Genomic DNA, 72,089 nt, shown 5'->3' on the forward strand with positions numbered 1-72,089 from the left:
GACACACTGTGTTTATAAGGAGAGGGACATGGTCAGCAACACTATTCACGCTGGTACCGATACACCGGTGATGCTAAGAAGCCAAACGTGTGTAAAGACAATATCCCCCACATCATGACAGAATGTGTTTTGCACGGTTTTAACTGTTAAGATCCATAGATAGACTTCTCTCTCAAAGCATGTTTGTCTGTTCGCATAGTGAAGACAATGTCCACATGCTGTCACACCCAGCTCTGTGTTACACATTGTGTTTCACACTCACTTTACAGCTGACAGATGATTTGTCAGCAGCTAAAGGATAGCATTAGCTCCATCACGGTCATCCTTGGCCTTTGGCTAGTCTCTCCTCACTCATTTGGTCTCATTTTTTTTTCTGTTGGTTTAAAATATGTGACCATGTCGGAGTAATGTTGGAAGTAAAGATGAGCTGTTTGGCCTAGAGGGAGGGTAGCAGGGGCAATAATTAGTGTATTGAAAAGTAATAACAGTATAGATTAATGTGAGAGAAGTGGAGTGGAGCGCATCATCGAGTGAGACAAATCCAATGCTGAGAATTGGCAGACAAAGCGGATGCAGTCAATAGGGATTATGTGGGGGGGCTAAGCCGCCCCACTTTTGCTCAGGAAGGCTGGACCACAGAGGTGTGGGCTGCTTTGATGACCATGGTGGCTGCTTCTGGATTGGCACTGATTAAGGCCTCTTGGAGATAGGCCTGCTGATGCCACTAACTCAGAACATGATCCTTATGGACCCTGGCATAGGGTTAGGGGTTGCACAGACTTTCTGATAATGGTGGAAGACTCAAAGGCCATAACATCACTATATTTAGCTTCCTTGAACCCAAATGATTATGATGCCTCTTTAGGGAGATGGTGCATTGGCTGCCATAGTTGAATTATTTCCAAAATAGATGCTAATTGTGAATTGCAAAATAATTTCCTTGCAAAATGTAAAGGAGTCCAGACATAACATAGATCCCAAACCAGCAAGTAGAGCCAACTCAGACACTGATTCTATGAATATAAATGGCATTAAGAGTAATTCTTTCCATGCTGTGATTATTAAATTATTTAGGATCAATTGTCTGCATTTTAAGATCACTAAATATATGGTATAGTATGAAAGCCAGCTTTTTATAATTTTAAGAGAGACAAATATGTAATCCTAGGTCATAAACAATATTTTTCTTGTTTTTTTTTCAGATTTTTTCTTTCAAGGAATTGTCTTGTTGCTGTCTAATCGCTTCAAACTAAAGCTTTTGAAGGAAGAGGCTTTGTGTTTGCTAAGTCACGTAAAAACCACCAATGAATCATCCAAAGATAACCCATGGACAAGGTCTTCTTTCTACACCGGGCAAAAAACTTCAGCGAACAAAATCAAATCATAACTACGCACTTTATTATCATTACCTATCAGTTCCTTTCTCTGTAATTATTGAGTTTGTCAAATTAAAAAATGATGCCCAAAAACGCCAAAAGGTGTAAAGTCACTCATCTGTTACATTTTGCATCAGAGCTGACTATTTTCTCCTCTTTTGTAAATAAAAAACTATCTGTTGAGTCTGTCTGAGAGCTCTTGGATGTTTGCTGTCAGGACAGTTAGCTATGGTGACTAATGTTCAGGATTTAGCTTCCAAGAAAACGTACCGGTTTCACACCACCAGATCTACATCACCATCACTGGTACACTGTCTCTTCTTCTTTTTCTCTGTTCCTTTAGAAGTTAGCTAAAAAGCAGCTACTGGTGCACACCTGAGTCCAAAAATCAAGTCATTAACAGGATTCTGAATAACTTGACAACACGGAAGAGGTAATTCAGCCATTTGATTCTAGTGTGTTGGACCAGGGACACATTTAAAAGTTGCAGAACACCAGACCTTGAGGTCTGGAGTTGCAGACCCCTGCTGTATTTTATTATTGTTCAGTGTTTAAAAGTCAGTATCAACCTAAAGTCGTGTTTTTGTGCTATAGCATCACAGCATACAACAGCAAACTATTTCTTTCTGTCCCCTGAATTTGTGGAAGCCTAGCAGTCTTGCCTGTAGCAACTTCCTTTTCTAGTCCTTACTAAAGCTTTGTGAAGACTAATTTTTCTTAAAATTCTCAAGCTGATGGACAGCTTTCATCCACAATAGAAAGACATTATTTTAATGAGTCCTGTTTTTGAAACCAAAAGGCAATATCCATAAAAATAACAAAATCTACAGTGAAACAAAACTTAATTATGTTGGAGTATGTTTTAATGTGGCAGACACAGATAATATCATAAGTTGACACATTCTACATGCTGGATTTAATTGAAAAAGAAGCACTTAGGAAAACTTAAAACTTCGAATCGGCTGCTCATCACATACACTGGGTCGTATTTGAAAGCATTCAGATTTCTTTACTCAGTTTTCACTTTGCTTTCTGCTGTTGATTACATTTTTATAATCGTGTGGAATAAGAGCAACTAAACCAATCCCTAGCAATATAAATATCTATTTGTGTTTCACAATGTAAAAATAGATATTTTCCTTCCATTTATGTCTAGTGAGTTACTAGTTAAGAAAGAAGGGTGCTCATTCAGAGCATCACGTTTGTTCAGCAATAGAAAGTAAAAAAGAGTACATGGCTTTCACTGTGGAGAAGGATGTATTCATTTATTTATTCATTCATTTATTCACTGCCTATTTTCTTTGAGTATAATTCTTAAATTTTTATGTTAATGGCCACATGGGGCAATGCAATATTTTGATGACTTATCTTCAGTGGAGATCCTTGGACGGCTTAACCGACCCATCCAAAAATAGCCGTGAAATCTGGCCAAATAATAGAGGGGTGGTAGTCTGTGAAGCGGGGGGCACGAACGGTGGATTTGTGGCAGCTGAGGCTTTGCATTCGAATGGCTTGGTCTGTCTGGAATGAAGAGACACCCCTCCCAACCCTGCACCTCCTCCACAACACCCTAAAGAGAGAGAGGCACAGAGGAGGTGTTATCGGATCCTTGCAGCTATAGCCCCGACTTGTTCCTGAATACAGAATGTGGCAGAGGACCAGAAAAGTGAGTTGTCTTTGTTTTGTCAAGTGTGCCATAACAAAATGCTGGGGAGCCCCTACTCAGTGACCCTTCCTAGGTATGCAAGCCAACACACACACACGCATGCACACGCACACACACACACACACACACACACACACACACACACACACGATTTTATGCCACCTTGTTTGACCTCATCACTTCAGCATAAATACAAAAACACACATGGGTAATGGTGGTGTAGGGATAGTACCTGACACACCACTGTTGTCATGGGAATGACTGTCTACAAGACGGTTCTAAGTGATATATACATATAAAAAGTATAAAGATACAATGCTGCAATTGTAGAGAAAAGTGTTCTCTGAAAGTATTTAGTAATTTTTTGACGACATGTTTTAAACTTTCTCTTTCTCAGAGAAAAGTTTTGTCAATATCATTAAGAATTGTGCTAAATATTCATTACCTCTCGATGTGATGTTGGTTTGGGGTGATACATTCCAGGTGGGGACTGTGTCACTGGCATTCGGCCTGTTAGGAACAGAGGTCCAGCACAGGTAATCACTCTGCTGGACCAATGTGGGACTCTGAATGGGTCATTCCATACAACATTTATTCCACACCAAATATCTAAATTTGCCAGATGCATGAATAATGATGAATAATGTTGGGCTTAATTATAGGTGGTAGACAATCACAAAGTAGTTCATAATGATGAAGTGGACATGAAATGATGCACTGTTTTCCACTTTTTTTTTTTTTTTTACAAATAAAATTATGAAAAGTGCTTGTGACCAGCCTCTTTTACTCTGACATCCCTAAATTCAATCCAGTGTAACCAGTTCTTTATAAAGTCACCCAATCAGTAAATCAATTCATACGTTTAGCTGCTGGCTCTAGTTTTGTCTGTTACTGAGTTCAACCATTTCATCATATTCATCAAGTCTCAGCCAATGTTTGTGTTTGAGAAACAGAATAAATATTTAATGAATCATCCAAAATATTTATGGCATTAAGCTGTTTTGTCTAATACAATTATACTCAGTCTGACAATGATCATAGTTAATATAGGAATATATTTTTTGTTATAAATTTTTCTACAGTCAGCTGTAGACACTGTTGACCTCAGCAGAACATTTTCATTTATTTTTATTTTTTTGCAGTGACAGTGGTTTAGAAAAAACTGCCTCACAACTTACCATTTTCTAGTAAAAAACTAGAAGAATGTGAGTTGATATGCGGTGTTCCCTGTAGGTGTGGGCACAGCCACGTTGCTGTCTGCCAGGTTACCCACTGAACCATCTGACACACATTCACACCTCCATCACTGTGGCCAAACACATGTAGACTTCTCTAGCAACCTGCTGTGTCAGAGCATACAGTTATGGAGGTGAAGCATAACAATGAATTGCTTTGAGATAAATTAAAATATTTTATTTAAATGATTATTTTTTAACAGATTTGATTGCATGAACATGCCTGCTAAACTGTGCCTATATAGGGATATGTAGGTTTAATGTTATATATTCCCCATTAAACCTTTTCTTCGTTTTACTCATTCGAGTCATATTTAATTTTTTTTTCAGTTTATTTTATTGGGATTTTTTTCTAATGGACTTTCTAAAGAGAAAGGAGTGCATAAACAAACTAGAAAATTCCTGAAGAAATTTAACTAAAGGCGTGCCAAAGTGTGCCCGTCGGTTTGGATCCAGTGTTCTGATGCTAAAAATTAGCCTCAATGCTAAAGAAAGCTGCAATGTACTCAACAGCATGTGGAGAGTCTCAAGTGTGTTGAGTAGCATGGACTTAGTGTATACGCTAAAATTAGCCAAAATGCTAATGTTAGCCTAAATGCTGGCAGTAGCATGTGGAGCATCACTAGCATGTTTTTTTTTTTTATTTGTCTTGCTCCATTCAATATAATAAACATGTCTAATTAATAATCAAACTAGCTAATAGCTAAATTTAGGAAAAAGGCTAATGCGCAAGGTAGTGCACTAGTGGGGGGCAGTGAAATGCTAATGTTTGTACTAATGTTAATGAACTGCCTTGCAGTTCACTATCCTGAGAATAAAAGATAATAAAGGCTAACCTGAGAGGATTATTGAGGCTTTTATTTTGAAATTTTCAGTAAACTTCATTTGAAATGGCAACACTAATCCCATGTGTAACAGTGGTTTGTTTAAACCAGTTATCTAATACCCAATAGAGCAATTACATGATGTAAAAATTGTCAAGGCTTTTATTTTTTCTCACTTTATTTACTGCCTCTGGATTCTATACTTAGGAAACATGGGATCTCATTTCATTGCTATGTTGATGACTGTCAGATTTATTTGCCCATGAAGCAAAAGGATGTACATTCCATTAAACATCTCCTGGCACGTCTATGTGATATTAAAGCTTGGTTGACCTTGAACTTTTTAAATTTTAATGAAAACAAAACAGAGGTGGTGGTGTTTGGACCCAGTGGCTCCTGTGAGTCCTCCTCTGTTGACCTGGGACCCTTGGAGGTATATTTTAAACCTGTTATTACAGATCTTGGTTTTAAGGTGGACAGTGATTTTAAATTTGACAGCCAAATTAGAGCCGGGGTTAAGTCCAGCTTTTATTATTTAAAGCGATTGGCGTCAGTGAAATCTTTTCTTTCCAGGCAGCATTTTGAAACAGTGATCCAGGCTTTTATTTCCACTCGATTGGATTACTGTAACGCACTTCATCTAGGAGTCAGTCAGTCGCTGCTCTCACGTCTGCAGCTAGTACAGAATGCTGCTGCATGACTTTTGACTGGAACTCGAAAGAGGGAACATATGACCCCTGTCCTGGCCTCACTTCACTGGCTGCCTGTATATTTTAGGATTAATTTTAAAATTATTATGTTTGTTTTTAAATCACTGCATAATCTTGCCCCGGCTTACCTCTCTGAGCTTCTTCACCCCTACGTACCCTATCGGTCTCTCAGGTCCAGCTGCTCTTGGAGGTACCGAGATCCAGGAGGAAGCTCAGAGGGGACAGGGCTTTCTCTGTCATTGACCCTAAATTATGGAATGACTTAAAATTTTGTTTTTTAGCTCCATGCATCTTTCCATCCAATCTGACGAGCTTTACTGACATACTTTCTGAGGATTCTGGTGTAGCTAGACTCAAGAACACACAGGATTCAGACAACTGTATGATTTTAGTGACTTATTTTGAAGAGAATAAAAAAGGAAGGAAGACCTCAAACGAGGAACTCAAAAAAGGGAAACTGTTTATGAACATAGGACAACCAAAAGAGCTGACAAGATATAACTGAATGCTGGAACAACATAGATAGGTGATTAGTGGCACTGATACTAGATGAGTCCATCTAACTAATATACAAAAATACACAGGGTGTTGAAATAACTGAGCTCCGACACATTCAAGTCCATGACTAGGACTTCAGAACACTTAAAATTAATAATACAAAGAAGCATGTCAAACTAACAGAACGTGACCTTCATCTTAGCAATCAGGTTTTTCTAAATTGTTTTCTTTGATAAACTTTTCATTAATCTTTTTCTTTCCATGGCTAATTATAAGAAGTTGTAATCACGGAAAACTTGTAATGTTGGAAAGCTTAACCTAAGCTGTATGGGCTACTGTATATATTTGAGCACTTAGAATTGTAAGCAGTTAATGGACAGATTATTTCTAATAACTGTGAGGAACTGAATCATTACAAATATCAAAAATTGATCAAATATATTAATACATGGATGTACATACATCCATGTACAATGTATGTGATTTAAATGATGACCTGATTGCAAATGGATAAAATGTATTACTCGGAAATCTAAAGGACAACAGATGACTCAGATGTGGCTTGTTGTTTTGAACAGAGAGAATAGAAGGTTGCGCTGCAGGTGGACTCTTCCCCACTTGGAGAAGAGGGCTGATTTCAACAGTTCATGCAAAGAGTCACATAGACATTGAGCCCCAAAAGTATAAAGCAGAAACACTTGGAAAAATTCATGGTTGTGCATCAGAGACAATGTTCAAGCTCACATCAGGAGAAGACATCTTGAAACCATCAGTTTTGAGAGAAGACTTGAGGCTCAACCAGACTGGAGATTTGCAGTCACGCCAAGGCCAACGCACAAGCCAAAGGTTTGGGTTTTCAAAATTTGGATTTACTCTCAAGATTTCTCAACACTGGGATTTTTCTTTTTGTTGCATCCAAGAACTTTCACATGTTCTGCCAAGAATAAATTCAAGAATTTTTAAATGGATTTTTGGGGCTACATTTACCCATTGGGGAAAATGTAATAATACCATGTTTTGTAAACAAACATGCTCTTTGATTCCTGGATCTACCCAAGTGTAGAACGATCTTCCCATGTGGCATGAGTCTCTCTCTCTCTCTCTCTCTCTCTCTCTCTCTCTCTCTCTCTCTCTCTCTCTCTCTCTCTCTCTCACCCACAGTTTTAGAGAATGAAATTGTCACCTTTAAGGATTCTTCCAGGTTGTAAAAAGTGTGGTTGCATGAGTTCAGCCAAATTATTTGAGGTTTTTAATGGTTTGCTTTGATCAAGACTGTTGAAAACAAAACCCATAAAGTCCATACTTCAAAAACTGACTCAGGCCAAATCCAAGTGCAAGTAGTATGAGAGGAGCAAGCATGTTGAATAGTTGGCCTGTTAACAGATAGTGCCACCTGAGTTGTGTATCTGTGTAGCTTCTCCACAGCTCCCATGGACCTCTTGGCTGCTCCTCTGATTACTTTTCCTATCACCTGCTCTGTCAGTGTAGTCTTCATAGGTTTGCAGTTGTTCTTTCTGTTCTGTTCTTTAAAGTTGTGCTTACAGATCTTCTGGAGATGGTCAAGGTTTGGAATATTGTTTTATAACCCGACTTTGCTTTAAGCTTTTCTACAACTTTTTTCTGACCACTGGGATGCATTGCTGTGTCTTTATGATGCTGTTTGTTCGCTAATGTTCTCTAACAAAATTCTTTAAATAACAAATTCTTCTTTAATAAGGACAACTGAAAACTTACATAAACAGCAGCAAAACAGAAGGGAGAATGGGGAAAGGAGCAAAGACTGGGAAACACTCAACTGAGGGATCACAGATAATCACAGAAAGAGCCAGTGGAAAACATCCATCCATTCATACATCCATCTTTTTCTGCTTATCCAGGGTCAGGTTGTGGGCGAAGCAGCCTAAATAGGGATGACGTAAGTAGGGCATTCCTACTTTCCCCCGCAACCTCATCCTGGATAAGCAGAAGAAGATGAATGGCTGGATGGATGTTTTCCACTGAATATACATAAGTATGGAGCTCCTAAGCTCCCTACTCAGGAGCAAGTGGCCTAAGTAGGGAGCCTTAGGCCACTTGCTGCTCTGGACCAGAAGCTTTGATTCTGGTCTACATCTCATCTACTTTGCTTGGTCTCAAATTCATAATAGATTTTGCGGCAACACTTTATTTCACAACTCCTGTAATGAACATAAAGGAGACTTCATGAATGGTTATGACTGTTGTCATAAAGTATCACTCAGTAAATAATGACACTTTTAATGCAAAGTTGTACTAAAACATGTATTAAGTGTTAACTTTATTTTAAAAATGTAATTATTTAACAAATAATGCAAAGTTGGTAATTTTAATAGACTTTTAATGCAACCTTTATTACAACTTTGTAGTAAAAGTGTCATTATCTACCAAATGACGCGTCATGACAACAGTCATAAACATTCATAAAGACTCCTTCATGTTCAAAACAGGTGTTATATCATGTTTATGACAGTGTCATGTCAGTCTTATGCACTTCCTGCTACCGGTGCATACTTTTTTCTTACACTCAACTTTCTCCCAAGAAAGTTTCTCCCAAGAAAGTGCACACAAACATGGTATAATGTTTGTGTCCCTAGCATCCCTAGTAGTCGTGGGGATGCTACAAGATGCATCCCTACAACTGCCATGTAGGGCAGTTGTAGTTCATTGCATCCCTACTCGATGCTGTGAACCGTCTTTTCTAACAATGATCTTTTATCTTTGTGGAAGGTGTCAATGTGTGTCTTCACTTTATTCTAAGATTGAGTTGTATAGATTTCCAGTTAATCTTCAACGATCTAGCCAGATTTCTTTTTTGGCTTCTTTCTCTTGCAATACAACCTATTTAGTTCATTATTACATTTCAACCACTAAGACATTCAGATACCAGCTTTAGAACAGTTTGTTACATTCAGACTAGCCACACAACAGCTGTGTGTCAAAAATATTTCCCATGAGCAAAACCAGATATGAGTGATGTAAGAGTTGCATCTCCAGAGGTCCAAATTCAAATCCCATAGATTTTAGACCACAAGACGGGCTCACTTATCAGTTTTACTAGACCAGATTTAACCTCACTTAGAGGTAACTTCTACTTGGGGCGTCCATGGCTCTGTGGGTAGAGTTGTCATCTTGCAATCGCAAGATGACAAATATGGCAATTATAGACTATAGATTATATTTCAATAACTACATACTATTTGATACATAAACACAAACAAATAGCTGTACCAATAGCTATATTCAGTGTTCTACTTCTACGACCTTACCAAACACATCCTAAAGTAGTGAACACTTGAGTCTGACACTGATTTCAATGTGACTTACTCTCACTATCACTTTCTCCCTCCTTTTGTCTCCCTCCATCATTCACTTTCCACCCTCCTTCTTCCTGCTTCTCTCTCCCAGCAGTGAGCCCTCTAATCTCTGCTGTTGAACTGCCAGGCAGACACATGCCCTCTGTCTGCAGAGCCAGTGGGTCTGCTTCCTGTGCAGGTGTACCACAGAGAATGCACAGTAGGTGGAAGCTAGGGAGGAATAGCGCTCTGCTACAGTACAGGCTGGCCCTGGAATGACAAGCATGCCGGGTCATTCCAGGGCCAATTATTTTATTGTATGGTGTGCAGACATGGCAGTTTTGGTGAATACGGCAGAAATTAGTAACACTGCGCACAGCAAAGATGTCAAATGCAAGAGGTCGTTGCTTATGATTACCGGAGCCAAGTGTAGCGGAAACTGCAGTAGGTATGGCAGGTACTGAGGGCACTGGGGGACTGGCAGATGGTGTGCACAGAGAATAGTACATGGCACAAGCTTTGGGTTGGATGAGCATGGCTGGAGTGGTTACTGTGGTTGTGGTCGTAGGGTGAGTGCATGCAGTGTGGAGGGACCTGAGCCCAAGGTATGTGGTCAAATAAAGACTCAGGCCAACACTCCCTGACCTTCAACATGATGCTTACACTCTGCCTTCTTGCTGAGTCATTATTAATTTTTGATAGAAGGTATCGTTTCTCCCCTTGTTGCTGGCATCTCTTAATCAATGTTAATTGGCTTGAAATTAGCATATGTTAATTAATGATATTTACTTCAAATTAAAGATATGAATGGTCCCACAGGGTTTCCTGTTCATCTAATTAGAACCAATTAGCTGCAATTAACACATGTAAATGAGACAGCAATGAGTCCAAAACAAACGGTGTGTATATGGAGGCTGCTGCCCAGATTCCCTTGTGTTGCTAAATGTGCACAAGCCCCATGTTTTCCTTATGTGGGCTAGTACTTGTGTGTGTAAAAATGCTGCCAATTAACATTAACAATAGTAGCATGTGTTGTAACAGACCAGATGCCACATATATATATTCCATCTTAAACAAAATACCCCTTAAAGACCTCTTCACTTCCACTTCCTGTCCTCAACATGTCTTCTATTTTTAGAGCAAGCTGCTAAACCAATTTGTTTTACAGACCATTCTGTCAAGTGAAGAAAATCCTGGAGGTGTATTAATTGAAATTCAGTTGATGGTACATCTTGTTTTGGTCTAAACCACCAACCGTGTGGAGTGTGTAGCGTAATCTCACACAGGGAAAATTGCCAGGAAATGAAAAGATGTAAAGAAGAAAGAAGGTAGGAAGTAAACAGAAGTCATCCAAGCATCCACAGCATCTCACCATGCAATTCAGAGTGTTACTAGCTCCCCTTATCAATGTGACACGCAATGTTATATTTAGCAAATCTTGTGAATTTTTTAATCCAATTTAAAAAAAAAAAGATATCTAAACCTGATATGAATTCATATTTTTCTAACTTAAAATATGTATATATATTTTTTCTGGGATTTTTAAAGAGGGGCATGTATTTTCACATAGTGCCATTTCATAGCACAATCAAATAACTATTTATTTGTCATATAAATGATGTATATATTAAGCATGACATAAAAGAAATTTGACTTAGTAATTTGATGTCTTGAAATTGGGCCTCTGTCTCTTTAAAATATCCTGCTCTTTCCAACATTCCGCCGTCAGCATGTCATTACAATAATGCTCCTCCATTAAGCCTTTGACAACATCCATAATTAGTGAAACATGTTGGCCTAAATATGTTGTAATTTTCCTATTAACTAAAAAAACAAAATACATTTTGTTTGTGATATGATAAAACTCATAACTACTTTAACAAATGTGTATCAGGGATGCTCAAGTCCAGTCGTTCAGAGCTGCCATCCTGCAACTTTCAGATCATCCCTGCTCCAACACACTGGAATCAAATGAATGGCTCGTTACCAGGCCTGTTCAGAGCTGATCCTGGTCTGTTGAGTAAGGATGAATCTAAAAGTTGCAGGTCGTAGCTCTCAAGGACTGGACAGGAGCACCCTGATGTATATCAAGCAACAACTGCAAAACACCAGCTTCTGTGGCCAACTCTGTCCTCTTCCTCCATTTGGTCCTCCTCATCTCCATCACCTCTTGTGATTTCTACATTCCAATCAATTACAAAGTGCTCTGGCTCAGCAAATGACCTCCTGCTGTGTAAGACGTGTCCATTTAGCTGATCCAACCTGTAGGAAGTGCTTCAGGAAGTATGGGGTAAAGTTTCCTCGGATTGTCTCAACGAACTGACTGCTAGAATGCCAAAGTTTGGAATTCAAATGGATTCCAATTGATATGAGCAAAGTTTGAAGGAGAAAATTATAATTCAAGTACAAATAATTAATTCTAACCTTATCAATGTTTTGAGAATATTTTCTATTAATTTAGAATTTTAATTGATGATTAAACTGCAGGGGTTTTGGAAAAACATAATATTTGGGTGAGGCCAGACTTGAGAACAGTAGTGTATATATGTATGAACATGACAAAATATGGTGAGGTGTCAGAAATAGAAATATTGTGCTGTCAAGCCAAAGGATGTGCAGCTGAGTGGAATGACTATTTAAAAAAAATGTATAATGTGTCTGTATATTGAGCTTTAACAAAACTGTTTATGAAACAGTATACAAACTGCAATGAACAAGTAAACATTGCAGGGCTTATGTTTCACCTGCACTTTAATTTGAAATAGTGCGTTTCAGGTAAATATTCCTTTCTATCCTTTGTAGACTGCAGACGACAAACCTCCAACGACTACTTGAGTGTAGTGATGTAAATTTTACTTTTAATACATCTACTTTGTACTTTTATATTGTGGTTTTTTTTTGTATGCACCTAAGTGAAATTTTACCAGACTGTCCTTTCAAAAATTCAGATGTTGAAAAGCATGTTTTAATTCATAGGTCTAGACTTAACATCCTACACGAGTAAGCAAGACATTTTGTGTTTCTCCCAGCTCCTTTGTGTCTGGACTGTAGGACTACCAGGGAGAGGTGAAATCCACAAAGAACATTGTGTGCTGTCAGTGCTTAGCTGGTGAAGAGACCTGAAGCACTGTCTGGAGTGTTTTGGCACACATACATACACCCTTTCATTCCACCTGGGTATTATAACTTCCCAGTATGTGTGTCTTTTTGAAAAACCCCAGACTTCAATTATCCATCCAGCACTGGCGAGGTTTCACAGAGAAACCCAACAGTTACATCTGCAACTTTCCATGCTTCCTTTAATCATGAATAGATGCAGATTATGTTCCTTTTATGTCATTCTTTGCCACTTTCACCATTGCCCAAACCCCCACTAACAGCCATAAAGGTAGAAAACCTCCCAGCACAGGGCGGAACATAATCTTGAGTTAGTTGATGCTGCATTGACAGGCGTCTGTCTCTGTCTGTGTGTATGTGGTATTTAGCAGATACCCGTCTTAGTCTCCAAGGTTTAGCTGCGGGAGACGGTGAGCAGCTTCAGCATACTTACCACTGTAAGAATCAGGGGCTGGAAGGAAGGTGGCATTCCAGGGGGTTTTGCAGCTGAAAACATCATCTGCAGCCTTTGTTGTGTAATGAAGAAAAGATGGGGTGTGAGGGCTGAAGGGATACATGCACATAAGGAGTGATCTAGGAAGCTTAACAAATCAAAGAAAAGCATTATGGCATAACCGGCTGTGATATTTGCAGTTTTCTTATTTGTTTTTTGGTTTCACAATGCCTGATGTGGAAAGAGGAATGTTGAGGAGTATAGATGCTGCAAATGAAGAGAGGGGATGCAAAAAACTATACTAAAAAATATTTAATTTACTTCTCACATAGACCAACTGATCTATGTCTATGTTTCATTTTGGTCTGAATCTACAAGCCACATATTATCCTAGTTAGGAAATACTTAGGCAATATAAAGTACCATGCACTAGCATTGAAATATTTCAAAATGTTTTAAAGCTGACATATTAGTTATGAAAATATGCCAACTCGGTGTAACTTCTTGCCTTTGGTTGCAAAAGGAATGTGTGTATTTGGGCACTCCAATATACTCCAATATTCAAATAAAATTGAATATTGGTTTATATTTCTCTCCTTTTTAATATTACTCATTTCTCTTTTTTTCACATATCGTGTCCCAACAGCTCAGATACACATGATGGTGGGTTTGGTTGACTTTACTGTCGGTGCAGATTTGCTCTACAAGAGGGGGTTAGTGGAATATGCCTACAGTTGAATGGCTGACAATATATTATTAAAGAAATGATAACCCACATGTTAACACATCCAAGTGGCCATGTTGGAACCATTATAAAGAGAAAAGTGTAAAAAGGGAGGTTTTAAAGAGAAAAAGAGGGAGCTGATCCTCAAAAATCAGAAGTATCAACATTACAAAAATCCAAGTATATACACATATCTATATATACATACACCCATACAGTGTATCTGCGAAACTATTTACAGAGCTTCACTTATCCCATATTTTGCTCTTACAGTCTTAGCTGAAGCTGGAGTACCAGGAGAGAACTCAGGCATCCACAAGGAGATCATACCAACTCCATGCAGAAAGATCTCAGGCTGGGATTTGAACCCAGGCCCTTCATGCTGAAAGGCAACAGTGCTAGATTTTAAAATGTATAAAACATAGAAGTCTTGGTTGTGTTGTCTTGCATGTGTTGTCTATATTTACAAATGCATTTTTTAAAATGCTTCTTCATCTATCCTCACTGCTAGATCTAGAATTTCTTTCTCTGCTTTCTTCACAGCTGTGTGGTCACTTCAACTAACAAATCTAAGCAGGTAAGTCCAGCTGGATACGTAGTCGGTATTGAGCAGGCTGAGTGGGGTAAGGAGAACTCTCCCTGCTGTCAGCTGCTTGGTGGAGATAAAGATTCAGTTTTTACCTGTGTTTGCCTTTACCTCTGTGTCTGGAAAGTTGGTCGATAACACCACTGGAATCAGACTCACCACAGTGAGTAGCATGTTCTCCTTTCAGAGCTGTCAGAGGAAAGACAATGCAGCACACCTGTAAGCTCCTATGAGAGCTTCTTTGGTTGCATTGTCAGCTGGGTGTGGAGGGACTGAGGCTGCTGAGGGGAACGAGGTCACAGGAAATGCTGGCCGATGTGTTTCAATACAGTGTTTCTAAACATCCTAGTTTTTATTTTGGATGTTTACATCAATTTACTTTGCACATAGAAATAAATAACATTCTTTCATACAACCCAAAAAAACTACCATTATGAACCCCTTTAAGACCTTAAGAACTGACCTTTTTAATTAGCCACAAGTCACTGTAATGAAATCATGTTTTCTCTGTATGTAATCAATCAATTCAAGGTAAAACTAATGAAGTCATCTGTGTTTTCAAGTGTCAAGAAGTGGGATGAGTTTCTCTTTACACTGCAACAGGGTCCAGTAACTAAACAGTTAATCAGCTGATCCAGAATGCTGCTGCAGGCGTTCTCACTAAAACCAGGAAAATGGAGCACATTGTTATTTTAAAGTATCATACTAAATTTGGCTTTATACAAACGCAGGCAACTTTTCAGATTTTATTTGTAAAACAGATGCAAAACACCATTGAAAAATTGTAATTGTTCACTTTTTGCTGGTCTGTCACATAAAGAAACATTTAAATTCAAAGTGAAACAGAATGGGAAATGTTCAGTGCAGTTTAAAACTTCCCCAGGAGTGACCATACTGCAACTTTTAATTTTCCATATTTTTGTGCATCAATATCTTCAAATAAAAATCTAAAAAGTATTTATTCTATTATTGTTCAAAGCTATAAGTGATCCTACCAAAAAAACAAACCTCTTTATTTCACTCTTAAGGCAGCTTTCCTTTCTGTACGTGATTCAAGCCATTCATTTCATCACTCTGTCTTTTTATTCAACTTTGAAATGGATTTCATCTTCTCTTTCCACCGTCATAATCATCCCCAAAAAGCTTGCAACTTGTGAACTTGGGGAATGCTAAATCCCCTCCCTCTGTTTCCCCCAACACACATACACGTCTACACACATTACATAGACGCACGCACGCACACACACACACCCACACGCATACAAACAGTCGCAGGGATCTTAGGCATTCATGGGCTGATGATTCCGATAATCCAAGTTCAAATACAATTCCCGGATCACAGGATTTAAATGACATTATATAGAAATTAGATTTCACATCTAGAGCAACTGCACCTCCCTCAATCCCATCTCTTTCTAATTATACCACTTTCCCTTCAAATCTGCACCCGACTCGTTCTACTGCTCCCTTCTTTGTTCATTCTGCTTGAATACAGATTGGGTTATTCTTTAGCTGCACAATGCATCTATTACAATACAAAGTAAGCCGGGAGCTGCTATATTTTCCCAGTGATGGTTCCCCTGTGAATTGGCAGTGTGTTTGATTCATGGTGGGCTGTGGTGTCACAGGGAGCATGAGGAAACCTATCCAGTCCTGTTCCTGTAACTAACGGGGAATATTTACAAATGGAGATTCAGTTCAGCTGAGCTTTGAACGTGTGTGTGAACCTAGAATCATAAAGGTGGTATATCAGTGATATGATTCCACACACTGATGCAGGTACAGATGCCCGCTGAGGTCAATTTTCACTTTTGATGATGACTTTCAAGATACATTATACTCTCTGATAGACGGAAACACATCTTTAAAGTATACCAGTATGTGTATGTCTGCAATTTATCTATATGTGTTCCTGAAACACTTGAAAACTAAATGGGTAGAATGGCCCTTTGCACTAATCTTATGGGTGAATGACCTAAACAACAGAACAATAAATAATGGTAATTATTGTTTTTAAATACATAAATTACATGTCGATTTAATCAATACTTTAGCAGGAAAAATGGTTTTAGAATTGAAAATGTTGCTTATTTTGTCAATGTATGGTTTTCTCTTAAAATATGACTAATTATTGATTAATTAAACACCCTGCAATTAACTTAATTAAAAATGTTTTTTCTACATTATGACCAATTAAGTTTTTTAACACAGGATCATTTAAATGTTAACATAGTAATATACACAGGATAAAAATCTAAGTTCCATTGTTAAAATAATAACATTTATAGTGGATGTCTGATAAGGACGACAACCAGCCATGAATAGCAAAAATCAGTGAAAACTCAAGATCCCTTTTAAAAATGCCTCTAGCTGCCTATTTTAGTAGTTCAAACATGTAATATATCTTAATATAATAATACAGGACCTGTGATTATGCTAAGATAGCTTGTACAACATAATAAGCCCTCCAGTCACCTTGTTACCTTTGACCTTTTGCCCGTGCCACATGACGCAGTTGCCTCTCACGCAGTGAGATAAGGCGGCTAACTGGAGCTCAACGTAGCAAACGTTCCAGATTACGGAACAGTTTTTGGTGAATTAAAAAAAACGTTTTTGGTGAATAAAGTGGAGTAGACTTACTACTTGTCAGTTGACAGAAAACGTTGAACGCATCGTTTCTGCTTCAGCTCGGAGTCGTGGTTTAAGCAGAGAGGTAATGAAATACAACAGACACTGACAGGCCTCTGCTTCTGCCTTTCTCTGAAGAACTACTGAGCGGGAGGAGACAGCCAGGAGAGGAGAAACTGTTCTCATCTATTGATCCAGTATTTCTATCATACAGATTTTAGGTTGTTGTTGTTGTGCTATTAGCTAGCTGATAGCTAACAACTTTGCTAGCAAAGCAAGATAACTAAAAGCTTCTTCCCTGTATCCGAGGCACATTCCTTGTCCAAAACCGATCATCTCCATAATGGATGACATATGTCATCCATTATATAATGGATGACATCATATAATGGATGACATATGTCATCCATTATATGACATTATACATTATACATATGTCTTCTAATTTCCTTTGCTGCATAATGTACATTGCATTTATTCTGGTGTTAGGTTAATGTATCTTGAAGGAGAATAACACTTAAAAGTCCAACAAGGATATTCATTTAGAATTAAAAATAACTCGCCCTGAATTACCATGATAGATATAATGAATGTAATAAAAGTGACATTAATGAAGGGGAAAAAACTCAACCCAGACTTTAAGAAAGTTTAGGGTCTGGTTAAATTCATTTCAAATTATTCAATGAAAAAAAAACTGACCTCAGTTAATAAAATAAAATTGTAATCAAAACTTTTGGAATTGTAATTATTCCTTTTAAAAAAATGTTTTGTTTAAAAGACTTTTTAAAATTAAATAACTCATTTTTTACCAAACAAACATTTATTCCATCCATCCATCCATCCATTTTCTTCCACTTATCTGGGGTCGGGTCACGGGGGCAGCAGCTTCAGAAGGGAGGCCCAGACTTCCCTCTCCCCAGCCACTTCTTCCAGCTCCTCTGGAAGAATCCCAAGGTGTTCCCAGGCCAGCCGAGAGACATAGTCCCTCCAGCGTGTCCTGGGTCTTCCCTGAGGCCTCCTCCAGGTGGGACGTGCCCAGAACACCTCACCAGGGAGGCGTCCAGGAGGCAACCTGACCAGATGCCCGAGCTACCTCAACTGGCTCCTCTCGACGTGGAGGAGCAGCGGCTCTACTCTGAGTCCCTCCCGGATGACCGAGCTGCTCACCCTATCTCTAAGGGAGAGCCCAGCCACCCTGCAGAGGAAACCCATTTCGGCCGCTTGTATCCGTGATCTCGTTCTTTCGGTCATGACCCAAAGCTCATGACCATAGATGAGGGTGGGAACGTAGATCGACCGGCAAATCGAGAGCTTCGCTTTTTGGCTCAGCTCTGTCTTCACCACAACGGACCGGTACAGCGCCTGCTTCACGGCAGACGCTGCCCCAATCCGCCTGTTGATCTCCCGTTCCCTTCTTCCCTCATTCGTGAACAAGATCCCCAGATACTTAAACTCCTCCACTTGAGGCAGGACGACCCCCCTGACCCGGAGAAGGCACTCTACCCTTTCCCGGCTCAAGACCATGGCCTCGGATTTGGAGGCACTGAGCCTCATCCCGGCCGCTTCAAACTCGGCTGCGAACCGCTCCAGTGAGAGCTGCAGATCACGTTCCGATGAAGCCAACAGGACCACATCATCCACAAAAAGCAGAGATGTGATCCTAAGGCCACCAAAACGGATCCCCTCAACACCTCGGCTGCGCCTAGAAATTCTGTCCATAAAAGTAATGAACAGAATTGGTGACAAAGGGCAGCGTTGGCGGAGTCCAACTCTCACCGGAAACGAGCCCGACTTACTGCCGGCAATGCGGACCAGACTCTGACACCGGTCATACAGGGACTTGACAGCCCGTATCAAAGGACCCGGTATCCCATACTCCCGGAGTACCCCCCACAGGGCTCCCGAGGGACACGGTCGAACGCCTTCTCCAAGTCCACAAAACACATGTAGACTGGTTGGGTGAACTCCCATGCACCCTCCAGGACCCTGCTGAGGGTGTAGAGCTGGTCCAGTGTTCCACGACCAGGACGAAAACCACACTGCTCTTCCTGAATCCGAGGTTCGACTATCCGACGGACCCTCCTCTCAGGACCCCTGAATAGACCATTCCCAGGGAAGCTTAAGAGTGTGACCTCCCTGCAATTGGAGCACACCCTCTGGTCCCCCTTTTTAAACAGGGGGACCACCACCCCAGTCTGCTAATCCAGGGGAACTGCCCCCGATGTCCATGCGATATTCTAGAGTCGCGTGAGCCAACACAACCCTGCAACATCCAGAGCCTTAAGGAACTCCGGGCGGATCTCATCCACCCCCGGGGCCCTGCCACCGAGGAGCTTTTTGACCACCTCGGCGACCTCGTCCCCAGAGACTGGAGAGCCCAACCCAGAGTCTCCAGGCTCAGCTTCCTCAACAGAAGGCATGTTGGTGGGATTGAGGAGGTCTTTGAAGTATTCCGCCCACCGGCCCACAACGTCCCGAGTTGAGGTCAGCAGCGCACCATCCCCACTATAAACAGTGTTGGTGCTGCACTGCTTCCCCCTCCTGAGACGCCGGATGGTGGACCAGAATCGCCTCGAAGCCGTACGGAAGTCTGTCTCCATGGCCTCTCCAAACTCCTCCCACACCCGAGTTTTTGCCTCAGTGACAACCCGAGCCGCATGCCGTTTCGCCCGCTGGGTCCCACAGGCCAAAAAGGCCCGATAGGACTCCTTCTTCATCTTGACAGCATCCCTCACTGAAGGTGTCCACCAACGGGTTCGAGGGTTGCCGCCGCGACAGGCACCAACAACCTTGCGGCTGCAGCTCCGATAGGCCGCCTTGGCAATGGAGGTACGGAACATGGTCCACTCAGACTCAATGTCCCCCACTTCCCCCGGGACGTGCTCGAAGTTCTGCCGGAGATGAGAGTTGAAGCCCAGATGGGGGGCAACAAGTATGCCCACTCCACCCCGGCGCCTCTCACCGTGAGCAACTCCAGAGTGGAAGTACGTCCAGCCCCTCTCAAGGAGACTGGTTCCAGAACCAGAGCCATGTTCTGGTTCTGCCCGAACCAGATGTGTGTGCATTTTATATACGATTTTAGGCCCAGCTCAAGACGTCATATGAGAATCACAAGCAAAACTTTGAGTCACAAACAAAAACTTAGAATAGCAAGAAAAGATTTCTGATAAGTGCAAATAAGTGTGTTTTGCAAAAAAAAGTTAACTTTATGAGTCAAAAATGTATGATTTAAATTTTTTTTTAAGTTTTTTTTAGAGCAAAACTCAGTAGGCTTTTATCATTGTCACATACATTAACAATTCAATATTTGCTTTTGTTTTTTTCTGCAGTTCCACCTTAAAGTTTGATGCAGCTCTGCTTTCCTGAATGGACCATCTTCATCTCCACTGCAGCAAACAGGAAGCTCTTTGTTTTATAGAATACTGTACACTAAAAGGTTGCGTTGTGCCCTTGTTTTGTCGTTACAGAATTACACTATTAAAAATATAAACATGTCTGCGGGTTTGAATATTGCAATACTTTCCTATAACAAAATAAACCTGCAGAAAGAAATGACTAATAAAATATCTTACATAGGCATAGTGTTATGCTCTATATGGAGATGTTTGTTAGCTTTGATTGTATATCTCACAATTTTGTAATTTATCATTGTTTATTAAACTCTGAAAGCTGAGAGGCTTTGTTAATATTCTGTCCTAGAATGCGGTTAGATGTGCCCTTTTTTTGTTGTTGAGCACCTGCCCCTTTAGTGGTCTCTGCACGGCCCTGCTAATCTCTATACCCACTTTATTGAGTTCATAACTGAACAATAAATTTGTGGACTCAACACTAAGGTTATGAATCAGAGCAAACACTCTTGTTAGGAAAGAATAGTTGGAAGAAAGAAGACAGACTTCATTTACATCAAGATGTAAATGTAAAAATGCTAATATATTCCTTAGTGAGTGAATATTTCAGGCCCTAACAATGGCATCAGCACAGAACTGTTCTAACAATCAGAAATTGACAGAATTATAGATCAGAATGGCTCTTAAAATATTTCTGAGCTATTTACTTTGCAGACTAGATATCCAGGTTGACTGTGTTTGCAGCAATGGTGGAAGCCTTGCAGCCCTGCAGTCCTGCAGCCCTGCAGCCTGTCCCCTGTCCCCTGTCCCCTGTCCCCTGCCAGCTCTCATTCATCACTGACTATCAGAGGCTTCAGTATTTGTCATATGTGGAGCGCGGGACTGTGTACTGTGTGTGACCAAGCAGAGATGGGCCCAGATAAAAGGATCTTGCCAAGTCCTGATTAGATCTGCTCTCATGTTTGTCTTCCAGTATCAGGGATTACATGATTTATTAGAGTGCTGGGCTGAGAGCTGAATGCTGCTAACTCTCCCACCTATGCCCATAGAGGAGTCTGTTCCAGCAAACTCCATGCAAATGTAGCCACTGCTCCCTCCCCTGCAGCTTGTTTAACACTCTCCTCCCCAGCTGAAGCACCTTGGGGTTGCTTAGATAATTTTCTCCATTAATGAACTCCATGATTGCAAATAAGCAACACTGAAACAGCAGATCAATGAACTGCCAAGTGTGAGATTAATTTGTGTAATACAAGTCAATTTATAACATGTGGTGAGTTATTGTTGAAGGTAAAGCTGTGTGCTTGCTATCACGCACTATTTTCCTCTATGCAGGAAAAGGTTTTTGCTGTGTTCTGTGTTTAATAAACATCAGTGGAACCCCCCAGTTGCATATGTGCATTCACCGAACCCTTCTTATTCCAACACCCCTTTTAAATTTTTTAGGTTTGCATCGTAACACCTCGTGATGTGTTTCTGAGTCATGATCGTTGTGCCGATTACCTTTTCATTGGATCCAAACACCTGGACCAGCTGACAGCGTCCATCAGTCCACGGTCTGCCGGATCATCACAACGTGGACTAACTTTTTATTTACAGTACTTGGTTAAACTATGATCTTGAAACCGGAACACCAGATATGCAAAAATCTACCTGCAGACTTTGTTGGCTACCCTGACACTGCAGTCATCCTGGACGGGGCTGAGCCGGACTTCCTCTCCTCCAGAGTGACGAGTTTTCATCACCAGTAAAGGCAAAACAAGTCTGATGTCTGATTAGCTGCTAGGAAGTATATTATATATATTCACTGTTCATTTTGCTATCCTGTTTGTACCTACAATAAAATTGAATCTCATTTGTAATTCTCTACATTTCACAAACCTTTTTTTCCCCATTTCTCTGTGTTTACGTTTTATCAAGTATTTGCATGTAGATCAGGAATTCAAGTTAGATGTTAAAATGCAACACATTTAGGTAATACCAGCAAAGAAATGTGAATATTAAGTAATATGTAGTTAGTCATATAATTTAATATGCTGATTAAGGCTGGATAATACAAGATTTTTTTTTTTCATGCCAGATTTGATTTTAATCGATTTCTCTCATTCTCAATTTCTATAATAAAATCACAGAAAATACTTTAAAAAATGCCTTTATTTCAACCATCTGTTCTGTGAGTTGTATAAGGGAGCATTACGGTCAGGATACAAGAAATTTTAATTGCAAGAATGCAGTCATCATTACAGCAGAATAAAGATGCAATTTTATAACAATGTCTTAAAAATTACAATAAGTCGTTTTAATGAGAAATAAAGATTCAGATCTGATGTAACCAGCTCAGTCCATGTGGTTCTGACATTTGTCAATAATCAAGAGGATGTACATTTCCGCCTCAACTGACCAGGTAAGCATTAAGGTAAAAAATAAAAAAATAGAGCAAATACTGTATACAAAACAGAAAAAGAGCAACTGATAGAAATACATTCTATATAAAGAAAAGAAAAAACGTTAATAGCAGGAGAAAAGTTGTTGGCAACATTAGCTCAGCCAATCTCTCCCTCCAGGAAGCCATCAAACTGAACTCCTGTCCAACTCCAGCTATAATAAAGATTAAAAAAAGAAAAAACGGAAAGTTAAAATAATCACAAATTAATAATTCAGATCTAATGTGTTCTGGAATCTTGACATTTTACAAATTTCACAAATCAATTAGAAGGTTTCACAAATGTTTTATTTATTCTGCTGTTAGTACAGAATAATCTGCTTAGGTTTGAAATGTCTAGGTGTTGTTTTTAAAGTACAACACATTAAAAAAGCTCAAGGTAGTGAAAAATTAGATGTAATCGCCCTTTAGCTATTTTATGAATTAGATGCTACGTTCGGAAGCTAACTTCAGCTTCGACTCATAGCTTGGGCACAATATAGACAGATGTATATATGTTTATATAGATATATATCTATCTATACATCATAGACATGTAGATTGTACAATGCAAAGATAATCAAAACACTTAACATTTACACAGCACCTTTGTAAGCTTGTCCCTGTTAGCTACGTCCGACATATGAGGCATTATGGTGAATACAAACAATTTATTTACTTACGTTCGAAGTTATTGTGAAGTTTTGACACATCCAGCTTAAATCTTTTGTTGTTGTTGGAGCGTTTCAGGACGTCTGAATAATTCTATAAGCATAATTAATAGTCCTGCAGGACTGAGGAGCCACTGTTAACATACTGTTGCCTGTGAACTGGAACCATTCTACGTGGCATAAAAATGCGGAAGTGCTAAAACGGAAGTCCGCGGCATATACCCCATTAAAGACAAAAGTTAAAATCCATGCTGAGAGTGAAACTCCTTCAATCAGGGCTCCTCCGCAACACTGATTGGCTAAGCAATGTAACGTGATCCTCTGAAGCAAATGATGGCAAAGCGGGGCGTCATAACAACTTTACACAAGTGTGTCTTTACCTCCGCGGCAGAGGCTCCACCGAACCCCTGAGACCGACTCATCGAACCCCTGGGGTTCAACCCAGGTTAAGAACCACTGATATATATCAAATAGTCAAATACAATGTGCTGTGTAAAATGTATTTTCAGAAAGAAAAATCAATTTAGTAGAAATGAAAAAAGATCCACAGCAGCTTGGTTTATGAGACACAAAACTATGTAAAGAAATACGAAGTTAGCTCTTTACGTAACCAAAGCAGGAAATAAAACTTTCCTTAATTTGTCAGTGGCAGCTTTTCTTTTTTTCCCTTAGTGATTTGTGTGTTCTGTATTTACTCTAGTTTTCTTAATTTCCTACAGACGTTCTAATTTCGGCTTCATCTGTAAATGAATAATGACATGTTGAGTCTGCTGTGTGTAGTTTTCTGTACTGCTTTTTATTATTTCACCTTTATTTATGCATGTGATCTAATAGACTCCCTTTTAGAAAACTTGTTTTTGACGTTGGCTCTGAATCATTTTCAAAGCAGATGAAGACTCGTTTTTGTATGAAAACTCCAGAACAGAGAGGTGTGTATCATGACTGTACTTATCAGAAAGAAGAACAGCATGTGGAGCATGTACAGCCAACGTTTATGTGCAAATATTAAGTACAGAATGCTTCATACACTATAGCAGGAATGCCCTTTATTGAGTAAAATGCATGTATAGTATGTTTAATGAATGTGTTAGAAATATAAAAACTGAATACATTTACTAAACCTGCCCTCCTTCAGTGTTTTCCATTTCTTTAGATTTTTATAACTATCAGAATCAACTCAAAAATGTGGCTACGCTGATAAAAAAAAACAAAAAAAAAAAACACAGATAAGATTTTCATCGAATCCAATTTCATTTATTTGGTGTAGAATTTAATCTGAATTTTGAACTCCAAATTAAGTAAATATTTAAAATAATTAAATTCTAACCATTTCTAAAAATTCTATTTAAATTAATTTATTACTTAATAAATATTGATATTTAGCCAAGCTGGTTTATTCACCGTTTAGTAAAAAAACCGACAAAAAAAAAATTGAATCATGTAACAGTTTGTTTTGTGAATGTTTCTCCTGGATTTCCAGCATGTAACGGCAAGAGGCTCAGGTTGAAGGAGCTCCGCTCACCAGCAGGTTTGATTTTAGTTCTTGTGTCTGACAGACATAGAAACTCTCAGTCACAGATCTAATGAATTTACTGAATCTATGTACATGATATTTAATACATTTGAGTGTTACTGAAAAGCTTGTTTCAGTAACCCAGTTCAGACCATATAGATTAATTCCACACAAACTGAAGTTTTCAAGCCTAATAGTTAAACATGATGAGGTTCTGCTTACAAATGAGAAGACAGCCTTAAATATTAGAAGATATCACTTAAATTAAAATGTGAATTTTAATCTGACAATGAGCCTCATCTAAACATATTAACTTGTAATACACTTCATGAACATAAGTTTAATTGTTCTCCGATGATTGTTGTGCATCACTAATGAGGATACAGTTGACTGATGTACAAAACATGAAATAGCAAAAAAAAAAAAAAAATCAGTATTAAAATGATGCATCATACAAACCAATAATTTAAAATGTGAAATCAAAATGTCAGTGAAAAAAAAAAAAATACTTGGTTTTCTAAATATTTAAAAGATTAAAAGTGGTTGATAAATCTGTTTCTTCTCACTCACTAAAGTGGAAATTGTCTGAACAAAAACGTGATCTAGGCACATGAGAAATCCATCTATAATTTTTGTGAAGTTCCTGGATAATATTTGCATTGAGAAGATCTTTGTCTAAAATATATGCAGTCTGAGCATTTTGTGGCTTTAGGGTTTGGTGTGAAAGAAAACAGATAAAAATCAGAGTGCTCCTCTACCTTCATCTTGATTCTTTGCTGGAAAAGGAAGACGAAGGAGGATGACGCTCTCTGAAACTACTGCTGACAAATTTTATTTGTATAGCACATTTCAGCAGCAAGGCATTTCAAAGTGCTTTACATAATTAAAATAAAAACAGGAACAAACAGTGAGAAAGAAAAAGATTAAAACAAATAAAAGATAACATTAAAACCTCAGAGTTTTAGTTAGAACTTCATCTAACAAGGGTACTCACACCTTAAAACGTAAACCGTATAAATATTGAAAAGAAGGGGTCCTAGGTTTGAACCTTGGGGTACCCCACATGTGACCTTTGACCTCTCTGGTGAGAAGTTTGATTGAAACAAAGAAATCTGTTCTTTATGCAAGATTCAAACCAGTTGAGCGCTGGACCGGAGAGTCCGACCCAACTCTCCAGTTGATTCAGTAAAATGTCGTGGTCAACAGTGTCGAAAGCTGCACTGAGGTCCAACAGAACCAGCACTGTGGTTCTCCCACAGTCTGCATTTATATGGGTAGACCATCCATCTACCCTGAAGACTTATTTACAGCCCCCTCTCCTCCTTCCATATCAGTGGCCGACGAACCTCACCACACACAGACGTGCATTGCCATTCTTCTTCCCCTGCCTCTTTCTCACCGGGTGTCTCTCTCTTCCTCCCTGGCTGGGTGTGAAGTCACCAGCAGCATGCTCCAGTGGAGCCCAATTAGACCTCCCTGGCCATGTCATTGTAAAACATTCCCCTCTCAGGTTGTGACCTTTTAGCCTTTTCAACTTATCAGAGTGCAGAGTCAGGAGTGAAGAAGCGTTTTCCATGCAGAGGCATAACTACCCCACCAACATTTGCATACAGCATGAGCCAAGAAGTATCAGAGACAGATTGGTGAAATGCATAGAATAAAAAGTACAACTCTTAACCTTTTTAGAATGCAGTAAATAAATTAAGAATCATTTAAATCCCACCATAGGTGTACAAAGAAATACAAGAGTCATCCCTTAATAAAAAGAACTCATGGCAAAATTAAGCACGACCTGACTGGTTCTGTAGGTTTTGAAAAAAAATTGTCAGACGCTGCTCATGAAATGCACTTTAATAGATCAGCGAGTGTCAGAACCTTCAAAACGGTACTATGAACAGTCTACTGCTCTAGAACATACATATACTGATCAATACGATGTCCGGAAAGAAGAAAAAACATCAGCTGTCACACATTTCCATTTTGCCTTCATATTTGTTTAATGTTCAATAATAGTCTGGAATTTGTGTAATGTTGCAAGTCAGGCCTTGTCCAGTCCTCAAATGATACAATCCTGCAACTTTTAAATGGATTCTTACTCCAACATACCGGAATCAAATGACTGAATCCCCTCATCAGCCTGGTGTTGAGCCAATCATTTGATGGAGGTGGAGCAAGAATGTGTAATGCTCAGAACCGAGGACCCGAAATTTCAGTCAGACAAAGTAGAAAAAGCAACAAGATCTTTGAGGATCAGGGTGTGGGACAGGCAACCACCGGCGATAGGACCGGAACCTCTGAGGACGGAGAAGCAGGTTGTAGTCTTGGGGGCATCAAGACTGAATAAGACCACTAACCTTCTTAAAGTGTGGTGGGGGGATGAGTCCAGGCAGCACAGTGGTTGGTAACAGGTGACACATCCAGGAAGGAACAGAACTAGGAGGTCAAGGGCTAGAGGCAGGATCAGGATAGCAGGACAAGGCAAGACTTATCTGAGGGACAGTCAAGGAGCAGTGGTCAGGGCATGGAAAAGGGTCCAACACGAGCGGGCAATATCAGGCAGTCAAATCCAGGGGCGAGGCAGGAGGCAGAGGTCGAAAAGCAGAAGCAGGGTCGAGTCCAGAAAACAGAAGCCAGTGAAGAATCCGACGTGGGCTAGACAGGGCAGGAAAATCCAAGGGACAAAAAAATGCGTTCGAGATCATGGTCAGGTCAGGAAGAAATGCTGGATATCTACTCACACCAAGGCTTTCAAAAATCTGGCACCATCTGCCTGCCTGAGAGCTGACTATAACTGCTGGTGAACAGGTGGAAGACATGAGCCTGATTGCGCTCCAGCGCAGCAGCATGCAGGTGAACCGGATGAGCTTGATGGGAGAAGTGAGTGCTGAGGAGAAAAACAAAGCAGGCAGACGGGCCAGAAACATGACAGAAGGCACCTAAAAGTTTCAGAGTGGCATGTCTTGAGGACTAGGTTTGATCTCCCCTGTTTTGTATCTAAGATTAAATTGTTTTAGAACCCACGTAAGGTTTATACATGCAACCATTTGAATTTGTAGAGGAAGCCTTTTCTTTCTAAAAGGCCTGGAAGGAAATGCATCATAACGGGGAGAATCAACTCCCCATGAACTGGGGTATAAGGGTGACGAAATCGGATGATGACGTCACTTCCAAACGATACCAAGTCCACCACAGCACATTCAGTATGGAAAAAAAATCTTCAAAATGCTTGACAATTTTCTCAAGGGTAGATGTTCTGCCAAGTCTTCCTCAAGGTCAGAATGTGCAATTGGAGAAACACCAGTATATCTTCAATCATTGGAAAATGTTTGTTATGGTTGCCAGGATAAAGTTTTTATGTAAAATGAATATGACTGTCTGCTTTGGTTTGCAAACTTTTGCTTGAATGAATCCAAACCATCATTTGGACAGACATGACCAAGGGGATCAGGCGTTATGCATGAAATGCAGAAAACCAAACACTGCTCCAGCTGACAAACCCTAACCCATGATTTGGGTTAGGGTTGATCAGTGAGAAGACCATAAACTCCTCATTATAGTATTGCACAGTCAAATGTGAGGTCATCATTAGTGAAGCTAAAGCTGGGCCAGAACAGGTTTTTGCAACCAATGAAACAATGTCTTACAGGCACGTGCAGAGGAGGGGGGGCTGGGGGTGCTTGAGCACCTGCCCCTTTTGGTATTATTATTTTCTAAGCCCTCTTCTGACACATAACATGTACTAAAATTGTTGCTATTATTATTATTATTATTATTATTATTATTATTATTATTATTATTATTATTATTATTATTTCTTTTTTTTCTTTTTTCTTTTGTACAACACAATAAGCCCTCCGGTCACCTTGTTACCTTTGACCTTTTGCCCGTGCCACATGACGCAATTGCCTCTTGAGCAGTGCGATAAAGGGGCTAACTGGAGCTCAACGTAGCAAACATTCCAGATTACAGGACAATTTTTGGTGAATTAAAATAAACGTTTTTGGTGAATAAAGTGGAGTAGACTTGCTACTTGTCAGATGACGGAAAACGTTGAACGTATCGTTTCTGCTTCAGCTCGGAGTCGCGGTTTAAGCAGAGAGGTAATGAAATACAACAGACACTGACAGGCCTCTGCTTCTGCCTTTCTCTGAAGAACTACTGAGCGGGAGGAGACAGCCAGGTGAGGAAAACTGTTCTTATCTATCGATTCAGTATTTCTATCATACAGACATTAGGCTGTTGTTGTTGTGCTATTAGCTAGCTGCTAGCTAACGATTTTGCTAGCAAAGCAAGATAACTAAAAGCTTCTTCCATGCGTACAAGGCACATCGCCCGTCCAAAACTTATCATCTCCATAATGGATATGTCTTCTAATCTCCTTTGCTACATAATGTACATTGCATTTATTCTGGCGTTAGGTAAATGTATCTTGAAGGAAAATAACACTTAAATAAAAGTCCAACAAGGATATTCATTTAGAATAAAAAATAACTCACCCTGAACTACCATGATAGATATGAAGTGTGTAATTAATGAAGGGGAAAAAAACTCAACCCAGACTTTAAGTTTAGGGTCTGGTTCGCAGAGTATGGAGTTAATTTTTTTTCCCAATTTTCAATGGGGGAAAAAAAATAACCTCAGTTAAGTACAATTAAATTGTAATCAAAACTTTTGGAATTGTAATGATTCCTTTAAAAAATAAAAAACATCGTTTTGTTTAAAATACTTTTTTAAAAAAATTAAATAACTAATTTTTGTCTTGTGAACTTAAAAAGTTATTTGCCAAACAAACTTCTATTTGCACACATCAGAAATCTTTTGTTGCAATTTTGGGCCCTGCCCACAATGTCATGTGAGAATCACAAGCAAAACTATCAGTCAAACAAAACCTTAGAATATCAAGAAAAGATTTCTGACATGCACAAATAAGTTTGTTTTGCAAAAAAATAATTCTCTTCATGAGACAAATGTGTGATTTAAATGTTTAAAAACTTGTTTTTAAGCAAAACTCAGTAGGTTTTTCTCATGGTGGCATGCATTAACAATTCAATTTTTGCTTTTGTTTTTTGTTTTTTTCTGCAGTTCCACCTTAAAGTTTGATGCAGCTCTGCTTTCCTGAATGGACCATCTTCATCTCCACTGCAGCAAACAGGAAGCTCTTTTTTATAGATTACAGTACCGTAAAAGGTTGAATTGTGCCCTTGTTTATATTTTTAATAGTGTAATTCTGTAAAGACAAAATATGTAAATCAGAGCTAGACCACAAGCTCTGATTTACATATCTTGCTAAGGTTTGAATATTGCAATACTTTCCTATAACAAAATAGACCTGCAGAAAGAAATTACTAATAAATTATCTTACATATGCATAGCTGTATGCTCTGTATAAAGATTTCCCTTAGCTTTGATTGTATATCTCAAAATGTGTAATTTATCATTGTTTATGAAACTCTTAAAGCTGAGTGGCTTTGTTAATATTCTGTCCTAGAATGCGGTTAGATGTGCTTTTTTTTTTTGAGCACCTGCCCCTTTAGTGGTCTCTGCACGGCCCTGATGTCTTACATAGAAAAATGAGCAAATATTAATGTAAAAGTTGACTTTGCCAAGTTACTGTTGCTGAAGGCGACTGTACAAGATACTAAGTCATGCTGTGAATTTTGTTTTTCACTGTCATTTACATTTTACGTTTATGTTTGCTTACTGATCAACTATGGTTTGTAACTTATTTAATATTGTAAATCTGATCTTAGATTGAAGTAATTTTAGAAACTGGTAAATGTTTCTACATGGAACCATGTAGAGGGTTCAATTTCTTTATAAAATGTCTGAAAATAAACTTAAAATTTAGATGATATCACATATGGGTGCTATGATGTACCCATTAGTTTCTATCTTGGATCACTGACATAAGTCTGCACATAATAGTGATCAATTGTAGTATTTGACCACTCAGCCTAATGCAAGCCAAATGTGTCACCCCATTTAATTCTCCAAAAACTGGCAGTGTGGTCTTATGAGTCTGCATGGCACCCTGTGTGTCTGGTGACCTTCACTCACATTGACAGATACGTCACCCTGTATGGTACACCGTTGTGATGTCACCACTTATAAGGTCCCAATCTAGACATACCAGCTTCTTGCAAAAGGAATCATTTACAAAGTCTTTCTGGTCTTCATGTGTACCTGTTTATGTCCAAACCTGATCATACATTCTAGGTGTCAAACATGTAGGTGAGCGGTTTTGATTATTAAAAGTATATAATGGAATATTAAGCTAATTTACAGCACATACTTTGCAAACTCTACAGCTTGACTCCTCACAGGTTGTCATTTCAGTTTGTAAAGTTCCAGCTCTTGGAATAGCACCCTGTAGAGAAATGGTCCTTGAAATCATTTCTGTGGGGCGTATTTTTTTACAGATCATTTAAAAGGCAGAAAATCATTTCTGAAAGCTAAAGGTACATAAATTTACCTTAAACTTTAAGGTGAAGGCAAATGCAGGGGCTGAGCTCCTGACAGAGAGGCGTGGCCGTCACTCTGCTGTGCTGATTTACTTTTATTTCGAAGCTGAGTGTGAGTGGGTCTCCGTGTGCCTGTGTCGGTTTTCTCTGAGTACTCTGTGGTTTTATGTTACATTAAGGTAATGAGTTTACAGCAAGGATTGTGGTTGTCAGTGAGGCCATTTTCCTTTTCTAAAGTAGCTATCGTAGATTCACTACGTCGCATCGTTCAAGGTGCTGAGCCTGCACCTCACTAATGTAAAGATAGAGAGATTAAACATGAGCGCCTTTATTAAGACAATGCAGTTCTTTGGTGTCCGGGTGTGTACTGTGTTAATAAAAACCATTCAGATGTTTAGCACTGAGCTGTAATACACTCACACTTGCTCACGCACATACATAGACATTCAAGCTTGTTCACCGTTCAGCTCCCTGTTGCTCTTACCTGATGAAGCCATCAGCCAGACGCCGGAGACAGATATGCTTTTCCCGCGCTTTTTTTTCCTTGACACAAGGAGAGACAAACAATTTGGCCTCCCTCCCACAGTTCCAGCTCTGTGAGCCAGCAGGGGAGCCAGCTAGGGTTTTCTGTGTGCCTGTCTGTGTCACAGCAGTGCAGTGGTCAGGTTAGTTTGAGCAAAGACTGTTTTTGCTGCATGAAAAGTATAAAAGCGCTTTTTGTCTTTTTGTGTTCTGATGTTGTATCAGTTCTGTGATTAGCATCGTGTCCTTCAACAAATTCTGTCTGAGTTTAACCTTTACAGGACATTAAGTGATTTTAGACTACAACAGAGTGAAAACAGGTTGAGTCTGTAGCTGAAACCAGATGTTTACACACAGTAGAAAAAAAACATGTTCAGTTATCTTAATCTCTGACATTAAATCAGACTAAACCTTTTCTGCTTTAGTTCATTTAGGATTACCAGCAGACTTTTTACGTCCCAGAATATTAAGAAAAAGAGTTTTTTTAAGACATGTTTTATCACTTTCTTTAAATTCAGAAATGTACATGCACTGCTGTACTAAACCACGTGTGTCAAACTCAAGGCCTGCAGACCAAATGTGGCTGCCATTTTTATTTCTATGACCCCCCAAACTCTAACTGTTCTTAAATATTATTTTATCAGTCAAATCATATCAGTTGTTATTTGGATAGTGCCAAATTACATCAATTTGAAAAGATCTTAAAAAGGATTTACCCATCAAATACAGAGAAATATATACTTCAACAGTTTGCTAACTGGTAGTTTTATCTCTACATTCTGCCAATGTCCTTTGACATTCATGATGTGGTCTGAAAAAAAAAGAGTTTGACATACCTGCTCTAACCCTTCAAACATTTTGGGAAAGCGTAAATAATAACCTGATTTCTTTGTAAGGTTGATTCACATCATTTAAGTTCAATGTAGGCCCGTCTGTGGGTTTATTTTAAGGCATGTCCTCAAACACAGCTTGTTTTGTGGTGCCAAGAAAATATTTTATGGAATCAGCCAAGATATTAAGAGGGGACTTGTGAACCTCCACGTATCTTTGGGTGCAATTTCTGATTCTTGAAGCTGCTACATTCACACATTCAAACAATTATATCTAAATATAAACTGCAAGAGAATGTCCAACTACAGTTGAAGGTCTGCGTCCCAGAGGTCACCGCGGATTCACAGGAAATTTTCAACCCAAGAACAAAACTAAAACACAGTGTTAAGGGTCTGGTAATAGTGTCAGTATCTGTGATTATGCACATCCAATTCTAAAAAGAGTTGAAAAGACAATAATTTTGGTGTCATATCTTGTAGTCAGATGAAGGTAAAATTGAAGTGCTTGGCCCTAAAGATCATCATTTCTTTTCTAAAATGGGGGAAGTTTGTAAGCAGCATCATGTTGTCGAGCTGCTTTCCTAAAGGAGGGACTGGTGCACTTCACAAAATTGATTGTAACATGAGGAAAGAACATTAGGTCAAAATACTAGAGTAGTATTGCAAGACATCTTCTAGAAAGTTTAACGGTTTAGGTGCAAATGGGTTTTTCAAAATAGACAATGACCTTAAACATAGAACCAAGTCAGTTACAACACAGCAAAGGACAATAAAGTTCATGTTTTCTCGTGTGGACACCACAAAAACAGGAAAGCTTTGAGCAGAGCTGAACAGATGTGTGTGAGAAACAAGGCCTATAGAAACATGACCCAGTTACACCAGTTCTGTGGGCCAAAAGCCAAGCAAGCCAAACACACACCTTAAAGGTAATGTGTGTACATTCTGAGAAAATTGACATTTTTTCTCTTTCTATATTCTAATGTTTAAAAGAAATATGTTTGGTAATCCTCAGTAAAAACAGCCAAAGGTTTAGTCTGATTTAATGTCAGACAGGAAGAAAAGAGGCTATCATCATATCGGTATCTACATCCTGGACAGGCGGCCAGTGCATCACCAGGAAACACAACCATCCCCCTGCCCCCGATCACACACACACACCCACATGCACACGCACGCACACACACACACACACACACACACACACACACACACACACACACACACACGCACACACACCCACACACGCACACACACACACACACACACACACACACACACGCACACACACACACACACACACACACACACACACGCGCGCACCCACACGAACAATTTTTAGAGAGAGATCAATTAACCTAACGGCCATGTTTTTGGAATGTGGGAGGAAGCCGGAGTAACTGGGGAGAACACACTCATGCTGGACTCAGAGCAGAAAGACCGCCTGCCTTCTTCCTGCAGGCTAAAAGAACAAAAGCTGTTCTAACATGCAGTCCTCTTTTCATGCTGTGTGGGTTAGGGTCTATCTGAATCCGGAAAAAAAAAAAGAAAAATAATATAAAATAGTTAAATATCTGACCGGTTTGCCCGCAGCAGACAGACCCTTCTGAGGATGTGATTACAGTTTTTGCCCAGCTTTGATTATTACCAGAGACACAGTAAGACTGGCAGGTGTTTGACACAGGTCTGGGACAAAAGGAAAACAGGGTCGTGTGGAGAGATGGTGAATATGAATCTTAATGCAGGTGCTGATGTCATTATCTCTAAATCCACTGAGAGGCCTCAACAAGAGGCAGCAGGGGGTTGGGGGGTGAGGGGGTCAGGCCACTTTCCATCCTGTGATTGTCTGACCGTGAGCCCGGGGGCATGACTGCCAATCCCATCCAGAGGATTTGCGTCTTCCTCCTCCAAATTCAGAAAGAGAATGCAGACTCATAAAGGTGATGAGAATTGGAACATTTTTCTGGGAGACTGGGCCAAAATCAACAAGCTTGTTTTGTCTGGTAACTACGGAGGAAGGTGAGAAAGATGAGGCCTTGGCGGCACCTGAAACCCCCTCCTGCACTCAGACGAAGAAGGCCCGAGCTGAATGAGGCTGCCTGACTTTAAATGAAATAAACAGTGTCAGATTTACACACTGCCATGGTTTCCAGCAGCCCTTGATAATCTCTTCCCAGAAATAAATTGTCCCATTAAAATGAAATGTTGCCCATATAGGTTTAATCAATTGAAAACGCTTGTTTGAATCCTCTGTAATTTGGATGGAATCCCAAGCATGTAGCAAGGGGCTGCAGCAAAATAAGATTATTTGCTGCATATTATAATATATGCAGCAGTTTTTATGCCACCAAACAGTGTCACTGAACCCCCTGATGAAATGTGTGCTTATTTATATGCAGTTATTCAGGTATGCTGTAAATTCCAATTACTTCTTAAGATTTCTATTTAGCATGGGAGAGAAATATGACAGGGAGGCCCTCTGTTTCCAGCAGCATTGTAAATCTTGTTACCTCTTTGCTGCATATAGCGAGGAAACTGCATTTATGTAAGTGAGTTAACAGAGGATGAGATTATAACAACTAGCCTATAAAACTATGTAGAGATGTAGAAGAGGTTGCACAGAGGAATCGGCCAACACAGTTTCAGACTGATTTTGACTGACTTATTGGAAGTATTGTTTGTTTATTTATTTATTTATTTATTTATTTATTTATTTATTTATTTATTTATTTATTTATTTCTTGAGATATGTTAAAGTAGTTTAGTTTCACAGAAAACCCTTTACACTAAATCTGTGGTCTTTGATGGAGATTCAACAAAGACCAATTTTATCCTGATGACAAATAAACTTGACTCTCGGTAAAACTCTACTTACTGAAAAATGAAACAGCTCAATCGTGTCCCTGCATGTGGATTGGTCATTACCTGTTTTACCTGGGGGTTTTTTACACTAAAGTATCTTAAAATGTCTCCTTTAACTCCAAAACACAAATAAGTAAATAAATAACATGTAATCACAAACAGGTCTCAATCTGAGTTCACTGCCAAAAAACTCCAATCAAAATTTTCCCACCAAATAAAGTCTCCTGCACGTTCAAACTTCTCTCACAACACTTTTTCCTCTTAAGCTGTTGGACATTTACAGTTTCCCTGTAAATCAGTAGAAAAATCGTCTTAAGGAGCCATTTTTAATGTTCCATTTCATTTTTCCAATCTAAATATGAATGTCAAATGTTACCATCCTGTTAGTTCTGTAAGCTCCTCTACAACTGCCTCAGTTTCTAATTGCACTCAGAATTTTTTTATAAGTTGCCTTTTGGGCGTTCCGATGTTTTCTTTACAGTCATGAAGACAGTGGAATAAAGCAGCAGATTATTTAAATAACTACTGTTCTATTTGGAAATCAAAAGAGGTTTTTAAATCACTCATTCATCGCCTGACTTCTGGGAAAAAACTCCATTTAAACATGGCTGACCGTGTTGGTGCTGAGTATATGTTGAAGTTAGCTTCTCCACAGGGGAGAACAGTTTTCACTTCTACATGCTTTACCTTCTCTAAAAATATATATTCTACTCCATATATTTTATAAGGTCGTCTAGTCTGACGTGCTGCAGATGGATAGGTTTGTGTGTTTTTCACATGGTTATGCAGACATGCTGGGACAGGAGCGGTGTGGGACGGGTCTTGTCTAATGCCTGCGTTGTTTCATTATGAGCTCTATCGGTACAGCCGAGGAGGCTTCTGTCGATTCTGTCGCCACTGTTGCTCCGTCATCCCGTGCTGGGCCCCCAGGGGCCCTAAATCCCCACAGCTCTTTCCCGCAGCCCCCCTCTGACGTGCAGCATGCCGAGGCGAGCAGCGCTTTGCCTATGCATTAGCCATCCATTTCCACTGGCTGACACCTCTCCAACATAAAACCGTAAGGCAGAGGTAAAATATCTCTCTCCTGGCGAAAATAAAGCTTTGTCTGCCTCCTGATCTATTGGATATAAAAAAGAAAGCCGCGGCTCTGACGCTGGGCTTTACCTTCTGCGCTCCTTTGGTTTTTGCGCACACAAAAGCTCCAGTGAAGATGGATAGCGGGAGCGGCTGCTGTGCGAGCACCGCAGCAGGATCAGTCACTTCAGTTTTCCTCTCGCTCCCTCCCAAGCACTCTCTGTTTCGTTTCTTAGACTGTTGATCAGCTAATTCTAATAATTATTCTGTATTTTCTGCCTAATCGGCTTTAGAAAAGTTCTGCGCTGCATTACTAACACCAAGCTGCTTTCAGGGTCCTGTCTGATTTTTTTGACTTTTGATTTTATTGACTATGGAGAGAGAAAATTCAATTCATATTTGTAGCTGTACGAAGGAGGAGTATTAGGAGAAACTCTCATAATTTCCCCAGATTTAATATTAATGTATTTCTAAGGCCTTCCGAGATGTTCCACATTAGAGAGTTCACAGTATAATTCATCAGCTTTTATTAGAGCAGTGCAATTATCATTAGATAATAGTTCTTTATTATTATTATTACTTTTATTTGTCTCTAAAACGGCACCACGGAGATTAAGTGTAGGCATGAGATTCATAGTGAGTGGGAAAGAACTCAATTGAAGCTAAAAGGAATACAATGAATTTTACAAAAAGGTGAAACCAAATCTCACGTGGGCTGTTAGAAGGCCTCAAATGATGAAAATATTATGTTCCTGTCTTTTGAATAAAAGCATATCTATCATTTCAGTTTCTCTAGCAAACAAATAATCGTTGGGAACATTTTTTTTTTTTTCGAAACAATGTTTTCATGTAGCATTTTTCTTCTCGCAGCCACGAGCCCTTTAAAGAGCTAAATGTTGCATTCTGGGAGCAATTAAATCCCTGGAAGATTGCTGCAGTTAAAAACAATAAGAACGTGCTGTTCTGGTTAAAATCCCTGCTGTGATTTGAAAGGTCCAGGGTGTTCTTGCATTAAATATATATAAATCTTTATGGCGTTATAATTTCCAGGAAACAGACAAGGGAAACAAAAAGGGCCAATAAATGAGAGCCCAGCTTTCTCCTCTCCATATTTTAATGCATGTATCAGCAGCCAGCACTCCCGCTTTCCACGCTTTCCCCCCTCATTTCTGAAAATCCGCTGCAGCAGCAGCCGAAGCGGCAGCAGCTATCAGGCTCTCTGCAGCCATGCAGCTCGTCCCCTGAGCATTGGCCAGCGGGCGATAATATCTCAAAGGGAGTGGTTATCGCCACACATTATATTATAATCATTAGTGATCCCAGCCCTTTCACCCCGACTGCAGAATAATCGCGCAGTACCATTAATCTAAACTAGGGGAACTGCTTTACAGGCTGCTCTAGGCCCAGTGTGCAGGATAATCTCAGTGAGGCTGATTCTGCAGCATCTTCACAAAAAACTATTTTTGTTCGGACTAATCAAGAAAAACCAATGTTCTATTTTTTATTAATATAACCTATTACAGGATAGAAAAAAAGCTTTTCATTCAACACAGGCATATAAAATAATAATGATGATGATGATGATGATGATGATGATGATGATGATGATGATGATGATGATGATGATGGCAACAACAACAATAATAATAATAATAATAATAATAATAATAATAATAATAATAATAGTAGTAGTAGTAGAAAAATGATTACGATTATAATTGGATTTGTAATATTAACTATAAAAGCTTCCTAAAATAGATCATTGTAGATCATCATAGATCTTCTGTGCTTTTTCTTTACTGAATGCTTCACTGAGGATCAGCGATGCTTCAGTTTGGAGGCCATACAATAAAAATGAAAACATAATGTCAAAATAAAAAGTGTCACGGCCTGTGCGCCCTTTCTTTGTCCGGACTGAATTCGCCCCCTAGAGGATGAAACGAGATGTTGATCGCGCCCTTTTCTCTGACTGACCCCAGAGTCTCGCGGCGGGTTCCTGTTCCCGAGCTCAGAGCCGCTAATACATGATGTATTACACGACACCTCCCCCCACCCCCACCCCCAAACACACCCCGAATAAAACGGGCTGCAGCGGAGGCGCTGTCTGCTGATGGTTCTGGGTCTGATCGAACCTCCGAATATTGGAGCGTTTGCGATGCTGAGGTCGATCTATAGTGGAGGCGGGGGGTCAGCAGGGGTTGACCGGCTGAGAAGCGACAGCTGTAGGGAGATGATCTATAAATCCCATCGGATTTCTCTCAGCACAGGCCGCAGCGGAGTTGGGGAGTCTGGAAAAATGTTTGCTCAGAGTTGTTGCTGGTTCAATAATCTGCGCTGAGTTCACATCGGAATATGTTTTGGGGCTGACGACGTGTTGGAGTGGGTGTGGGCTTGTCTCAACCCAAGCACTGACCCGGGTAACCCGTCACATGTGGGTTTTACACCGCCAAGATGCCACCGTGTTGCATAGTGCAACCGAAAAGGAAACACTCCGTTAAACTGCGCCACTTCCGCCCAGTTCACTTCAAAGCACTTAGCGGAACTTCATAGGCTGCGTGCAATTTGTAAAAAATAAAATAAAATAAACAGCCTATTAGATCTTATTGTTGCTGGTTCCTGTCAGTCAGTGTGAATTAATTTTGATTCATGGACAAAAATGAATAAATACATACATTTCTAAGGCCCAGATCAGAGTCTGAAGCAGGGAAAACGTCAGAAATCAAAGGCCGTTTCGGGTAAAATCCTTTATTTCTCTTTGTTTCCCTGAGCGAAATATTTGAAGAAAATAGAAGGAAATTAAATAAAGAAAAAGAAAAGGGAATGAAAGAAAAGAAGATAAAAGAAAAGGAAGGAAAATAAAAGAGAAGAATAAATCGATATCAGCAGAAATGGGGAGCGGACCGGTGGACCCCTCTGCCTCCCTCCTCTCCTCCGGTACTCTCAGCTGATCACAGCGCCAGTCCCGGATGATCATTTCTCTCTAAACCCGGAGTCCCCCCCCCTCCCCCCTCGGTAGCCCGGCCTAGAGCGGCTGCCTCAGCCGTGGTTCGGCTCTGTGCCTCGCTCTGGGCTTTGGATAGGCCTTCAACATGCTCACAGAAAGCAGCTAATCACCTGCTCGGTTCAGGACTGAACCTTGTTTTGTCCTCTCCTTCCTCGGACCGCGTCCCTCACGCGTGGCGTGGTGACTCCGGTGACTCCGAGCTGAGTCTGCAGAGGAGAGAAGAGACAAATAAACCAGCCATGATTACAGTGAATGATTGCATGCATCTCCACAGCCTCTTTCATTATCTCAGATGAATTATCTCGCAGTAGAGACGCTCACTGGTCTGCACTTCATAAACTCCAAATCTCCCGGGCTGCTCTGATGGGAGCGGGTACCTGCTTTAATCGAGGCGTCTAAAATTAGTTTCTGATTAGAGAGAACGAAAAAAAAAAACCATCTATTCAGATTTTTTAAAATTTTAATATTCTTGTTAAGGGAATCAATTAACACATTTCAGAATTCCTTTTCGTTCCCTTTAGTTAAGTATTCTGTCATCTCAATCTGTTGCTCGATCTGTGCCAAACCATCCCGAGATTAAAGCGAGAGGCTGACAACGAGAGAGAGAGAGAGAGAGAGAGAGAGAGAGAGAGAGAGAGAGAGAGAGAGAGAGAGAGAGAGAGAGAAGTTTTGTTTTCTTTAAACTGGGCCCAGAGGCGGCAGCGCAATGATTCCAATTTACAACTTGCGCCTGCATCAGAAGGAAAGTGCGAATAAAAATCTGTTCCAAGCAAAGGATTACATCGGTGAGGTTCAAACCATTTTTCCCTTCATTTAATAGTGTCTCTGGCTGGAGGGAGGCAGAGATATGTTAAAGCTTATAGTTTATTTAGATTTTTTTTCTCTTCTTTTCCATTCGTGGATTAATCCGCGCCTAGCTGCAGCTTCTAGTTCTACTTCCCTCTTAGCTTTTTCTAAATCAGGCACAGATTATCCCTACTGACACACTATCAATGCATCTTCCGCACAACAACATTTTGTTGTTTACATGTTGGGTTAAGGGGTGAGATGTGGGTGTTTTGTTGTTGTTGTTGCTGTTTTGTCATTTTTCTGTCTGTGCCATCCGGGATTTAGAGGCAACAGAGTCAAACTCTGTAGTCCATAAAATGTGCAGTTTTCCCACCACTTCTTTGGAGAATCTCATCCAGTCAAGTGGCCCGTTTCTGATTTTTCCTCCGTAGGAATAAAAACAGAAGAGAGAAGATGCTCTATGAGAGAGAAGAGAAGAGAAGAGAAGAGAAGAGAAGAGAAGAGAAGAGAAGAGAAGAGAAGAGAAGAGAAGAGAAGAGAAGAGAAGAGAAGAGAAGAGAAATGAGAACAGGAAAGCGAGCAAAAGCAAATCTGTTTACATTATGCTCTCTCTCTCTCTCTCTCTCTCTCTCTCTCTCTCTCTCTCTCTCTCTCTCTCTCTCTCTCTCTCTCTCTCTCTCTCTCTCTCTCAGAACCAGTAACCTGAGCTCACGTCCTCTTGAAGGGGTTCTCCTCGGGGGGGAGGTGGTGTTGGTTGGGAGATCAGGGGAAGCGGGGAGCGGTCAGCTGGACTGTTGCATAGGAGTTTGCGGCGGCTTTTCTCCACAACACATGCGCATTTCTTCAGCTAAAAGTGTGCAAATGAACACACTAATAAACAACTCGACAAGTGAGCACAGTTAAAAAAAAGAAAAGAAAAGAAAAAAAACTTCCAACCTCTTTCTTGTTAGATCTCTGTCATTTTGAAGCCAAAACTTAACCGCAACTTTTTTTTTCTATTAAGCAAATAAAACATCAGGAGTGTTTTCAGCCGAAAAACAAACGACGAGACTTATCTGTGCGGGGCGGGCCCGCGCTGCGGTGGAAGTGGATTGAGTTCCCGCAAAGAATTGCCTGGAAGAGCTGTCAACTTTCGAGCCTTTCAGTCTTTCACTTCCACGAGAGAAAATGGGAGGGCTGCGCGCGCCATCACCGGGGACGAGACATCATCATCATCATCACCATCATCATCATGGTGCTATCATCTAAAATGAGCTCTCGGCAGTGCGCAGCCTCCTGCTGTGAGAGGAAATATTTAGATGAGTCCAAACAGTTTAGAGTGCTGCGACGCCGCGCCGCCGCGTTGGGCCTTCGGGATTCTCTGACACACCAACACCGACAAAAACTAAACGGAGAGAGCGCGCGCCTGCAATCTGCGCCTCAAGCCTATTTATCCCGAGGAGAAGTGTGCGCGTGTACCTGCTCGGATTCCTCCTCGTCATGCCCAGAAGACAGCTCTGCTCTGCAGCAACAGTCTCCCTCCGCGCCGCCGCCGCCTCCTGCAGACGCCCTCTCTAACATATGACACTTTGCAGGGAAATTTTTTGACAATTGGTGTCCTGAGTGTGCGGCATAAATAGCAGGCAGAGCACTTGCTGGGTTTTGATGGGGAGGTTTGATGGCTCCTCGCGTGGCTCCGCGCTGATTGGTCCGGCCGCCACCTGACGTCAGGAGGACGGGAATAAGGCTGGTGTTGGAGCTTTAGGAGCAAGACAGTGAACCGGAGACCCCAGCGCATCCCGGCACACGCACTGTACCGGAGACTGAGGGGGGCATCCCAGCATCGCGCGGCCAGCACAGCTCCAGGATCAACCCGCAGAGCCGGAGGGGAAAACACTCTTTGATGAAATCTTTTTTTTTTTTTTTTTTGCCTTTTATTTTCTTTTTGGCTTTGAGAATTTGTTTCTTTCTTCTCCTTTGGAGGACTGGATACGCTGCCATGTTAAAAACCAACCGAATTACGGTGTGAAAGCTATGATCTGAAAGCGGTTTCTTAAACGTGGCTGTGCTCCTGACCGGCGGCCGCTCCGCGTGCTGACCGATGCATCACCTCCAAGATCGCCGGGAAGAACAAGCTGCCTCCTGAGCCCATCATCTGTATCAGAACTGAATTCAGAATTTTGCCTCGGGCCCACTAACAGGACTGATTCCCCAGTTGTTTCATACCACTTGAGGACCTTTCGCGCCTTCTGCTCTTGTATTTCCACTTCAGACGGAGCCTGTTTTTTTACGCATACGGGGAGAGATCTGAAGTGACAGCTGATCGACTGGCCTCTCCGCGAACACTGACCCCGGAACTGGAGGCGGAATCAGCAGAGGCAGAACTCAAACACTCGGTCAATGCTCGGCCTGCGCCGGTGATTGGGTTTGTGTGTGCGCGTCGCTCGTGGGGTGTTGCAGCGAGCCCAGCCGAAGCCATGGTCCACTGCGCCGGCTGCGAGAGGCCTATCCTGGACCGCTTCCTGCTCAACGTGCTAGACAGAGCCTGGCACGTCAAGTGCGTGCAGTGCTGCGAGTGCAAATGTAATCTGACCGAAAAGTGTTTTTCTAGAGAGGGGAGACTGTACTGCAAAAACGATTTTTTTAGGTAAGCCTGGGGGTGATGCTGGAGAAACTCACCGGCACCAGTTTGTTTTTATTGGGAGGAGTTCTTGTGTTGAGACGGCAGGAACAGATACACTATTGATATTAAATCAGATTTAGCATAAATAGTAAATATGTCCTTACAGTCAATAGAAACGCTCTAAATTTTAAATATTAATAAGAATATTTTAAAGTTTTTATATGTATGTAGAGTAATTTTATTTTTTCTGGGACATACATTTAAAATGGTCAACTACAAAAAAACCGAACAAAATAATGACAAGTAGGTTGAAATAAAATAAGAATAGAAAGAGTGTAAAGGTTAACTCAAATAATAGCAATAAACCTAACAGATATTTTTTAAAGCAGAGTGTATTTGTTATCTTATTTTACTCAAAAACGACAAAGTCACACTCAGCACCTGGAGACAACGGGCTTTCATTAGCATGTGATTAATCAAAAGCTTATTTGGAATTCAATGGGAAACAAAAACAAAAGGACAGGAAGAATATCCCACGCGTGTGCGCTTCTCTCTGAGCAACGTGAAGCGTGAAAACAGGGGGCGGTTTGTTGGGGGAAGCGAGGAAATGACACCTGGGTGTATTTTTTCTAACATCGAGGACAGAGCGCCGGATCAAACCCGGGCTGGGTCAGCCCGCTGGCCCGCGCTGTTTGCCCAGTCCGACTCAGGAGGACGTGATAAGTGGATTTGAATAGAGAACTGGTGGAGAAGATCAAGTCCACAGACACAACAACCACAGACACTTTGTCAACACGCCATCCACAGCAACCAATATACAAAGTTGAACCGGGAGAGCTTTTGCTGTGGCAGGGTTTCATCATCCTTTTGAACTAACGTGTCCATTTATTCAGAGCAAGTCAGCGTTAAAGGAAAACACGACTTTACTGAAGGATGCGAAGAAGAAGTGATGCAGGAGAAAAGGCAGATTTGAACATGTGGGAAGATTTCAAGATTGTTGAAAACTAAAGAAAAAGATGAAATGACAATGCAATGCGCTATGTTTGACGTTAAAAAGAAACTATTATTATTATTATTATTATTATTATTATTATTATTATTATTATTATTATTATTGAAATAATGATAATAGTTATTATTTCTATTAATAATTTTAATAATAGGAATAACAACAACAACAACAACAATAATAATAATAATAATAATAATAATAATAATAATAATAATAATAATAATAATAAAAGTAGAAGTATGGTTAGAGCTGAGAGATAAATTGTGCATAAGATTGCATTTAATTATTGATAAATAGTGATTAACTAGTTCTCTGAATGTTAGTGGGTTGGTTTATACTACATCCCTTTTGTCCTTGGTTGACTGAGTGCCATAGGAATAATTTTTAAAAGTCCCATGTAAAACCCTAAAATCACAATTTTATATTTTAAAAACATCATGAATTTGTAACGATTTCTGTTCCGCCGACAATAAATTCATTAGCACCTTTTCTCAGTTTTAGCTTTATTTCATTTAATTTATTTTCATTTCATTTTATTTTTTTAGGTATAGGATGTGTGTGGACATAAGTGTTGACATTAACTGCATTTAATCAGCCCTCGTAAAACCTCCAGCACTCACCGAGGTGTCAAAGATGTAAATCGTTTAACCTGTTTAGACAAAAAGAAAAATAGAAAAAAGGAAAGGAAAACGAGTAATTAACCTCGGCTCTAACCACACCTGGTTGTTTCTCTTTCTGCAGGCGGTTCGGTACCAAATGTGGCGGCTGCTCGCAGGGAATTTCTCCGAACGACCTGGTACGGAGGGCCCGGAGCAAAGTGTTCCACCTCAACTGTTTCACCTGCATGATGTGCAATAAGCAGCTCTCCACTGGCGAAGAGCTCTACATCATAGACGAGAACAAATTTGTTTGTAAGGACGATTACCTCAGTAACATGAGTGTAAAAGACACGAACCTCCTGTCAGGTAAGGTTCTGTCGTGGGCGTGCATGTTTGTCTGCATGTGCGCGCGCACATTTTTACGCAAATGAATGAAGGTGGATTTGAATTGCAGTAAATGATGATGATGAATTCAGCTTCACATTAACGTTTTTATGTGATGGACCAGGAATTAAACGACACCCAAATAAACCCGGAGAGGTGTTGATTCTACCGCTATTATTATTATTATTATTATTATTATTATTATTATTATTATTATTATTATTATTATTATTATTATTATTATTATTATTATTATTATTAGTAGTAGTAGTAGTAGTAGTAGTAGTAGTAGTAGTAGTAGTAGTAGTAGCATTGTTGTTGTTATTATTATTATTATCATTGGTGGTGGTGTTTATCCGCAGTGATTTTGGTGTCTGGATCTGTTTGGTTATTTATGAGGTGATCAGAAAATCTCATGTCAGATGTTTAAATTAGAAAAATGAAGCTGAATTCTTCGTATTTCTGCTATAAAAAAGTTTGCGAACGACGTTAAAGCAGACAGTGTTTGGTCATTTAGAAGGCATTCTTTGCAATCTGCTGTAAGGTTGCGTGTTTGTCCCACGGATCTCTGGTCACCCACCTTCAATTGACCAGTATGTCACCAGTGACAGTCCCCAGTAATGAACGGTGTGGACGTCCTCTCTTCCCTTCCTGTCCTGTTTCCACTATAGTAACGGCATGCAGCGATCCCAGTTTATCTCCGGACTCTCAGGACCAACTCCAGGACGACGTTGTCCTAAAAGATACGGAGATGGCGGCCCTCTCCGACAAGGAGACGGTCAACAACGAGAACGACGACCAGAACCTGGGCGGAAAGCGGCGCGGCCCTCGGACCACCATTAAGGCCAAGCAGCTGGAGACCCTGAAGGCGGCGTTCGCTGCCACCCCGAAACCCACCCGACACATCCGAGAGCAGCTGGCTCAGGAGACCGGCCTCAACATGAGGGTCATCCAGGTAAGAGGAGCGTCAGGGTATTTGCGTTAAAAGAAAAAAAAAAAAAAAACAGGATTCCTAATCGTTCCGAAACGTCCCTAAACATACCGAACATCACACTCAGGGGCCACCTGAACGTGAGCAGAGGAGACCCTCACACCTTCTCTTCTCTAAATGGTGTCAGGCAGCGATAAGCCTAATAGGTGTGAAGTAACAGATTGCATTTTACTAAAAAAAAGAATCTTTGCCAAGATACCAGTCTGTCCCGGAGGGGCCCTCTCCTCCCCACCGCGGACCTCTCACCTCCTTCACCCCTCGTTAAGAGAGACCTCCTCCCTGCAAACACCGCGCTCACGTTGAACTCATTAGAACTGAACATTGGCTCAAATAGTCAGCTTCATTTGGAAATGGGCTAATTTATAGGGGAGGTTTCTGTTTGTTGGCCCCGCACAACAGGGCGAAAGCCGCCAACTGGTGCCGGCTGCTGGGAGCGCTGGGAGTTCTGGCACAGCGCAGCCATCACGCTTTGCAACCACGTTTAGCCATGCTGGGAGCCTCTCCAGCCAAGTGGAAAAGCGCAAATCTGTTTCAAGAGTCTTCAAGACCGTCTCCTCATAACCCGGAGTTACACAAGGGCCGACAGAAAATTAGCAATATTATTGTAATAATCATAATTTATCTGTAGGCAGCTGCAGCAGTAAAATACAGTGAAGCAAGACATTGTACGATTATTTAAAGTTTTATACTCATGAATAAAAAATGGGAAAAAATTGTTGTTGTTATTATTATTAATATTTGAATATTGTGAAGTATTGTGAGCTTACTCTTTGTTGAGAGTATAAAGTAGTAAAAAGGTTTTGTAACATGTTAAAGCACGAGGGATCCGGAGTAGGTGTGCAGGGTGAAGCATAATTAAAGGAAGCTGCTCTATAGATTATTAAATGATAACCCAGTAATATATCGGTAACAACCCTCCTATTAAGTATTAATTGGAGATTTGAAGTCCCCCCGCTGTCGCCTTCAGTCGGAGTAAATGGGGGGTTAAAAGATCATTAGGCAGGTTAGATGTGACTCTGAGTCCTGTGCGGATAATTGGCCGCAGTCCCCATCACCGCAGAGCCTCGAGGATTTAATGTATCAGATCATCACTCATGCTGCAAAACACACAAAGAGCGCAGTTAGTGAAGCCGCGGCGGAGCAGGGGCCAAAACAAACACGAAGCTTGTTTACTCTCTGCTTTCAATGAGGAAATATTTGCACACTGACGATTATTTGCGCAACATATTTACAAAAAAAACAAAACAAAAAAAAACAAATTTATGTTCAATTAGATATATTTATTCACAGCAACCTCTCCGCCCCCCCCCCTCCCCCTCCTCCCCATTTCGATCTCTTTATACAAAATATTGACCTGAAACCAAAATGATGCCATGCAGCAGCAGCAGCCTTGTGGCGGGACGTAACGGATGTATCTTCGTGTTCACGCGCAGGTCTGGTTCCAGAACCGACGTTCCAAAGAGAGGCGCATGAAGCAGCTGAGCGCGTTAGGCGCGCGGAGGCACGCGTTCTTCCGGAGCCCGAGGCGGATGAGGACGTTAGTGGACCGACTGGAGCCTGGTGAGCTCATCCCCAACGGGCCCTTCTCCTATTATGGAGGTACGGATTAGGTGCAAAACAAAACAAATATTTCATTTAGTGAATTTGATAAAATGTGGATACATTTTACAGTCGAAGTTTTAGTCAAGCGGTTGTTCCTTTTTTTCATGAAATGATCTGTAGATTCCTTTTTTATTTTCTGCCCCGTACATAGAAAATAGACAAAAAGATAAACGCAACTGGGTAGCCGTGTCTACAACAGTATTTTAAATTAAACTATATATCCATTACAAATAATATTTCTAACAACCAGATCAACAATATTGCAATGATTTCCTGCTTTTATTATTTCAGCAAGACCTGTGCTTTAGCACTAGAAAGTTTATTTGAAAATAAAAGCATCTGTTTTATTCCAGGAAAGTTAACTTATTAACAGGCTGAGAAGAAAAGCTAATTTACAGCAGAACTATTTGATAAAAAATATCTTCTTTTTATTTCTATAGCTCTGAAGTATCAGATAATGTTCTTTTCTTCTAAAAAAAGGGGTCTGTAATATTATTCTTTGAGTTAAAAAAAAGTTAATCTCAGTAGGTAGGACCACTGGTGAAATGGCCCCCATTTTAATTAATTTTCTCACTACGTTCTCCCCACCCAACTGCAGTTTTGATTTAAGTATAACATGGTCTGTGACTAATGCAGCATAGCGAGGGTCTTTCCCTCTCTGTCTTTCATACAAATCAGGCGATGTGTGTTCAATAAGTTTCTCAGGCTTCCTGGACTCACATTTGCTCTCACATTGTTCTCAGTCAGAGCTGATGCTCATTTTTATTTTCCTCTGCTCTTGGATCTGTAGATTATCAAAGTGAGTACTACGGCCCTGGAGGGAACTACGACTTTTTCCCTCAGGGCCCTCCATCGTCACAGGCCCAGACACCAGTTGATCTACCCTTCGTCCCCTCCTCGGGCCCCACAGGCACCCCTCTGGGGGGTATGGACCACCCCCTGCCAGGCCACCACCCTTCCAGTGACGTACAACGCTTCTCTGATATCATGTCTCACCACCCAGGGGACTCTCCCAGCCCAGAGCCTGGCATCCCGGGGCCCTTGCACAGCATCTCTTCTGAAGTATTTGGCCCTAGTCCACCCTTTACCTCACTGTCACTGAACGGCAGCGGATACAACAACCACCTGTCTCACCAAGCCTCAGAAATGAACGAGGGCACTGTGTGGTAGCTTTCTGGCACAGAGGACTAACAGCCAGACATTCACAGATGGAGGATGTTGTTGTGGACCCTCAGAGTAGAGTCCAGGAAATGACAGGGTTAGGGGCAACTTTATAGACTGTTTTTTTTAAATATATTTATTTATTTATGTTGCATTTTCTCATTTTATTCATTTTTTTTTCTTGAAAATCTGATGACTCATAAAATTGTGCTAAAAACATTGTGTTCATTATTGTATGTGTGTGGGTGGTTTAATGGCTTTTTTGTTTAATCCATCACCCATGCTACATCATCCAGAAAACCTTATTTACAAAAGAAAAAAAAGTAACTGGCCAGGACTGATAAACAGCCCCCATCCTGCTTTATTTGGACCCACAGGATGCCCTGTTGCCCCTGCTGTTTCCTATCAGTGGCCCCCTGCAACCAAATCCCTTCACACTTACAAGTGCGTTGAAAAAGAGACAAACAACTCAGCTGTTTTTGAGAAAACTCCCGTTGTAGGTCTCAGACATGAAAACATGGTTTGTTACTGTCAAAGACTTGGATAGCTTTACAGAAAGAAGGAAGGGACTGAGGGTCACTGACCTGCCTAAGTGGCATTCAGACTGTGTCAGAGGCACTCTGTGTGTCCCTGCATATTCACACACTCCTAAGACCTCTCAGCCTCTCAAGGCTCTGCCATACTGATCTTTTCTCAAAGCATTGCTGAAGGCCAGGGAACACTTCAGTATATTCTCTGCAAAAGGCCTCTGTGTTTGTTTTAATTTCACTAATTCCACCAAATCTGAGGACTGCTGCCTTCAAAATGCAGTAAAACCAGTTCAACACCCCAGTGGACTGCAAGCCCTTTATTTAAAATGGAGATGAACTTGAAATATTGAAATGAAGTCTACCTTCTAAAAATACTCTACTGGGGTTCTAAGTAGGACTTCAAACAGTCAACTGTTTACGTAATCTAAGAAATTCAGGAGTCCAGAAGTCTCGAAACGCGTTTTAGAACCTCTTGATCATTATAAAAATGTTCCAAGCAACCAACCAAACTTTTGTATTGATTTCATTTATATTGTATGGAGATAAAAATCCATTTGCTGGGGTTGTGCTTCACTGTGCTAGTTTGTACAAGATGTTGTTTACAGAAAAAGGAAAAAAAAAAGTACAATAAAAACGAAAGAAAAGTAGACATTTGCCAAATTTTAAATTATAGCACAAATACTGTTAAAGTGCTTTGCACTTGTCACGGTTTGTGTTGGGACAAATTCTAAGTGTTAAAAAGAAGAAATTGACTTTGAATTATTTTTAGTCTGCTGACAATGCAGTGTTAATATAAACATACTTAGGTTTTATTTTTGTGTCATCAAAGAAGAAAAATCCAAACTATTAAAAATTGATGGTCAAATATGCAGCTGTCAGTGGCTACATCTCTTTGAGTATGAAGCCCTCATTATATGTCTTTTATTGTTTCAATAAACCGAAGCTTATGTGACCTCCAGAGCATATTAGACCATTCACTGTATAAATTCAATATGTTGACAGAATTGTATTGCTAATAAACTAGAAAACATACAGAATGCATCTTTAGGTATTTTCTCAGGAGTAGTTTTCCCTCATTATTGTCACATTACTATATAGACAGCAGAGCCAATGCAGATATTCACTGTTAGACCAGTGGAGTCCTGTTGGTCAACATTTCTTATTTCATTATAGATGCTTTTCATACATAAATTGATGTAAGCATTCAGCTTATGTGTGAAATAACTGGCCTTTGCAGGCATGGTGGCGAACACTTCTCAGCTCTGATTAGAGGGATTCAAAAACACTTCAGTGTAAATAAAATAACATGTACTGCAAAATGATAGGAAAAAATGAGAATGCAGAAACCTGTGTCTGATGGGGAAGTGGAGATGGGTGCATTGTAGGGAGATTTGTGATGTTAATCTGCCAGCTTAGAAGTTGTCGCACCAGTTCTTGCAAATATTTTCAGCTGATTTTAAATGTTTTCCAAGCAGAAGAAATCATTTGTGGCAAACACAAGGGGGAGTAACTCCACAACTTAAGTTGATGCAGATTCTTCTCTACTGCGTTGGCACCGCTCTCACATTCTTCCACTTACTTCCTTGAGGTCGTCCAGTAAGTATAAGCAGTTAGCTGTGTAACTGTGAAGGACAATGTGGAAATTGCCGTGACCACAGCTCTCCTGCTTGCTATGCGTGGGTTATAATTCCTTGCAGCTCTCTGTTCGTGCAGCGCATTACGGTGCCTTGGGGGGATTTTTACAAACGTATTTTTGGGGTGAAAATAGATGCCATAATAATCAAGAAACCCAAACACTCAGTCGGGATCTTTTGCAGGAGGGTTGAGAAAAAAAAATTAATATATGTAGCAAAAGCAAGTCAGGCGGCCGGATTGTGGCATGAATTTTGGGAAGTCTTTATCTCCCTAACCCTGTGCATGCAGCCAGGACCATTTGCAATCCCAGTTTTCTCCCCTGCCTCCAGACTGTAATCCACCATGAATTAATCATGGTCTTGAGAGTTAACCAAGCTTATGGAGGTGGAGTGGAAGGTGGGGATGGAGGGTGGCTGGAGGGATATAGGTCTGTGTTTAGCCCCTAGGCTTACTTCACAACCCCCACCCTTTTCATGGTTACATCTTGCACCAGCAACTGACCAGCCCCCCGGGAACCTGGTTCTTTAAATTCAAATCTTGTATTGATCGCTCATCAGCTGTTGGTGGAAACTGACCTTGTAGTCTCACACTGAAAAAAAAAATTAAATAAAGCAGGCCTTAACAGCAGTGAATGGGTTTTAAATGACATTTTAAATCTCTGAGTCAGGACGTTTAAATAGCCCACACACCCACTGGGAACCAAAATAATTCCACTGTATGTGCTGGTTTATGATGAGGGGAACTGACATGGGGATAAATGCTTTGAGGAGCGAAGGGAGGGATGGTACAAAATGGTTTACTTTAGGCTACAATGGGGGCCAAAATATTGTGCCAATAGGAAGACAGACCCAGCGGGTGAACACTAAGATTTTTGCATTCAAACTGAGAGGTTTTTTTTGCAGAGCCGCTTTTTGTATGAGAAGCATTTGGCTGCTAGCTTTAAATGCAGAGTGGCTCAGCTGGAAGCGCCCCCTCCACTCAGAGTGATTGTGGTGTTTGCACACAAGAGCATGGCACAGAGCCTCGTTTTGAGAAAACAAATGATACATGATGGAGGAAGCAATTTCTTGGGTAGAAATGGGAAAAATCTGTTAATGAATGGAGCAGGTTGGTTGATCTCTGAGCCACATTTCCCTGGTTTAACTGTCAACAACTCACTGATACACAGTCATGTTGCAGACCAATAAGGCGACCTTAGCTGATGAGCTGTTAGTTTGGACGCTTCAATAACAATTCCTGTTTTACAGGAATAGTTTAGGAATGATCAGGGATAAAAACATATAGATTTCGAAAGCAACAAAGTTTCCCTTACACCTAAAAAGGTTTATCAGGTGTGATTGTTTGTGAAGCATGTATGCAGGAACCTTTGATTAGATTTTTCTTGCTGGGAGATGCTGAGATGGTATTAAAGTCTACAAGTTGATAACTGTGTTCAAGGAAAGTAGAAGCTATCAAATACAGTCTGTGAAAAAAAGGCACAGCCACCTTTAATTGTCAGGGTTTGCATGTGAAATAATATGACAGCCAATTCTTACAAGATTAAAAAATAATTCAAATCTAACCACAACAAAAACAGTCAATCTTTATTTTAAAAAGGTGATGTGTTTTGAAACACTTAGACACACCCTGTCTGCTTCTACTGGGTTGAACAGAACATATCAAGCAGGTGTTGATGATTAAAGGCTGTGAATGAGCTTATCTTCTGCAAGTGTGACCACTTCTAATTAGGCGAGAGCTTTGGGCCATTTGTTGGCTTTGCAGTATCAACAAACCATTGCAGTAGCTCTATCAAAGTCCAGACCCCGGTAAGACTGAAATACTGAAGTGCTGCTCTGAAATACAGATCTGCAAACCTCAATGAACTGAAGCTACTTTGGGGAAAAGACTGGAACAAAATCCTTCTGCAATGACTGGACCAATTGATAAAGTTAGTTAGAGAACAACTATATTTACTGCTGTGGTAGATGGTTCTACAGACCAGATGATATTTATTACGTTCTTCTTAGCAAAGCCAGAGAAGAGAATCACAGATAGCATGTCTTAATAAAGTTGAACCCAAGTGTGTGCTTGTTTTCCCATGGGTGTATGACATGTATTATTACATTATGTGAAGTTACAGCATATTATGTGTATATGCCTATATATTTGATGTAGCCTGGCCTACAATGAGATAATTAGACCAAAACTCTCACAGTGTATGCAGAAAGTTATACTAGTGAGAATTTCAAAGTCCCCTGTGACAAAACAATCCAAAAACCAAAGTGCTTCCTGACTTACAGATCTATTTATCATGTGGTGAATATCAACTGATCTAATTATCACATCCACTATCAATATAAGCAAATACAAATATGTCATTGTAGTTTCTATTGCTGGGGGTGCAAATAACAAGATCTCAATATTTCTCAAAAAGCACCATTGGTGCCTGTCAGTATGTGATTTCTGACTGGTGAAGTAAATGTAGACTTTTATTTTGAAGGTGAGTGCTATGAGCGAGACACCCTGCTGTGTGTATGTTTTAGACTTATGAAAAGGGAGGAAGTCGTTCTTGAGTTGCTGCGTTGTGTTGACTTCAGGGTGTCTCTAAACACAATGCACCTGAATTTGAAATAGCCCCAAAATAAATGCATCATGTCAGCCCAATCATGATGATCCAGATTGCAGACCAGCATAATGTCCCTGTTCCACTGACTCGACAGGTAATACTTCCATATATACAATTTTGTTGTCACGGTGCTTTTTCTGCCACCCATGTGGCTGGAACACAAAGCAGCTGGTAGTGTAGGTGCTAACTTCCAAAGCCATCTGAGAAGTTTGTGCAACAGGGACAAAAAGGTACATTGCTTCTGTGTACATTGCTTCCATTGGATCTTCAAATTCCACCCAACAAAGAGGAATCCAACCCAGTGAGTATGAAGGGAGGACACCACGTTTTTTGGTGGTTTTTAGTACAAACAGACATTTCTAGAAAGTATTGTTATTCTTCCAGTTCTAAAGTATATTTGTTTTTGCAGTGCTTTGAACTGAAAGTGTTTTGTGTGATTTTTCTGTATCTCTTCAATTCATGTTTATTTATTTAGCATCAATTCACAATAAATGTCATCTCCAGGCACTTTGCAAAAAAAACGTCAATTCAACCATATCATACAGATGTCATATTTTAAATCAAGTGCAGAGTGTGTCTTCACAAAATGAAGAGGTGCAATGTTAGTATGCACCAGTAGTACATTTAGGGGAATTTGTTTCTGAGTTAGTTGTAGGTATACTCATGAGAGAAAAACTGACATGACATCATGCAGTGTTGTGTGTGGTAACAAAAAATACATTATTTTTTCAGTTTACACATCGTCAGATTGTTTTCAGCTTTGGTGCCACCACAATCTTTACCACTTCATAACTTTTATCCCCTTTTTCTTCGCTTGGAAAATATCCATCTCCGTTCTCCCATTGATTACCTTTCCTAAACACCAAATTTCCCAATTTTACTTTCCAGACAACCTATTACTTATGTTTGTTCTCCCTAACATCACATTTCTTCATAATGTTTTCTCTTCAACAGTTGGGCATTTAAAATCTAAGGAAAAAGATGAAACAAGTTCTTCCTGCACAGACTGGACAAATCTTCCAAAAATGTGATGCCTTCTGTCACAGACACCAAAGACCGGCAAATCTCCAGTCATGTCCATCTGATGAAATCCATCTTGGTGTACGTGGTGGACATACACCAAGCATCTGCTTGCGTCTGCTTTTGTGTACGTGGCGGACGTACACTAAACAGTTCAAATGTTACTGTTTCATGGAAGAACTAAACCATGTCTAGACTCTTTTTATCTTTCAGCCAGAGCTGAAGAGCATGGCACAACAAGTAGCCTGACCAACACCTAATTGTGTGAATAGAGCACAGACCTCTGGCAGCATATATCTGTGTCTCTGCTGTGTCTCTGCTGCCTCCATAACTGTGTTGCAAGGACACTTTGGCTTAAACATTGACAGCTGTTCCTCCAGTTGATTAATTCTGCATAACTACTGACAACATGCTGTACATTCCCAAAACTAAACCCCCTTTCTAGCTTACTGAAAATATGGAAGTTGTGCTGGTCAAATCATTCTGCCAGTTGTACATCAACTGCATTGAATAGTTTAAAGAATTCAATTCTGCCGAACCTTTCAGTGGATGTTGGTGTGAATACAAGTCAATTTCCTGTGTAGTGTTTTGAGGGTCTGGATAGACTCAATGTCTAACTCAAACGTCTGTCTTGTCACAGATAGTTGTGTAAATCTGATTACATTTTTCATCAGATCTATTCCCCTGAATGGTACTTCTGCCTCAGTCAGTGACAGCCGATGGTGGCAACGGTGGTAATTGGTGGGTTACTCATTCAAGCCCGCTCCGTCCAACTCCCTCATTATGTCCTTGGGCAAGACACTTCACCTGCCCTGCCTGCTTTTATGCACCACAAATCTGGAATACTGCAAAAGAGCCAAAACATCAAGTTCCTTAAAGTCAGGGCTAAAACCCACATGTTTAAAGTTGCCTTTAATTAGTAATAAATGGAACACTGATAAACATATTTCATTTGCATTGATTAAATACATTTCTTCTGTATTGGGCACATACAGTACCCAATGATATTCCCTAAACCACCTCTCCTGAAACATTAGACTCAAGTCATTCTCGGAAATTGCTGGTGTGGACTGACATCAGGCTGATTTGGCTTGATATATGCCATTTCCTGGCTCTTTCACAATCCCCCTCTTGTGCATTTTCACTGGAGATGCTCTCTCATTGTCTGCTCTCAAAATGTCTCTCTCTTGTCTCTGACTAATCTTTCTTTCTGACCATGGAGGAGTCCTGATATGGTTCCAGTTACCCCTATTTGTTTTGGCACTAACTACTGTTTGCAAAACAAGCCAATACTAATATATTTCTTTCTATTTTACTACCCAACTAAAAGGAACATGTTCACAAATAGTTTGAAGCACTACATGTACCAGTGGTTTAATGAGAAAGAAACAGTCAGAAGTGCTAATAAATAGTTTATGTCGGTAACTTGACTACTTCTTTAATTTGCGCCGTCACATTGGATACTAATCTCGGTTAGCTTCAAATCTCCCAGTTGGAAGTCTGACTTCAGGGGGTGTTCTTACTGTTTTTCTGACTTTATAATTGGAAAATCCATTTTACAAGTACCAAGAGAAAGCACAATTAACAGGTGATAGGTGGGGCCAACTGGCATCCCAGAGGGTACGCAAAGGCTACGCTCTCATGAGCTCATACTCACATTTAGATTAAACTCAACTGTTTTTGAAGGAGAAAATCCTTGTAAGGCTCCAGAATACATTTGAAACAAACAACTTATTCCTAACTACTTTACTTCACAGTCTTCAGTTTGATGTCTTTGGCCTTAACACCAGTTTTCATACACGCCTCACCTCATGCCTTGATGGTTGAATCGGTCACAGCATGAAGAATATTGAGCTCCACTTTGAGAAAAATGTTTGTAAATGTGCCTTTGATTTGCTTCTCAGAGTCAGTATGAAACTGAATGTTTTCCTGATAATTGGTATGTGACTCACTGTGGTACAATTTACATAAGGAAATTACCCATAGAGCAAACAATACATTCACCCAGGGAGGAAAGTATGTATACTCGTTTAGCAAACTGGAAAGTACTAATTTCCCCCTGGAGGATGTCCTGATGGTATCTGAGGTCTGTAGGTTGGCCTGATTAGCACAGAGCATGGAGTGTGTCTGCACCATCTGACCCACTGAGTTATAGTCATTTGTCATTCACATATTGGAGACCAACTGCTGTGTTTTTTGCTCAGGGCAAGGGTTTTCTCAAAGAGTTATTTGTGTATGATTGCACTGGCAATTTCTCATCATGATATTATATGGAATACACAGTTGAGTGCAAAATCTGTTCATAATTTACTCAAGCTGCTTTTTGCATTCGTGTGTTTCTTGTCTTTTATAGTTGAAAGGAAATTACTATGTATTAACCACCCAACGATTATACAAAATTGCTTACAACAAAAACAATATTTGCCTTGGCATACTCTTCTTTGTCTTGTGTACAAATGGCACAGCACTTTTTTATTGTATTAAACAAGAAGAAATGTATTGTGAAAGTTGATCTACTGTGGTGATCTTTGCATCAAAAGAGAAAATACCAGCTTCTTAAAAAAAATCTATATTTGCAGTTCCACCTAATGACCAATAACCTGAGTACATCTAAAATATTACTGAAATAATATTGCACTATGCCCATATAGGGCTGGCCTTCAACAATTACTAAGGGTCTGCTCCCAATATGGTGTGATTTTGACAATAAGTATAACGCTAAGAATAGCAATATTATGATTGTTAGAAGTAAGGCAGATAAGCATCTGATAACCCCTGACTTCTGTTTATCTGGTACTGTTCTCAGCATATGCGATAAAGTTAAACATTTGGGACGTTAAATAATTGTTGACCTGTCTGATGATTGTGACATCTATAGGCAGTATCGTATGACGTATGCACAGAAATAGGTGAGAACTCTAGTACTTCGCTACAACTTGGTGTCTCATTTTACAGTTGAGAGGTATAACATAGAATTCACACTTTAGTTCTGCACATAAACGACCTGTATATGTGCAGGTTTATGTCAGTGTTCATGTGTTGGTTAAGCCCATCTGTTTACATAAAAAAAAAACTCAAAGCTGAAATATAGACTTGTCGTTGAGCAAATAGCTTTTTTTCTTGTTATTTTCTTTGGATTCTCTGTTGCCATATTATCTGTGTGTCTTTGAGAGCGTAGCTAAATAGAACCTCTTCAGAAAGCCTTTGTCATCCAAACCCACAATAACTTTAGCTTCAGGTGTTTGGCACCATGTTGCAGTACCCATCACACAAAGCCATGAAGATAATTACAGCAATCCTTTGGTTATCCTGAGGGGGGGAATACCTGGATTAAATAGAGATTTGCAACTCAAACCTCATGTGCCTAACAAATTTAAAATCATTAGCCAATTAATTCACTTTGTGGAGGGTGGATATTGCATTTGCACACTAATCTGTCCTGGCTGTCAATGTGCCAGCTGATGAGCATTTAGTGCATTGTTGCTGGTTCGACTCCCGCTCCACCTGCCTCTGTCATCGTGAATTTGGGCAAGACACTTCACCCGCCTTGCCTGCTGGTGGCGGTTAGAGCTCCCAGTGGCACCAATGCATGGCAGCCTCACCTCTGTCAGTGTGCCTCAGGGCAGCTCCAGCTACTGTCCAGTAGCTTTCCTCCATGTGAATGTGTGTGTGAGTGAATTTAATGTGAAGCTCTTTGGGGTCCTCCGGTCATTTTTCACTGCTGTACACAACAAATATTCAGTTCACAAGAAAAATAAACAAGTAATATTTTCTGTTTAAGCATCAGCTCAAGCTACAAATAGGAAAGTGTCATGCTGACAGGGAGAGGCATGACCGTCTGAAGTGTATAGCATTATTCTTTATGATCTTGTGTAAAAAATAAATTCAATAATTGTTTTTTTTTTTTTACATTAATCTTATTTTTACCCTCTTAAAGTCAGTTGAAGACAGCAATAAAATTTATATTACACAATCATCACAGTTGACAGTTGCACATGATGAAGGCTGAGATCCATGGAAGACTCATACATTGATCATTTACACCCGGTTGGTCGATCCTTTTGCCAGCCTACCACAGGATGACCCAGAGAAAAGCAGGATAAACAAACAAAAATGCAAACATACACTCCTTCGGGGAAATAACCAACTAATCTAACTTGTGTGACTGAGGAAGGGAGCCCAAGGGAACCAAGGCTTTGGACAGAGCAGCTGGTCAAGATTTTCAGATTTAATTATGTAAACCTAGCTATAGGCCAAAGAATGCATTGGGTATACAGTGACAAAAATACAGTTTTAAATTAAAATGCTAAAAATATTTCGTGACATAAACTTTTTATAAACCTGAGGAAGAACGTTTGACTTCATAGAATGTATCAGGGGGAAACACAATAACTTTACTTTGGATAGAAACTGGTATACAATCTTGTTTCCTCCCAAACTAAAGAAGAAAAAGCATTTTAGATTAACGTTCGCTTTTAATTGCCTTTAGGTATAGATATTTGGTTGTTTGTAATCTGCTGGCCTTGTGACATACCCAGTGTTCATCTTGGTTCCTTCCCAAGGGTTGCTGGGATGGACTCTAGTCTTCTGTGACTTTGAACAGGATCAGGCAGGATGGATGGAATGAGTTAGAGGTGGGGAGTGTGAATAATTCAACTACCAGCATGGAGAAGAGTGTCCCTTGAAGTATTTTCAGACCTAGGAAACCTCGAAGTTACTGTCTGGATGTATTTTTTGGGTTTGGTTTTTAGTTTGATCTCAGGGAGCAAAATACAGTATGTCATCTGAATCACATAGATGTTTATTTTCTGATCTTTCTCTTAAAACAAATATGTTAGAACTGATCTTGTGGTAGACTTACATTATTTTTCACTTTCTACATTTCAATTTTATGTTAAACAGTCTAAATGAAAAGCCTGCTGCTGTTTATCCCTTGTGCATGCGAGGACAAATGCAAACGTAAAGGATTATGGCAAATGATACAAGTTTTACGTGTGTGGGGTATGTTGGACCCCATTTTTACATACAAGGTTTATATTTAATGAGACACCTGAGGAGAGATGTGTACTAAATATCCTGATTGCACCTCTAGAAGATGATGATTCTGGAGGACACTGGCTCACCTGGCTGACACCGCCCTTCTGATTGGAATACAACCTTTCGGCTGTGTCCAGTTCTGTGTTCAAGTGCCTGTGATCTGTAATATTTAATACATTAAATTCAATATCGAAAACACTTCTACAGCAACAATTTGATGTTTTTGGAAAACATGAAATAAAATGAGCATTTTGTAAAATGTAATTTCATATTTTTCCTTCAGACCTCATGCCATTCTACTTCCTATAGGTTTAAATAGCAAAATCAAACAAGGCTTTGTTAAAAAACAAAAATCAAAATCATAATTATGCTGTAAAAGTAAAAGGAGCATACTGTAGCTAAGTAGATAATACAAAACATTTTTAAAAAGTACATTGTAATTGTGTCATTACTATATACTGTATGTCACTTGGAAGGGAACATTAAATACATAGATTCAAAATGAGTTGCATGCTAAATGTCCATTCATTGGGACTTTACATTTCTTCATATTTCTTCTATGTTACACATCTATGCAAATTAATACAAAGCCTTAAAACTTAGTTTGAGAATATGACCTGAAAATTCCAAGGAAAAGAAAAAAAACATTTATTCCAATTAAAGCAGGCCTGTGTGAGTGCAATCAAGCAACTCTGTTATTCAATTCCATTAGAATGAACGATGCAGTGGCATGCAACCATGCAGTTAACAGGAATTAAAAAAATAGGCAAGATGACGGATTATACAAGAACTGAGGTGTGTGTGTGTAAGTGTGTGTGCGCCCAAGCACATGTTGACTTTTCTTTCTATTTGTCAAAATTGTACATTGCATATTGCATTTTTCCAACACATGTACTTGAATATTAAATCTAGACATGGTGAACAGTCAAACGTGCTGTTAGGTCTACGCTGTGGCGTGGCTTCAGTGTACTTGTCAGTATTTGCCAGCTGTACTTATTGCATGATGTATGGCTCTGTTCTTGATGCATGGATGACAGTTGGCAGTCATTAATCATTGTTAGAAGATAGGACATGGTTTAGGGTCCCTTCTCTTGCCTGCGTCTCATAAAAGTTAATGTGGTGTTTTTGAGGTCTGAGCTTCTGCAGGAGGGTGACATGCACAAACAAATCTCATGTCTTTCAACCACATGAGAGCACTGCACTGTGGATGGTAGGTATAGGCAAGGCTGAAAAACTGACTTCTTTCTTTTACCCTCCACTCCTGCAAAAACAAAAACATCTACTTTTGCACTCATGTTAAAAATAAATGCTTCACTTTTTTAGAAATGTATTTGTGGCTACTGGTAAAAATCTTATGTGTGAACCTAGATATCTTAATGCAGCTGCTTCACTTGAATTTCTCCTCTGTGGGACAATAGAGGCTAATTCTATTCTAAGTTCCTATGTCTGACACTACGACTCAATCCTTGTCATTGATGCACAGTCTAGGTTGTACAGTCTCGGTAGTCTCTGTGGTTCTCTTTCCCCTCAATTTAAACTTAGCTACAATGTCTTCTTCACTTTAAATATAAGAGAATATAATCTGAAGGCTCAAGTCATAATCATCAAAAATAACAGAATAAACAGAATTTTTTTGCTTCCCCCAATTTTATTGTCCATGGTAGAGTTTATAGGCTGCTATAAACCAGTCTTTATAAAGGGTTATATTTGCTCTAGGTATTTCAGACACCGTCACATCTCAGACTGCTGATCATTTTTATAATTTTACCTACATTTTCCTGAGATTTATCATCACTAAAGTAGAATCACTCTGCAGAAAAACTGACAAATAAATTTTTTAAAAGATGAACTTGTTTTACAAATTGAAGATGAACCAAGTTGTGATTTGAGTCCCACAGAGCAAATGGAGGTGATCGGCTGCAAGGTTCTTGGTTTTAGCATACAGTACATCCAGAGCCATATCTTTTAGTCTAAGATACGATTCCAGGTACATACTGGGTGAAAGTATGGAGAGTGAAAGACATTGAGACATGATTAAAATTATGTCTCCATTATTTTAATGGAGACATTAGAGATCAGAAAAGTGACCTCAGTGTGCTGCTTTAGGAGTCTGCTGGCAACAGTGGAGAACGTTGCTGGATTTTGTAGCATTAGTCAACATATGGTTCATGCAATGCATAAGTTGCTGAAGCTACACATGAACTTTTAGTCACATTGGTGTGGACTGTGTCCAAGCAGATAAACCGCCCCAACAGGACTGTTAAAGTAAAAACGTGTTTTAAAAGTGCAGACAAATAACTTAGCAGGGAGAGTGGTCAGTGTTTTCCACAACAATGTTTCGCCCAGCGCTCTCTGTAGAGAGGATCTTGTTAGTTGAATCAGGAGCATCCCATTGTCAGGAGCAGAAGATGATCAGCAGAGGTGGAGCTTTGAATGTGACAGATTCTACAGGGTTGGAAATTCACTTCTCATCCTTTACTGAGACGGTCCCACAAAAAGTACAAGTTTTCTGATTTACTTGTTAATAAAAACCAAATCACAAGCACACTATGTGAGAAGGATACTCATATTGATTGATGCAAAACGTCACTTATTCCACCTGTTCTTCTATGAGAAACATTTTTCTTACAGCATATTCTTTCAGTATTGAACATATCTTATTTAGTTTAATGCGTCATAAAATGTACCATCAAATTTGAATTATCAGTCATTAGCTAAATGACTGATGGCATGTATGCAGATTTCACTGACAAGACAAGAACAAAGAAAACAGATGCCAGAGAAAGGACACATTTACACTCCAATTAGTATTTTTAAAGGCCTGGTTGTATGAAATGCAGAAAACATAGCTTGTAACCTCCTCCTTAATGAGTCATTGAACTATAGGTTCCAATGGGCCTCTTCAGTCACTGTCACATCAGCTGAGACTCTTAGTCACATTCAAATTGGCCCATAGGTCAACAGACATTGATAAAGGGTCTCAGTGTGTTGAGAAGCATGCAAGCATGTTTCAAGCTCAGATTAAGTAGTTCAGTCCTTGTCCATCACATTCCTGTTATTTGCATTGGCCTCAATCAGTCCCGAGTGGTGGAGTGAAAATCAATGCTCAGTCAAAGGGAGCTTTCCACCAGCATTAGGAGTTGCTTTCCATCACAACATTAGCACAACCTTGCAATGCCAATGTTAATGTCAACTCCATGTTGTTTTGACTAAATACAGTAGGAGTGAAGATGCCATAACAGGACTGTCATGGTCATTTCTTTGAAATGTAATCAACAAATAATTTTTTTCTTCTTTTTCTCACCAAAGAATGGAAAGGAATGACAAGATATGAAGGCTGTTCAATTTACTTCACTTGAATTCATTTTATTTCCATTTGAAATACCTTTTTCTTGTCAAAGGTATGTGGAATTTTGGCAATCAATTATGCTTCTTAAAAGATTTATTGAAGATGTCAAGGAGTGTGACCAGGAAGCATCTGTTGTAGCAGTCTGAATTACAGCAGATCTGAAGAAGCATCTGACTTAAGACACTCTGAGCATCCTCTTGATCAATCTGTCAAACAACAGAGTGTCTGTAAAGTTCTCAATTTGATGAAGAATCATTTGTTGCACAATCGTCTCTACGGGCTCCAGAACAATCCACACAACAGAACCAGTCTTGTGTTTGCCTTTGTGAAGAAGAGTCACTATCCTTACTCTAAATCTGTCTGGGAGTCGGTCTGGTTGGCAAAAATCTTTAAAAACTGCAAGTAAATTATTTGCTAAAGATCCCAGAATGTCAAAAGTTTTAAGATACTCGTGTTCACACTGCACAAAGTGCCAATAGAACAGAACAAAATATACTTTATTGAGCCCAAAGGGGAAATTGCTTATTAGTTGACAAGATGTGAAAAGTGTGATGTAAGTAACTTATGACTGAATATGAATGAATGAATGAATGAATGAATGAATGAATGAATGAATGAATGAATGAATGAATGAACATGTAGATGGAAATATGTTATATGTTAATCTATAATTCCAGAGAAAATTACATTTAAGATCCAAGTTACTCAGAGTCGGACATTGTAAAGTCTGATGGCAACAAGCAGGAATAATTTTCTGTGGCGCTCTGTGGTGCATGTTGTTGCTGTATTCATCCAGCATGTCATGAAGTGGATGAGATTCATTGTCCAAGATGACCTGCATCTTGGACAGGATCCTTCTGTCTGACACCACTGTCAGAGTCCAGCTTCACTCCAACCACGTTGAGGGCCTGTGGCACAGTCTGTTTGGTCTGATGGTGTCTGATGCCCCATCACACCACAGCATACAGGATAGCACTGGCAGCCACAGATTCATAAAACATCCTGAACAAGGTCTAGCAGATGTTGAAGGTCCTCAGCCCTAAACATCAGAAAGTAAACTTTCTGCCACAATAGCAAACTTTTTGGCCATAATAGCAGAGAAACAACTTTCTGTCACAGGAAAACTATTTATCTGCTATTGTTTGTTGACATGCTATAACTAGCCAGAGGAGTCAAGAAAGGCTCCAGTGTGGGTAACTAACTGTAGCATAGGAAAGAGCAAGGGGAAATATATGAGCAGCACAAACACAAGTTAGATTGACAGCACTAAGATCCTCCTCTTGGCTCTCATTAGCTGTTTTTGACCAGGAGTGGTTTATTTCTGCAGATGGCAAAAGGACTCCAGGTAGGAGACAGAGGAACTTAAGTTTTTCACAGATCATCTGTTTCATATTTTTCTGTCAGGACATCGTAACAGTTGCAATAAATATGTAAAAGCATACTTATTACACTAGCATATCAAAAGTTTATAAAACTTTTGATATGATTTCACACCAGTACCTTTTCCAGGTACTGCAAAAAAAAGTGTTTCCCTATACAGTTTGCATCTTGAGTGGGGCTGCTGCAACAGGACATCAGCAGCAAATTTAAGCAGTAAAATCAAACCGTGGTGTCTGTCAGGATTGTCCGTTATCTGATCTACTTTACATGATTGGTGTTGAACCCCTGGCACAGACAGAAAGCAGGCACCAACACGTTACATGTGTCTTCTCAGGCTTTTTCTCCTGGCTTGTCATTGACTTCTGCCTGTCCACGCCCATTTTCCCTCACCTGGATCTGATCTGACTGATTGCCTCCACCTGCCGGGTCTCTATTTGTGTCACACCGTCAAGCTTAGGACATTGTTGTCAGAGGCAACCTTCGAACCTTCCTTCAAGTTCAAGATCCTGTTAGTCATCCCTGCCTGACCTTTGACCATAGCCCATGCCTTTGCTTTGATGGTATTGTGAGTAAATCTTTTTTGTCCCATGACCTTTTGAACCTTTACCTGGTGTTTGACCCAGCTTTTTGATTCTGGATCCCCCTGTTCTTTTTTTATGTTGAATGTGCATGACCCAGAACTGTTTTCTGACAACTGTTTTTGGTAATTATTTTTCTCCCTTCCACCCAGAGATCCAATCAGGCCGTCATCATTGGGCTCCGTAGGCCTCCTGTCCACTGAGAAGTCTTGACAGCTCCTGGTTCAGAGCGTCTTGATGCTGGTCCTCAGGGAGCACTGCCCTGCATATTTTAGATGCGTCTCTGTTCCAGACAAACTTATGCTTATAATACTTTTTCCTTTTAAATAGTATTACATTTTTATTTTGTTTTAAGCTTGAACAGCAAAACATTTCAGCTGGTCGCAACTTGTATTGAATTGTCTGTTTATTTATACATGTATAAATTATTTTGTACATTTTGCATCTTTAATTTTCATTGTCCAGCCACAGTCTGAAACCTTTGTTGTGGGTGAGAGCAGGGGAGGGTACACACAGAGTCACATTTTCTCCAATATCAGAACATTAATTTTTCTACTTTAGTGTGACTGTAATTGTTGTTCTATGATGCTTTCAGTCATTTACCTATTTCCTAGAAAAAGGTAAATTACCTATTTCTCGGTCATAGGAAAGTGAATGGATGTGGAGAGCAACTGGCTTAAAAACAAACAAATTCCATCTTCATTAATTTCACAATATTCAGAGAGTCTAGTAGAAATAACTTATTCTTTTGTTGTTTTGCTCAAATTTCTGGAAATCATTTTTATTGCGGAGAAAAATGGAACCCAGATATTTACATAGCAAATAAAAGATGTGCACCTTTTTAACTGTTTTAGGTGTCTTGGGTTGATTAGAACTACCAAAATTATTTATATCTGCTAAATGCCCAAAAACCTGATGAGAACATTAAGAGATTTTGTTTTGTAATGTTCTTTTTGAATTCAGAAGTTTACATACATTTGATCAGTGTCTGGTTTGACAAGATTGGAAAATCAAAATAATTCAGCACAGGAAGTAAAAGGTAGGGCACAGACTGATCTTCCAAATGGATAGTGAAAGGGTATGTGTGAGTGAAGTGCTCCACAAAATGGACCCAGTTCCACCAGTTCTGTCAGGAAAAATTGACCAGAACTCCAGTAAGCTATAATGAGAATCTTGTGGAAGGAAACCCAAAACGTTTGACCCAAGTGGTACAATTAAAAATACTGTTATTCCTCACAGTGACCAAATTTGAGGCAAGTTTAAAAAAATAGTTATGTCTGATTTAACTTCGGGCTGCACAGTTGCGCAGTTGGTAGAGCTGTTGCCTTGCAGCAAGAAGGTTCTGGGTTCGATTCCCAGCCCCAGTCTTTCTGCATGGAGTTTGCATGTTCTCCCCTGTGCATGGTGGGTTTCCTCTGGGTTCTCCAGTTTCCTCCCACAGTCCAAAAACATGACTGTCAGGATAATTGGTCTGTCTAAATTAGCCCTGTGTGTGTGGGTGTGTGTGGGTGTGTGTGTGTGTGTGTGCATGGTTGTTTGTCCTGTGTGTCTCTGTGTTGCCCTGTGACAGACTGGAAATATGTCCGGAACATTAGCTGGAGATAGGCACCAGCAACCCTCCCGACCCCACTGAGGGACAAGGGTGTAAGAAAATGGATGATTTAACTTCAGACAGACAGAAAAAAATGCCTGTGCCCTTTTATTCAATTCATGTGAATATCTGGTCTGAATTGTGCTCTAAAGTCAGCCAAATTAATTTGTTCTGACTTTTATTTTAATTCTTTTCATCTTAAAATCTATTTGTTCCAATTTTCAGTCTTCATTCCAGGGTTCCTGGTATTTCTTAATCATAAAGTAAACTCATAAATAAAAGGCTTCATACAAGTTAACTAAATCTGTCAGAGAATGTCCCTACCTTTGCTGGATTTAGTACTTAAGATTTCAACATGGCACCAGTTATGTTTCACCGATGCTAATAATTTTGGTTTAACATTGTAATGGAATTAATATTTCATTTGTAATTTTCGTGTATTTTTCTCCATTTTCTTATCCCTCTCCTCTCCTACCCTGCCCCTCATTATTCTGCTTACTATGTTGTCCTGCTTTCCAAAGTAGCCAGTTCTGCTCCATGATTTACAGTGAAATTGCTTATAAATTGGGGTAGAAAATGTTTTGCAGATCTGGCAGCTTTCAAGTCCTGTGCCCATTTGTCACTCGACATTTCCTTTTGTGTAACAGCACAAGAATTAATTAGACTGTGGTGGCAAAAGTATACAGCATTAATTTATGGAGAGATGAGATTCCTTGGACACCATCTTGTACACGTGTCGATTTATTATTTTTAGTATTATTGCAGTGTGTGTGTGTGTGTGTGTTTAAGAGAGAGTCTGGGTGTGTGGATATGTGTATGTGTGGATACAATGTGTGTGTGTGAGACTTGTGGATGAGGTTGTCTCGCACTGCTGCCACTAAAGGAAGATTCATTTGCTGTTCTTTGAGTTTGTGGCAGGGCAAACATACTCACTGTAGAGTACAAACAAGCAAACAGGCAGGCATAGAGTACAATAGACTTCACAACAATGCATTCAAAAGCACATTATGAATAAATATGCACATATGTAGGTATATTGTACATTTTTAGTAAGCAGCATCTTGGCATTGACTGGAGTTGTCCATGACAAGTTGCACCTGTTTGGGTGCGCTTGTGTTTCCTTCCTCTGTGTGGATGCCTGTATCTTTGCCTGATCATAACATTTTTGTGGCACAGATTTTAAAACTTACAAATGTCTAAAAGTAGAGTCTCCCTATTTCATATTAGCAAAAGGGAAAGTTCTATGACAGTTTTCACTTTCTCCAAGATTAAGGACAAGTGTGTGCTTATGGAATCTTTTTCTTGACAATGTAATTTAGATTTAGTTTATTTTAAATTGGAGGCCTACATGTCTGAATTTGTGACTATAAGGGTGATATTTGAAACTATATTTGAAGGCCAATTTTTCTTCAAATAAAGGTTTTTACATCCAATAAAAGTAAAATTATATCCTACAAAAATACAACAATAAATATAAAACAGGTAAGGTATGTAGAAACTTAAAAATATCAGGTTGGTTGCCTGAAACTTCTTTTATGGTTGCCATACCTTTGATTTTTAAAGTAGTAGCTCTATGCCAAGACCATTCCTATATAAATTCTCCTAAAGCAAGAAAACTAAATACCTTTTTGCACACACATTTTCATTAATATAAGACTATTATTCAAATATGCTGCATGCTTTCAGTCTTCTGACATATATAAAGCATTTTCTCAGCAAAATAAATTTATCACTTACTCTCAAGAGTAAGTGGTTACTATTTACAAAAGTTTCCATGTGTGATTCAAGATTATCCAGCAAAGGTCTAAGTTACCTATGACTTTTTAAAGGACTTGGCTTTACGTATTCACGTATTCCATATATTGTACTATTAGCAGTAATTGCTTGAAGTAGCAAAATAAAACCTTGAATATGAGTAGTAATTTTGTATTTTGAAATTTAACTCAGTTCCTATTCTTAACTTTATAAATCTTCTCTGTGCCCATTTGGACATTCCTGAATCTACACAGCCAATCACAGACATGCATAAGTTCCTGGAGTCACAGCAGGGTGTGTTTAGGATCCATTGTGGGTAATCACAATGGATCATAATCTTATATTAAGCAAGCCAGCTGTGTTTCAAGCTTGCACATTCCTTTTTCATTGATTATTTCTGCATTATGTGGTATCTTGGGGCTTACGGAATATTTTTAATTTTTTGTTCATTTTGGCCAATCCAACAGAAGCTAGCCTACACCATCAGATGTATTCACATGCATCACTGATGATGACCACTAAAGTTACCTGAAAGTGACATCTCCAATCCTATATTTATCATTCTCCAAATCCTAGTTACACATGCATATACAGTCAACCATATCTTAAAAAAGCTTCTCATACCAATTTTGTAACCAATGCCCAGAGAAAATGGGATTTCTCCGGCCGCCAGCAATTAATACATTTGTGTCCTTTTTTAACACTACTGAGCCAAGCTTGAAATTACCAATGACTGGCTCTGGCTCATTTGCATATTTATTGCAGCGGAGGACGGGGAGGAGGTGGCGGCAGCAATGGTGGTGGTGTTGGTGGTGGGGAGCAGTGAAAACTGGGGCGAATGATTGATGTGGAGCTCGCCTCTTGCATTAAAAACAGCCCATTATTAGGCAGATAGAGGAAGAGAGAACGAGAGACAGAGAGAGCACGACAGAGAGACAATGAGTCAGGCTGAAAGACAGAGGGAGGAAGAGGAGCGGTCTAGCATACAGTTGATTAAAGTTGCAGACGGTGGGATCAGTGAACACTGGAGGTTTTTGTCCTCCATCCTTCCCTCCTTGGTGTGTACTTTTTTTCATTCCTCACTCTCTTTTTTCTGCACCAACTCCTGTCTGTTCCCTCCATATTTCAAAAGGAAGATGGCCAGGGCGGGTGCATTAAAGGTCTGTTTTAATAGATGTTGACAAAGAGTGTACCAACAAAAGCCCAAGCCTGAGGATTTGCTTGAAAAGATTCAATCAGACATGTTTTCACTGCGATTAATTGGAGGACTCAGAGAGGGAGGGAGGGGAAAGATGTGGGGATGAAGGGATTGGCACTAGAGGTGTGAATGAGTATGATTGTTCCAAGCTACCAACCCCCTTTATTCCCCCATTTTTTTTGCCCCCCCCCCATTTTTGCCTTTGTCATTTTGAGCGATAGTTTGGAAACGTCCTTTGAATGATGCTAAAGAGCAAACTCCTCCCGCCCTCCTACTTCCCTCCTCTTCCTCCCCATGAATTATGGGTAGTACTGAAGCGAAATGTGGTGAGCAAAGGACAGGACTAAAACAGTTTGATTTGATCTGCTCCAATTTGAATAAAATAGTCTTCTGGTGGAACAGCCATCAATGGTCCACACTATCTGCTCGTCTACGTCATGTAAAAGTAATTCTTTTAATCCAATGATCCTTTTCAGCAAGCGCTTACTCAGCTCAACTTTCGACTCAGTTATAAAGGTTTTTCATCAGGAATGGTTACCCAACCACTTTTTTAGAACCTGCTTCAAAAAAAGCAGGTTCTTGGCCGAAAACGCAATGTCAGGAAATGGTCAGTCACTAATCGACCCGGGTTGGAGTCACTGGTTGCATCAAGACAGGGACTCCCTTACAGGAATCTGATCCACCATTTGAAATATTTTCTCCAGAAAGTTTCTTCTTACTGTTAGCAGCGTATCCTGGGTCTCTCCATTTTGGGTTCTGAGGACAAGTCACAGAAAGAGCAAAATGTTTATTACAGCTTCTATGTCATCCATTGTTGTGTTGCATACAGAAAAAGTCCAGCTATTTTTCAGAATCTGAGGCTTCCATGATATGACAACTGCACCTACTTGAGCTGTTAATTATTTGTAATGGAAAATCACTAACACATGCTGCGTCTTTTATATCAGGCTGGTTTAAAACAATTAGTTTGACTGGGTGGCAAATGCAGAAACATCTCACATCTTCGGATATTTGGTTTCCTTTCATTGTTTGCATCTGAAAGCTGACAATGTTGCCTGGACATTTTCATGCAGTTACAACAGATTCACATTTAAGACTGTGTCACATGAAGCTGCTCAGAGTGAGCAGCAGGTGAGGCAGTGAGTTATCCAGGTACAGGTGTGATGAATTGAGCAGTGCTGAAAAGGACTCTGGAGAACAGCAGAGCATATCATTTTATGGCTACACAGATGCTGTGAGGTACAGCAAGGAATTAAAAAAAATAGATCAGATAAACATCTGCAAATAACATGTCACTTTTACTTTTTGGTTCACTTTCTCTTACATTTATTATGTCGTTTTTCCTGAGCAGCACCAGGATTCAATTCCAAATGAACCCATCAGAGTTTGGACAGGGCGATATACCACATTTATGTGCATACATGGGATTCTCTCAACCATTTCCATAAAAATTCTAATTTAGTTAACTGGAAGCATAACATTTTTGTGTGAAAGTATACTAGATTGTTTTCTATGTTGGTCATGTGCGCCCGGTTTGAGGCTAACCTCACCTCCCAAAGAAATATTGGTTTTCTTTGTGAGTGCCTTTAGAATGCTGTTGAAGGTGACCCAGCAAATACACTTTGAACCAGATTTCATTTTCTCCATGCACCTGTAGTGTCTTTGACTCAGAATATATTATGCAAATCCAGCTGTAACATGGAATCTGGAATGGCATTAGCACTGTGAGCTTAAGCTCGGAAGAGGTAGTGATCCCAGAAAGCATCTTTGTCTCTCCTCCCAGTGCATACTGCTGCTTCTTCAAACTTTAGATCCTCTGAAGTGTTGCTGTAAAGTCGGCTTTGGTTTTGGGGGAGGAGGAATACAAAGTGGGCCAGAGAGAGTGCGCATACAGCAAATTGGCACCTCTAACAAATTATACTGGCATTAAGGGGGTTTCACAGGACGTAATCCGTGCGGCAAAGCCTGCAGGCCCCTCCTTCCCGACAACGTTTAACTTTTGTCGATGTAAACGCCACATTTCATGCTCTGCCATTAATCTGTCGGATTACAGAATGCAAGCAGTTTGAGCAGGGATTGGGTGGGGGCATAGGAAATGGGGTGAGAGGCTGATTTGTTATGAATTCCGTAGGTGGAGGAACTCAGTACCTGACCAACTTTGAGTCCACAATTCACCTCTACTAGTTAGATTTGAGTCTGATGCAAGCTTTGTTTTTGTTTTTTTGTTTTTTACAAACAGCCTTAATAATTTGAGGTCTGGTGTTTATTGTCTTCCATAAAAGCGTTGAAATATGGGCTGTGCCAGAGAGGAGGAATGTGGTTTGTTATGACTGGATTTTGACAACAAAACATGGGAAAATTCCTCTCCTAAATGGAGAAGTTCACTGTAGTGGGATTATCTTAAGGAACGTTTGGAGAATATATCCACATGGGTGATGCTTTGCCATGGACTGTACTGTACAG

General features: G+C 40.0%; 1 protein-coding gene and 1 long non-coding RNA gene across 8 annotated transcripts; one reads left to right on the forward strand and one right to left on the reverse strand.

The window, feature by feature from the left end:
• Positions 1-26,893: 26,893 nt before the first annotated feature.
• LOC145554549 (uncharacterized) lies at positions 26,894-42,136 on the reverse strand. Of its 6 annotated transcripts, none has more exons than XR_014090527.1 (5): positions 42,056-42,136; positions 41,534-41,875; positions 41,310-41,444; positions 40,971-41,055; positions 26,894-40,014 (listed from the first exon to the last, which is right to left on the reverse strand). It is a non-coding gene; the product is annotated as an uncharacterized LOC145554549 (long non-coding RNA). The 6 variants fall into 6 exon arrangements; XR_014090529.1 differs by having other exon boundaries at positions 26,894-32,062; positions 39,919-40,014; positions 41,310-41,875; XR_014090524.1 differs by having other exon boundaries at positions 41,310-41,875.
• Positions 42,137-42,260: 124 nt separating this feature from the next.
• lhx1a (LIM homeobox 1a) lies at positions 42,261-50,430 on the forward strand. 2 transcript variants are annotated; one of them, XM_081614593.1, is made up of 5 exons: positions 42,261-43,223; positions 44,953-45,176; positions 45,866-46,149; positions 47,619-47,784; positions 48,578-50,430. In XM_081614593.1, exons 1-5 carry the CDS (start codon positions 43,054-43,056, stop codon positions 48,955-48,957), a joined length of 1,224 nt encoding a protein of 407 aa, XP_081470719.1. In that variant the 5' UTR covers positions 42,261-43,053; the 3' UTR covers positions 48,958-50,430. The 2 variants fall into 2 exon arrangements, with proteins under 2 accessions (XP_081470719.1, XP_081470720.1); XM_081614594.1 differs by having other exon boundaries at positions 47,619-47,745.
• Positions 50,431-72,089: the final 21,659 nt, after the last annotated feature.

The sequence above is a fragment of the Poecilia reticulata genome, chromosome 13 (genome assembly GCF_904066995.2).
Source record: "Poecilia reticulata chromosome 13, P_reticulata-male-v2, whole genome shotgun sequence".
NCBI lineage: Eukaryota > Metazoa > Chordata > Actinopteri > Cyprinodontiformes > Poeciliidae > Poecilia > Poecilia reticulata.

What these genes read in the sequence shown, in the direction of transcription:
- lhx1a (XM_081614593.1), top strand. Translation starts at nt 43,054, where the DNA reads ATGGTCCACTGCGCCGGCTGCGAGAGGCCTATCCTGGACCGCTTCCTG. An exon ending in TGCAAAAACGATTTTTTTAG is followed by an intron (nt 43,224 to 44,952) that starts GTAAGCCTGGGG and finishes CTCTTTCTGCAG; the next exon opens with GCGGTTCGGTACCAAATGTG. An exon ending in TCAACATGAGGGTCATCCAG is followed by an intron (nt 46,150 to 47,618) that starts GTAAGAGGAGCG and finishes GTTCACGCGCAG; the next exon opens with GTCTGGTTCCAGAACCGACG.